Genomic DNA, 70,038 nt, shown 5'->3' with positions numbered 1-70,038 from the left:
GAATTAACTTAAAGCCCACTGATAAATGAGTGAATAAACAAATGTGTGGGACCTAGTGCTGTGGCCAAGCAGCTAGTCCTCGCCTTGAATGCGCTGGGATCCCACATGGGTGCTGAATCTAATCCCGCAGCTCCACTTCCCATTCAGCTCCCTGCTGGTGGCCTGGGAAAGCAGCTGAGGACGGCTCAATGCCTTGGGACCCTGCACCTGCATGGGAGACCTGGAAGAAGTTCCTGGCTCCTGGCTTTGGATTGGCACTGCACTGGTTGTTGCGGTGACTTGGGGAGTGAATCCTCGGATGGAAGATCTTCCTCTCTGTCTCTCCTCCTCTCTGTATATATCTGACTTTGCAATAAAAATAAGTAGATCTGTTTAAATATATATATTTATTTCGAATTTTTGAATTACGTGATACAATTTTGTTGGACTAGGATTTCCCTCAAATTCCCACCCCCAATAGATTTTCCCCATTTTACTACAGTGGTATAATCCTTCATAAGGAATCATAATTCCATCAGTCTGTTATTTAAGTGTACCCCAGCATTGCTGGTACAGACAATGTCAGGCAGTCCAACATCCCCTTGTCTATACATGTCCAACAGTTTCATTGGGAATCCATCTTTCTTCTGGAAGCAGGGATGCATATGGTAGACCCCAGTACTCATCATTATATATTTCCATAATTGAGAAGCCATGAAACAAGGTCAACAACTGGTATGAGTTAGAAGAATAGTCTCAACAACAGCAGCAGCAGCAACAACAACAACAACAAATTGCAGCACCATGAATAACATGCCACTGAATAACCAACGCATGGGTGACAAAAAGGAAATACAAAAGTCTTTTCAGAAAAATGATGCCACCGTGTAATCCATGAGCCAGCAATGAATTCTACAAGAGGAAGAAAGTATTCGAAATAAATAAAACTGAAATAAAAAACATTGAAACACATGGGATGCAGCAATAAAAAAAACCCAAAAAACAAAACAACAGTATGGAACAGATCATTGACGTTACGCTTTCCATGATGGTTTCCTTATGTAAGAGAGAACATATGGTATTTATTCTTTTATGATTGACTCATTTCACTGAGCATAATGGTCTCTAGTTGGGAACACTTAATTGTAAATAGTATAATTTCACTCTTCTTAATAGCTGAATAATATTCCATGGAGTAGATGTACCACAGTTTCTTTAACCACTCTTCTTTGGATGCACATCTGGATTGTTTCCATGTTTAAACCAATCTTAAACAACAAAAGCAAAGCTGGAGACATCACATACTAGACTTTAAGACAAACTACAGTACAGTTGTAACCAAAACAGTCTAGTGTTGGCGCAGAAAATAGGCATGTAGACTAGAAATAGCACAAATTAACTCACACATCTGTAGTCAACTAATTTTGACATGCAAACTGAAATCAATCCAGTGAGAAAATGGCAATCTATTCAATAAATGATGCTGTGAAAATTGAATCTACGTATGGAGAAATATGAAACAAAACCCCTATCTGACACCTTATATAAAAATCAACTCCAAATGGACCAAGGATCTAAATCTACTGCCTGATATCATGAAGTTACTATAGGAAAGCATTAGGGGGATTCTGCAGGACATAGGTATAGGCAAAGAATTCTTAGATAAAACCCCAGGAGCACAGGCAATGAAAGCAAAATTACCAAACTGGATTACATCAGGCTAAGAAGCTTTTGTGCTGCAAAAGGAGTCATGTATAAAGTGAAGAGGGAGCCAACAGAATGGGAGAGAATAAATGCAAACTATGCCTCTGATAGAGAATTATTGTCTAGGATCCATAATGAGCTCAAGAAGCTCAGCAATGACAAACAGTTAAATTCAGAAATGGACACAGGGCAAAGATAGGCAATTTTTGAAAAATGAAATTCAAATGGCTTACAGACACATTAAAAAATACTCAGGATCATTGACGAGCCATCAGGGAAATGCAAACGGAAACCACAATGAGATTTCATCTCACACCAGTTAGAGCAGCTGTCATTCCAAAACCATAAAATAGTAAGTATTGGAGAGTGTGTAGTGAAAGGGTGCCCTAATTTACTCCTGATAAGAACTTAGGAAAGTGTAATTATTATGAATGACAGTATGAAGATTCCTCAGAAATCTGAAAATAGATATAATCTTGTATGACCCAGGTATTCTATTCCTGGGAATTTACCCAAATGAAATGAAATCAGCATATGAGAGAGTTACTTGTGCCCCCATGGTTATTGCAGCTCAATTCATAATAGCTAAGACAAAGAAACAACTCAGATGTCCATTAATGTATGACTGGATAAGGAAAATGTGGTATATCTACAATGGGATACTATTCAGCATTGAAAAGGGATGAAATCCTGTCTTTTACAACCATTGTGTTTATCAAAATAAACCTGTCTCAAGGAGACAAATATGGTATCTTTTCTCTGATATGTGGCAGCTAATAGAGAAAACGCAATAAAGGATAGAATGAAATTGCCATTTTGGGACCCGATTATTGGTTTTAGCTCATGTGTATGTTCCAGGGGAAATGTGGTCATGTAGACTTTTTACATGTTGAATATTATTATTAATGGTGAATTAAATCTGTGAATATTCAGTGGATTAAAATTATGACTGGCAATACCATAGGCAAGAGGGACGGGAGGGAGGAGATGGGGAAGCAGGAGAGTGAGGGAAGAGATTGTCTTCTTGCAGCTGTGCCCATGGGATGCATGGAATCTCTTCTCCTTATATTAATACAAAATAAAATAAAAAAGATTTAAATAGTATTTTCCCTAATTGTAGCAGATGGAAACTGGGAAATTTGCAAATATGTGAAAATTAAGAAACTAATAAGTAAATAACATTTAAGGAAACTAGAAAATACATTTAAATGAGCAAAAAATGAGAGCATGCCATTTCAAAGCTTTTAAGGTACAGAGTCAACAGTGCTCAATTTCAGAGAAAAGTTTATATCTGTAGATGTTGTTATGGAAATAAGACCACAAGAGACTCGACAGCCCCTTGTGACCTTTCTCTAGAGGGCAGCAGCGGAGATCTCTCTTGAATGGCAGAGGCTGGAATTTTCAGTTTTTAGAGGGTGTGAGAGCAAGCAAGCAAGCAGGAGATACAGAAGCGGAGACTCAGTGTTAGCCTTGAGCTGTCAAAACATTATGACGCAGTTGCCAGCACTTTCTATTTGTTTAGTTGACAGTTTATCATGGTGTTGTTGGCACTGGCCTTGCCTCTCTTGCCTCAGTTAGCTCATCTCTCCATGGCTATGCAAGCCATTCCCTGCGTGACCAATGTGTGAGCTTATTTTTCAGGCAAATCTTTGTGCAAGCCTGCTTTTCACCTTCAATGTTTACATTAAAAAATAAAAAAAACATCAAATCAGTGGCCTAACTATATACCTTAAGGAGCTAGAAAAGGAGAGCAAAATAAATCCAAAGTTAGCAGAAAAAGGAAAACATAAAAGTTAGTATGGAGGTAGAAATAATAAATAGTGGGAAAACAATGGAATTAAAGGAAGCAGAATAACTTAAAAAAAATTAGCAGGGTTGGGGTAGAGAGATTATATGTCTTCTTAAACATTTTTATTTAGTTTTTCATTTTACGTGGAAGGCTGAGAGAGGGAGATAAAAGGTCTTGAATATGCTGAGTCACTTCTCAAATGCCAACAATAGCCAGGCTGGGCCATCCTGGAACCAGATCACAAAACTTCATCTAGGTCTCCCATGTGGGCGGTAGCAACTCAAGTACTTAAGCTATCCTCTGGTGCCTCTCAAGATGTGATTAGTGCGAAGCTAGATTAGAAGTGGAATAGACAGGACTTGAACCAAATCCTTTGAAATGGGATCTGGGTATCCCAAGCAGGGACTTCAGCTGCTGGGACAAATGCTGGCCTATTAAGGAGATGTAATAGGAAAGTGGTGGTGATATCAAGTTCCCATGTCTTTTGTTCTTTCCTCCTTATCCCTTCTCCCATCTGTCTCTATGGTAACTGGTGTCATGATAACTGAAAGGCTCACCTGCTTGGCTAGCTTCCCATGAGCTTATTATGTAATGATGTGATTCTGGACTTCCTTTGTCTAAACTCATGCAAGCAACTTCCTAGATGTAGTTACCTTGGATGGGTGTGTACACGTGCAGCTGCTCGTGCATGGATGGGGGACATGCAGGCATCTGCTTGTGGATGTATGGCTACATGTAGATTTCTATGCCTGCATGCCTGTTTTTGGCACTGACACAAAAGCATATATGTCCTGTGGCCCCTGACCATGAGGGGCAAGTACTTGTTCCTTTGTGCATTCCTCATCACCACAGAAAGCAAAGGAGATAGAAACATGCAGAGTTGTCTATGGATTTTTAATGCAAAAAACCTCTTGCTTGGCTTCAGTATAGAAAAAGCTATTGACCCCATACTCGATTCTCCAGAAAACAGAGGCTGTCACAAGTCCTGTGCCTGTGAACCTACAAATGCAGCTGCTGTTTGTGCCAATGAGTTCCTTTAATTGGGGGTGCAGCCAAACCAGGGCCTTCTTAAATATCACTCTGAAGCAGTAGTGATCTTCCCTGCCATCAGTCTTTTGTCATAATGTGGGAGGAGCTCAGAACCCTTTGACAATCTTATGTCTCACACCAGTTTCTAAAAGAAATTTATTTTGTTTTTGATGATGTTTACGTAGTTGAGAAGGATGTATGCCTAAGTGGACCACTGATTAGGGTGGGAAGGGTCAAGGAATGGGAAAAGTGGATGAGACAATTACTTCTATTTTTTTTTTCTTCCATTCTTTGGAGGAAGGAGCCAGAGAAGGGGAGATGGCTGCTCCCAGTAATAGCAGCCTAACTGCATCAGTACCCAGGGATGGGAGATGGCCACTTGATGTCATCCTAGGGTCCCTGATACTGAGAATGTTCCAAAGTTACTGCTTAAGTGTCTTTCATACTTCTGAGATGTTTCTGATTTCATTACCCCAGGTTGAGAAAATCCTTCCAAGGTCCACTGGTAGACATAGTCCATGCTAGTGTGTCCACTGGCCCAAATACTTGGTGTCAAAGCTTGGCTGGGTATGTTGTCCAATTTGTTCTGCCCTCCATCTTCTGATGTGGTACTTAATATCCTCTGCAGGCCTCAATGAGCTGTAATGTCTCCCATATGCATCTGAGTTTGCCATCTACTGCACAGCCTTCAGCAACTGACAAAGCCAAGTTCTGGCATGTGAACTCTACGTTCAGACTAGATATCTTGCAATTTTCCTTGTGGTTGGAGTTTTGAGTCTAGTGGTCTTGTGGGATAGGGAGTCCTCAAAGAAACCTTGCCCGAGGGGACCTCAGACCTAATTCCTGTGTGCTCCAGGTCAGGTTTGATCTGTCACCTACATTAACCAACACACATACCAGTGATTGCAGCTGCTAGTCAGTTTCACCCCCAACCTCATCTCTCATGCAAACGTGACAGGTGCTATGGCCTATCTCAGCCCAGTCCACTACAATCCCTGTCCTCATGCACACCTGTGAGTGCTGGGATCTGGTTTGGGGTGACCCTAATAACCCCCCACCAGTCCCTCCTTTGTGTGTGTGTCGGAGTGTGCTGTGGTTGAGCCCATCTTGTCCTACATCCCATTCAACTCTCATGCCCAGCCATGGGTGCTGTAGCTTATGTACTTCAACCTCTTAAAGATCTTCAATATTCATATCACAGTTAGTCTGAATTTTCTTTCTAACACCCTCTCAGAAATTGAAATCAATTCCCCAGGGTCATTTTCACAGACAGGAGACTAAAAACTCTGCATAGTGAATAAATTACTTTTGTATATAATGATGAAAACAATGCCCTATCTCATAATCATAAAACTAGACAATGCCTTGTTAGTAGTAAAACATTCTAAGAAAATCAAGATCAGACAGCAAAACCCTTTCAAGAGCAGCTTCGCACCCTTTTGTTGACGGTCTCTTTTTTTCTACTGATTTGGGTGCTTTGTATAGGTTTGCAGTGCCATGTCCTAATCTTCCAATTAAATCACATTTTAAGAAAACTACTGAAGCCTACATGCCATTCAGTTTGAGTATTGCAAAATCTAGCCTGAAAACCTCATTGGCTTACTTGTCAAATCAATCTGACAACCAAGGCAAAAAGCCCATAGTAATTGGCTAATCTGGAGGGCAGTCTACACACTGGAGCTCCAATCTCAGCTGCATGTATCTTAAACAACAAACAACTGGTGGTCTATTAGCTACCGACAGCCAGATCAGGCAGGCCATATGGTTTGAACCTGCTTGGAGGGAAGCTTATTCATCATGCATTACCTAGAACAGTTTGGATTTTAGATTTGACCATCTTTAACTGAGGTTTTAGTTACTCTAGTCCATTTTAATGCTTTGATGCATTACAAGAACTTTATTGGATACTCACATAATCTTTGTTAGCTGTACTCCAATGTACACCCTTGGCTTCGAAGGTATTTTCAAGACAAACTCTCAAGCTTAACATTGCCTTCAAATTCCACAAACTTCCCAGCCTTGTTATAGTATCACATAGTAACAAAATCAGGATCCATATTAACCAGAGTGGGTGTTCCCTGAAAAAACATATTCCAGTTTTCAGATGTCTGCCCCTTTTCCAGCCCAAAACTTTAACATGGGAGATGACTTCTCCCTCTGCTCCAGAAATGGCTTCATTTGGGACTCTGAGACCCTTGTCCAACAATATCCATGGACTTTTGAGGTGCTGACAAATTGGCCCCAATGTCTTAGTATGTTTTGTTGTTAGAATATACGAAACTGGGAAATTCATGCAAAAGAGTGAATGATGATTCCTGAGGCTGGTAAGCTGAAGATGATGATTTTTATCCTTTGAGGACCTTTTTGTTGTGTTATCTTATAGTGCAAAGACAAAGACAGGGCAGGAGGGACCAAGAGGTTGAATGCACAGCTTCAAGTCCTGTGGCTGGTACTAATTCCCTTATAAGGGTGGAGTCACCAGGAGATAAATTTTTCCACTAGGTCCTACCTCCCAGTACTGTTCCACTGGGGATTAAGTTTCTAACACATGCTTTGACAGTGGAAATCCTTGTATCCATTTGGATTTGTTTTCTTAGCCCATGATCTTGGCATGCTATTTGCTTTCTTCCAAAATACACATTCTTATAGTCCTTACATTCTGCGCCATTCTAAATATTAATGGAGCTTATTAATTTCCTTAGGGAACCCATACAGGTTCACTCCTAGGTCTTCTGGAGAGAGAAACTTCCACTCTTATGCCTTCTTCTATTACTCCCTCCAGCTTTCTGTAACTTCCTGTACCACATCTCTGACCATAACCACAACAACCCCTTCCTCTTGGTTGTCAGAAAATACAACTAACCTATATGGATATTTAATTGAATTCTCAGTTCATATCTTCTAAGCATTGGCACTGCCACCTTGAATTACTGTTATAAAAATACAACTCATAAAATATTTTAAGATACTATTAGAGATCCTGGAAATCCCAGATCTGTTTTGTTGGCTAATGCCATCAAATGAGAAACTTGTGTATGGACCAACCAGTAGAAACTCCTTATATTCCAAATTGTTTTACTCTCATACTAAAAATGTTTTCCATACTATTTAAGGCAATGTAAACAATATTTGATAAAAGTTTCCTCTAAAATTTGGGCCACTCAAATAAACTTAAAACTAGTGTGAAAGTTAGTATGTTGATTTTAATATAGTCTTTAATTTTAGAAACAGTTACAAGTTTAACATTACTAAAGTACTATACTGCTGTAAAACTATGCAAGAAATTTTGAGAGAGGAAAATGCAGAGAGAGGAAGGGGAGGGGTGAGGAAGAATCTCTATACCTTCACAATTGAATCATAGAAAATAATAATAACAATATAAAGTATAAAAAATGATGCTTAGACTCAGTTTTGAGGTCCTTACAAGAGGCTAGTAAGTTCCCATTTTGAGCAATTGCTTTAAGTCCATACCTAGCTGCTTCTGTAACTACCTCTAATGTGTCAGGGCCAAGTGTTAGAAAACTAGGAACAGCTCCAAATATAAGTATGCTCCAGATTATGTGCTGTGACTCAAAATTAGACAGTTTACAAGGAATTCTGGTAATTGTCAGTCCTCACAACTCCAGTTATTATTATTCTGTTTAGTTACATCTGTAATGACCTCATTTCCAAATAAAGTCATATTCTGAGACACTGGGGAACAAAATTTCACCATGTGAATTTGGACAGTAGGCTACAAGACAGAAAATATTTGTTAAAGTCATATTTCTGGGCCTGATGCAATGTGTCAATGCCTAGATCCTCAAACTTGCAAGCATCAGGATCCCGTTTGTGCATCGGTTCCTGCCCTGGCTGCTTAACTTTTCATCCAACCCCCTGCTTCCGGCTTGGGAAAGCCCAAAGCTTTGGGACCCTGCATCCGTGTGGAATACCTAGAAGAAGCTCCTGGCTCCTGATCAGCTCAGCTATGGCCATTGTGGCCATCTGAGAAGTGAACTTAAGGATGGAACAGCTTTCTCTCTGTGTCTCCTCTCTGCAGATCTGAGCTGCCTTTCCAATAAAAATAAATAATAAAAATAGTCTTATTTCCTATGACCCATCACTTTCATTCTGGGTATAGACCCCCAGAAAATGAATGCATATGCAGACAAAAAATATTCACAGAAGTGTTATTTAAGGTAACTTCAAACTGGAACAATACAAGAGCTGCAGAGAAATAGATAAATTATGGTAAATTAGTGAAAGCTAATATAATCTTTAAAATGAAGTATGCACAAAGTTTCACTTTTGTCCCAAATATGGTCAAATCAGTAAATTTTGTTAGAAGTCAAAGTAATGTTTTTCTCTATGGGAGTGATATTTGTAAAGAAAGAACTGGAAGTAAACTTTGAGAAATGAAAATTATGTATACCATGGCTTAGGAAGTGATTATGTGAATGTATGTATGTATGTATATAAACATACATACATGTGTGCATGTATATATACACATGTACACATATTTGTATACCCACATATATACATGTATATATATACATAAATACCCACATATATTTAGAAATCATTAATCTGTTCACTTAAATTTTGTGCATTTTATCATATGTGATTTATGCTTCCACACTAGATCTTAGCCAAAAGCCTGAGAAACAATGATTTATGCTTCCAAAATACCACTTTTTGTAACATTTGCTGTGTAGTTTATCTAGTCCTCTGCTGTGGGAAAGCCAATAAGTAGTAAGTGTTGGTGTTTGTTTCTCTTCTTTATCACTCAGTAAAACTCACTGACATTTCCTGTCAATGACTAGCCAACCAAAACATGTAGAATGGAGATGCAGAGAAAGATACAAGATTACAAAGAAAAGTGATGTTCAATCTCTTTGAACTGATGGTGAGCAAAACTGACCAAGAGAGAGTTGCTGAGTCCGTTGACTAAATTGCGACGATTTCTGAAATACCACGCCAGATGAGGCCTTTCCAAAAGATTTCAGCTTCGAGGTTACTGATCTCCATTATTACTATAGGGATTGGTAAGTCTGAGGTTGTGGCTTTTTAAAAAAAATCAACAAATAAACCTGTCTTTCCATAGTGACATGGATATGCTTGGTTCCCTAATAGCATGTTTTTTAATTTGTCTTAGTAGCAATAATATATTTGTGCTTTATCAGCAAAATACCACTTTGCCTTATCCCAATGCTGCACTGACTAGCTGATGGCCAAGTTGGGAGTCGTAGGGACCAGGGATGGAGTAAAACTGAACTTCTGGGATTTGACCATAAGTTAAAGATTTTTTTTTTCATTGTGTGACTTGTATTTTTATTGCCTCATTTGAGTTCCTATTTTGGGAGACTTTAGTATTTGTTAAGGTGTAGTTAATTGCAGTCTCCATTACAATTTGGTATTGCTCTAAATGCTAGTGTTTTAAGTAATGGGGATTAAGAGGGAAATTCTATGCTTTTATCTTGGCATTTAAAATTGTAAATAGATGCAAGACATTTATGGTACAAGTTGATTGCAAGCATGAGAATCAAGAATTATAAAAATATAGAAATGGCAAATAAATTTAAGGCAATAATTTCTAGTTTCCAAAAGGGTAAAGAGACAAAATATGAGTGAATTTGCTATATCAAAGTAGGTTTGGGTAGCCAAAAGCAAATGTTGAACCTGTCATTTCCTTGCTTGCAATGATTTTAAAGAAGCTGCACAACATTCTGAGAAACATTGATGTCCACATTTCTAAATTGTGTCTAGTTAAGAAAGAAGAAATTTTACTTTTACATAAAAGAGGAGCAAGAAAAAGCTGAAAGGAATTAAGGAGCGAGGTGGGAACATCTAGGATGAACTTAACAGAAACTGAACAGGTGCTTTCTGACTCATGAAAAAAAAAAGCTGGAGAAATATTTAGCTATAATAAAGCTTGGGCAGGAAACAAATAACAACACAAAGCTGCAATTAAAAAGTATAATCAAAATCCCTTACTGTAACTAACCTTATTGCCTGTTTAAAAGAGAAAATTCATCTGATTGACTATGGTAAGAAAAATCTTGAACAACTTTCACTTTGAGTTATTAGTGTTTTCATTCTTATTACATTTCCTTTTCCATACAAATCTCAATTGTATAAAAACAGCCAATCAGAAAATAGAGTCACCGTCCAGTTCCTTAATTCATGTTGAGTTGAATTTTTGAAAAGTGTGGAAGTTCTATAAATATTCTACAAAGAACAATCATTCTACCTGTTGTGTCCATGAACTTCGAGGTCAGTGACACCCAAAGAAGGAGTCTATTGCTAAGTTTTTATCTTCTTTAAAATTGTATCTTATTAACCTAATGAAAAAAATTATTTGAGAAGAAGAAATATAGGACCCTTGAGTACAACTGACCAAATGGGACTTTTTTTTTTAGCTTTTAAATTTATGTATTTGATTTAAAATATTTATTTATTTATTATTTTTAATTCATTAATTACATTGTATTATGTGACACAGTTTCATAGGTACTTGGATTCTCCCCACCCCTCCCCAAACCCTCCCACCATGGTGGATTCCTCCACCTTGTTGCATAACCACAGTTCAAGTTCAGTTGAGATTCCCCCATTGCAAACATATACCAAACATAGAGTCCAGCATCTTATTGTCCAGTCAAGTTCAACAGCTTCTTAGGTATACCCTCTCTGGTTTGAAGACAGAGCCAGCAGAGTATCATCCCGATCAATTAAAAGCTCCAACATACCATCAGCAAAGATTTACATCATTATGGAATTAATTGACATAGTAATGAGTAACCAATATGTTAAAAGTAAATGCGAGTTCTTAACCACCTTCTGTGACCACCTCATTGACATTTCAATTTTAGTTTATACACAACATATAACATACATAACATAACATGTTATACATAACATCATATCATCTTAAATTAAGGCAAACATGTGGTATTTAACCTTTTGGGATTGGATCATTTAATAGAAAGAGGGACACTGTCTTTCATTTTAACAGGGAAAGTGCAAAGATGACCAAGGTAAGTTTAAGGATTTGTGGTGAGAAGCAAAGATAGTTCTTTCTCAAAGCAGTTCAAGTAAAGTCATTGGAAAAGTAGTGAAGGAAGGATGGAGTGCAAGATTAGAAATGTGTAGTGAAATAACCAAATTATGAGAGAAAGCATATTACACAAATGAGATAAAACTTCACTCTTTATTTGTATTTTGTGTTGAAAATCATCATTGCAAATACAGTGGTACATATTTAAGAAGACACACTTGTATTTAAAAGTAAAATTACCAGTACGCACTTTGCTTTACTGCACAATGTGTAGAATCAGGACCAATATTATTCATATCATTAACAGCTTCCAATAAGAATGAATTTTATTAACCAACAAAAACAAAAAACCTGTGACAATTCTTGATAATCGGATAGCTTTTATCCAGATTTAAAATTTTTTTTTTGAGACTTTCTTGATGGTCCACCATATAGTCAATCACGCTAAAAATGCAAGGAGTAGTAGCAAAGAAAATGGTATTTATGCAAATACCACTGTTTGGAAACTCTTTGGACTTAAATGTAGATCCTAGGAAGTCATTTAAAACTAAGATTTTTGAGTTGCTTTTGAGTTGCTCTGTAACTAAATTGTATTCTAAATTCATTTTTGCTGGGATGGAGAGATAATTCCCTGGAAATAAAATGATGTCAGTGTTTGATATTGTTGAATCTTTCTCCTTTTCACTTATTCTCAAAATTTCACTTGCTGTTGTAGTTTTCTGAATAAGTGGAGAATCAGTGAGTGAACTGACCCTCTGTTCTCTTACCCAATCTTGCCTAGTTTGTGTGTGTGTGTGTGTGTGTGCGTGAGTTTATTATTCTTGTCTTACTTTTAAAAAGATCCTCTTTTATGCCTTTAAACTTCTCCCACAGTGTTGAATCACACCACACAACTTTGTGGAGGTAGCCCCTACATTCTTGAAGACGCTGTGGTTGGTCTTTTGTGTAGGTGAGAAGTCACAGCAGGAACTGTAGCCACTCACATTCTGTGTGGTCTTATTCTTCTCTTCTAGGAGTAAGACAGGGTCACTAATAGAAGGTGCATGAACTGATACTACTTTAAAATCACATACATATTTATTTGAAAGATAGAAGCATGTAGGGAGAAAGAAACAGAGAGAGAAAGAGACAGAGGGACATAAAGAGAGAGAGACAGAGAGAGAGAGAGAGAGAGACAGAGAGCGAGAGAAAGAGAGAGAGAGGGACCAAATAGCTAAATCCAGGAGTCAGGGTCTTCATCCAGATCTCCCATCTTAGTGGAAGGTGCCTAATCACTTGTGCCATATTTTACTGATGTCACAGGCATGGATCTAAAGTTTAATAGTGGAATTTGAACTAGAATCTACATGGGATACTGGTGGTACAGGCAGTGGCTCTGTCCACTATGACACAATGCCAGCACCCAGACATCATCTTATCTGTTGTTCCTAATGCCTGCTACTGTAATGGTATAGCTGCTTGTTTATTCTGTTGGTTTTAGCTTCACTGTGGGAGCCTCTGATTATGTGCTTTTGAGTATGAGTGAGACAGGGTGTCAGAAACTCAGTCTAGTATCCAAAGTGACAGAGACTTGGATACTTAAGCCATTGCTTTCTGCATGCCAGGGTGTGCATTAGCATGGAACTGGTCAGAGGCCAAGATTCTAACTTAGACCCTTCAGCCTAGATGTAGGATCTTAACTGCCATGGCATCTTTTTTTATGTTTAGAGTACTTTTCATGTGGACTATTTGTACAACTGGGATTAGTGCCACTTGGTGGTGGAATATAATTGTTTTTATAATTTCTTGAATTTGATCTGTTAATATTTTGGTCTGGCTTTTCCCAGGTATTTTCATATAAGATATTGGCACTTATTTTTTTGTTTGTTTTTTGGGGGCAATATATTTTTCTGGTTTTGATATTTCTCACAAATTAGTTAGGAAGGATTCCTTTTGCTTATGTGTTTTGAAAGACATTGCAGAGAACTGGTAAAATTTTTCTTCCTATGTTTTCTTCTAGCAATATCATAATTTCCATCTTACAATTAGGTATTTGATCCATCTTGAGTAGGTTTTGTATGTGGTGAGAGCCAGAGATATAATTTCTTTCTGTTTTATTTGAATATCAAGCTTTGTCAGAATTATTTATTTAGGAATTGTTTTCTTTCTCATATATTCTTGGCACCTGTGTAAAAATTCATCGGGTTTGTGCATGCAGATTAATTTCTTGACTAGCTATTTTGTTCCACTGATGTGTATTTTTTTTCTGCTAGTGCCATGGTGTTTTTTAAAATTAAATTATTAGTATTACTATGTTTTTGGTATTGTTCACATATTTGAGAAGAATGTATACCCTTCTGGACCTCTGAGTAGGACCAGGAAGGTTGAAGTGTGGGGTAAAGTGGATGAGACAACTGCTTTCATTTTTCCCCACATATGTGGAGTGGAGATTGAAGGAAGGCGCAGGGAACGATCCTAGGAGCCAAGGGATGGCCACTTGATGTCATCCTAGAAACCCTAATGTGGATAATGTTCCGAGGGTATTGTTTAAATGGTTTTGTTGCTCCAAGGTTTAGCAAATCTTTTGAATATTCACTGGTGACATAGTCCACCTTAGAGTCTCCACTCACTCAGATACTTGCTGTCAAAGCTTAGCCAGGAGAGTCGTTCAGTTTGTTCTGCCTGCCTTCCTCTGATGTGGTACTCAACATTCTCTGCAGGCCTCAGCAAGCCAGCTGTCATTTCCCTAATATGCATCTAGTCATGCTGTCCACTGCACAGGCATCAGCAACTGAGGAGGCTCAAACCAGATAAATACATTCCAAGGTCAGATCACAGATCCTGTGATGTTCTCTGTAGTCAGAGTTTTGATTCCAGTGGTCTAGTTGGGGGAGTGGGGTCCCCCAAGAAACCTCACCTGAGGTGACCCCAGACTTGACTCCTGTGTGCCAGCCAGTGCAGGGTCTGGCCCAGTCTGTCACCTGTATTGGCGTACAGTGTGGCTGCAGTTGCCTGGTCAGTTCTGTCCCCAGCCCCATCTCATATGCAAACCAACGGATGCTGTGGCCCGGTCTCACCCTGCCCACCACACACTTGACCCTCAAGCACACCAGTGGAAATTATAGCATGGTTGGGGCAGCCCCCTTAACAACCACCACACCTGCCTCGAGCTCCGGTTTTTGTGCATGCTGGTATGTGCATCAGACTGGTCTGGTCTGTCCCACATCCCGTTTGCCTCTTATTCACACACATGAGTGCTACAGCTTAGCTCAGCTTTACCGACATTGCTATCCAGACGACATGTATGCCAGTGGTGCTGCTACCTGTCCAGTCAGGCCTCATCAAGCCTTGGTTCTTATGCTCACTAGTGGGAGTTGCAGCCCATCAGAGGAGTGCCCACAGTTTCCCTATTAGGCCAATTCCCAGTCCTGGATCTTGCATTTTCTGGGTGGCACTAGGTCCAGTTTGACAGGACTTGCATGCAGTCCCAGCACTTGCAGCTGAGGCTATGGCAAAGCCCAACCAATCTGGCTCATGAATGTACCAGCAGATGCAATGGCTTAGCAAAGTCTGGCTCCCCACCATGCCCAGTTCACATGGAGGTTGATGGGCTTTGTAGCCTTGCCCAGTTTGGTTTGCCCTCAGTCCCAACTCTCATGCTCACCAGTGAGTACAGTTGCCCATCAAAGGAGCCTCTGCAACCTCCCTATCAGGCTCATCCCCAGCCTGAGGTCTTGACTGTGTTAGTGAGTGCTGTGGCTCAGTCTGGCATGGCCTGCTTCACCTCAGCATTTGCTGGCAGGTGCTGCAGTCTGTCTTGGCCTGGCCTTCCCCCAGTTCCAGCTCATGCTGGCAGGTGCTGCAGCCTAGCCCAGCCTGGACAGTCCCCAGTCCTAGACATAATGTGAACTGACTGGTGTTGTGGTGCAGCCTGACCTGTCCTATACCCTGTTGTGGCTCTCACATCTGCCAGTGGGTGCTGTGGGATGGTCCAGCCTGGCCAACCCCCAGACATGAGCCACATGTATGCTGACAGGTACTGTAACTTGCACTGTTCTGGGCTGCTCATAGCCTCGACTCTCGTACTTACCCGCAGGGACTGTGTCTGGACAGAGGAATTCCCCAAGCTCCTCTACCAGATTACCATCCAATCACAGATCACACATGCACCATGGGTTCTTGGCCTAGCATGATTTGACCCAGCTCCTGTTCCAGCATTCACTTGCAGGTACAGTGGTTTTGCCATTTGATGCTGCAGCCTGGCCTGGCTTGCCCTGAGTCCCAACTTTTGCTGCCCAGTCCACCCACATGCTCATCTCTCATGCAAACAGGTGAGTATGGCAGCCTAATCAGGTGTGTTCTACACCCTGTCCTAATTTCTATCCATATCAGTGTGTGCTATGACTTGGCCTCAGAGCAGCCCACACACCTGTGGACAAGTGGAGCAGTCTTGTGTAGTCTGGCCCACACCCACCCTCCAACTGTTGTGCTCACAAGAAGGAGCTACAGCCTTGTAGGTGACTTCCCCAATTTCCCTTAGTTCCTCCAAGTCCCTCTGAGACCCAGATATCATGCACGTCAGTGCGGATTAGGGCCCTACCTAGCATAGTACATCCCCTAATCTTGCCTTTCTGCATTCTGGTGGATGCTGCATCCAGGCTCAATCTCACACCCAATTCTTGGGTGCACCTGTGGGTGCTGCAACCTGGACCAGACTGGCCTGATTCCACCAGTTCCCATAAGAGTTGGTGAGCTTCATGGTCCTACCTACTTGGCCCGTCACCATCTCCAGCTCTTGTGTAAACCAGTGCATATTGCAGTCCCACAGGGATGAGCCCATAAATTCCCCCACAGAATCTGCTTGCAGGCCTGGTTCTCTCATGTGCTGATCAGTGTCATGGTTCAGTCTAACATGGCCCACCCCTTGCCTAGACACTCACTGGTAGGTCCCGTGGCCTATCCGTATTTTTGTGTGCTGTGAGTGATGCCAGACAGCTCAGTGCAGGTCTCCCAGGTGGGTGCATGTCCTTGTCTGACCCAGACATGCTCTTTGGCTTCCTCCCTCCAGACCACTCAGTCTTAACCCCCTCATTTACCTGTGGTTGCAGTATCCCAGTCCTCCCATAGAAGTGCCCGAGAAGTGGTTCCTCACCTGTAATGCACTTCTTCAGCTCTCCCCTTTCCCACACATCCCCAAACTCCCTTCCTAGAGTAATTCACAGCCATCATGTTTGCAGCCACTTACTTAGAGGAAAATGGATCAAAGTGGAGCAGCTGGGACTTGAATAACATTCCGATATCCAATGCTGGTATCTGACGTGGCAATTTAAGTCACTGTGCCAAAATGCTGGGTCCCCAAGATAGTTTTATTTCTTCTAATCCCGGGAAGAATATCACTGGCATTTTTACAGGGGTTGAGTTGAGTTGGTAAATCGCTTTAGGTAGGGTGGACATTATAATGATATTTATGAATAAGAACTATCTTTGCTGTTTTTGATGATTTCTCATTATTATATAGTTTTTATTATAGAGATTTTCAGTCTTTGATTAATGTATTCCTAAGTATTTAATTTTTAATAGGTATCATAATTGATGTTTCTTTTAGCAAAATTATTATTGGTGTATAACAATGCTGCTATTTTTGTATTTTTATTTAGTGAATTAGCCTCCTATTAAACTATTGTATCATTCTTTGTCCTTTTGTACAGCTGCTTTAACTGAGCATAGCCACTCTATCCTATTTTTGTTTTCAATTTTCATGGTATATCTTTTTGCAGCCCTTCCATGTCAGTCTTTGTATATTTTTATGTGTGAGGTAATGTAAGCAGAATATAATTGTGCTTTGCTTTTTAAAAATCCATTTGGTCAACATTGAAAAAATTTAATCTATTTGCAGTCTGGGTTAACGCGGAGAAGAGTTAACTCAGATAATTTTGCTGATTGTTTACTGATTGTTTCTTTCTACCTCACCTTGTTTGTCTCTGTGCTTTGGTAGCTTTCTGTCATGACGAAGTGAGATTGTCTTATTTTTCTATGTATCTGCTCTGTTAGTGAATTTGTACTGCTATGTATTTTCATGTTGGTTTTTCTGGTCTTCTGCTTCTAAGACAGGACTCCCTTTAGGGTTTCTTATAGGACTGATCTGATAGCATTAGATTATTTCTGCTTTTGTTTAGGAAATAATTTGTTTCTTTTCTACTTCTAAAGAAGAGTTTTACTGGATATGTATTTCCTGGTTGAAAGTTTTTTATTTCAAGATCATGAATTTATTATCCCATTGCTATTCTGGCTTGTAGATTTTCCATTGTGAAGTCTGCTGTAAGTCTAATGGGTTCTCCTTTATATGTGATTGATGTTTTTTCTTTCCTCAATGTCTTTAGTATTTTATCCTTATACTTGAATTTTGACAAGTTGGCTATGCTATGCCTTGGAGAAGATATTTTTGATTGAATCTGATTGAGTTAGTTTGAGCTTCCTGAGTTTGGATGTCTATATCTGTTTCAAGACACAGGGGCTCTTCAGCTATTATTTTATTAAATATATTGTGAATACATTATTTTTTATTGCACCTTTAGGTTTACCTATAATGTGAATATTTGTTTTGTAAATAATAGCCTGTATGTCTCATTGTCTTTATCATCCTTTTAAATTCCTTTTTCTTTATTTTTGACTGCCAGAATTATTTCAAAATTATTTTTCTCAAGATCATAAATTCTTCCACTTGATTATTCTGTTGCTGAAGTTCTCAATTCTTTTTCTTTCATTGACTGAAGTTTTCTGTTCTAAAATTTCTGAGAAGTTCTTTTAAATAGTTTTTCTCTGTTGAACTTCCTATTAATATCATGCATTGTTTTAATAATTTCTTTGGGATATCCCTCTGTATTCTTTTTCATCTTATAAAATTTCCTTACTATCATGATTTGAATTCAATAGACTTCCGGCAAACCAGGATCTGTTTCTGGAGAATAACTGTTGCTTTGGAGTATCATCCTCTTTTGCTTCTTCATGATTACTATGAATTAGCAGATGCAGGTATGAAGCAGAGCAACGCAGATTGGGTCTTCCTCAGGCCCCACTAGAGAGCAGAGGTATCCCTATGAATTATAGAACCACCAATCACAGGCCCAGAGCTGCAGTATGCTGTGGGACCCTTACCTGTGGCTCATAGGTTCAACCTAATGCTGAGCATGTGAACTGGTGGCCAATCCTGCAGCAGAAGAGTAGATGGGGCCTTCCAGGTTCCACTGCTGAACATAAGTTACTTCAGGATTGGAGCATCAACAATCCCAATTACAGAGCTGCAGACACAGATGCAATTGCTTCCAGTTCCTACAGGGCAGGCAAAGATGCTGCTGATGCCTATGTACTGGCCGCCTAGTACCCTGCGTTAAGAGATGCAGAAGGGCACATCCTCAGTTCTGCTGCTGGGCTTGTGTATTACCTGCTGCTGTTATGGACCCCCAAGAAACAGAGGGAGCAGAACAAGCAAGCATGGCTGCAGGGCTTGTGCCCAGCAATTCCACTGCACATTACAGTAGGAGGCCTGTTGTCTGTCCTGGCGCTGGTTCTGGGGTCTTCTGGGAGAGCCAAAGCTGTTTGTGCTCTCCTGGGAGGGAAAAGAATTTAATAGTAGTTTTACTGTAGCAGCTTGAGTTTGGGTCTTTGAGGGTAGAAAGAAGAAATGCAGGTTATCTTGTTTGAGCAAAGTAGGTGCTCAGACCCCAGTTGGTTTTCTAGACTGGATTTAAAGTTGTAACATATTGTGGCCATCTGTAGTTGCAGCAATGGCAGGACCACAGACCTTCTCCTAAATTGTCTCTAATAAGATGACATCCTCTTAGCAAGGGAACTATGGTAGGGCCTGTGATGTGCTCTGTCTTCTTTCTGCTAAGGACAAGTTTCTGTATGGAGATTTCACATAACTTCTTTGGCGAAACATTTTCCTCAGTTAGTCTCCTGAAAATGCAGTCCTCCCTTTATTCTGATTAATCCCTGTGGCCTTGGATTTCCATCTCTTCTTCATTTTATTTAGTCTCATTATCTTTTTGAAGTTTTCAAGTTTTTGGTTTTGCTGATTTTCTCTAGTGATTTCCTGTTTCAATGATATTAATATCAGCTTTTTTTCCTACATCCTTGGATTTCATATCATCTTCTCTTTCTCATTTCTTAAAATTGAAGTTTGGGTGATTGATTTTAGGTTTTTTTTTTTTAGTAATGTATGGATTATTCCTATAAATTTCCCTTAATCACGGTCTGCTTTATCTCATAAATTCTGATAAGTAGTGTTTTCATTTGGTGTTATATCTTTTTAATTTTCTGTTGAGGAGAATCAAGATGGCGGAATAGGATAAGGACGCGTTTAAACGGATGGAAAAACATTTAATCAGGATGAGGCAGAGAGGACATATTCAAGGAAATAGGAGAGGACAGAACCACAGCAGAGGGGTACCTGGAGACTGACAGACACAGGAAAGCAGTGAAAACAATGGAATGGTGTTGCAGTGACTGATACTCCAGTGGCATTCAGCTAATAGCGATCTGAACTCCACCAGCTGCCAGAACTCCACCAGCAACAAGGTGGGAAGGGACTTTCACTGGGAGCTTGGGAGGTGAACCCAGACAAAGAACTGTCCATCCTGCTGGTCCATTTGATTTGATCAGGAGCAGAGACAGAGCAGCAGATCCCAGAGGGGCAGTGTGAGAACAGCGTGGATTTCATAGCCCAGTCAGCCCCCTAGAACTGAATTGGGTGCCATTTTGCATAAGGAGGCAAAGGCAAGGGAAAGGACTGAGCATACACCGAGCTGGGAGTGAACTCATTTCTGACTCAGTGAACTGCAATGACATGGCATTCTACAGGTTCCACCCAAGACAGGTCTGGGTAGCTCTAAGACCTGATGGTCAGCAGATCAAGAACTCTAGTAGTGGTATGTGAGGCAGCATTTTGTACACTGTGGCAAAAGCTTTAGAACTGTAGGAGATAATAGTGAACTGTGCATGTGCTGAGCTCGCAAGAACTCACTGAGTTCCATGAATTGCACTGGTCCCACAGGAAAATAATGCTGATTGTGGTCAAAATAGGTCCGTGTGGCACCCAGACCTAACGTCCAACAGGTTCTGGCAAGATTAGTGCCACCAACAACCTAGCTAAATAGGACACCTGGTGTCTCTCTAGTCCTGGGACCTGCTCCAACCAGAAGTGGGAGAAAGTTTACAAAGACAATGGTGCAGCCTCAGTACGGTGTCACAGGAGGTGGCGAGTGGTGAGCCAAGAGCTGGGGCTGTGGAGAACACAGTGGAAATCTAACATAAGAACCCAGACCTGGAACTCGCTGGAGGTTGTGGCACAAGTGGCTGCAAGCAAAAAGTTGTGTACCAACGGCAAGAAGTAAAATCGCATTGCAGACCTGTGGGTGACACAGCTTAGAAACCTGCCCCAAAGAGAAGACTTTGCTAACCAGAAGTACAATAACCAAAAGCAAAAGAAGAGACAAAGCCACAATGAATATTACTGAAAACTCCCCTGCAAAGGAGTAAAACCCTATGCCAACCTCAGAGTTAACTAAGGAAAACATCGAGAGAATGGGGGTCACAGAATGCATAAGACTCATTTTAAAGCTTCTGATCAACAATGAGATGCATATACAAGAGTTCAAAGAATTTAAAGAATATTTTACACAAGCAACAGCAGCAATAAAGCAAATCAAGGCTGATATATCAGAAATTAAGAACACAGTAGAGCAAATTAAAAGTACAATGGAGAGTCTCCAAAGTAGAATGAAGCAAGCAGAAGAAAGAATCTCAGAATTGGAAGATATTTCCTGTCATCAGGGGGAAGCAAACAAAAAGCTGGAAGCAGAGCTGGATCAGGCCAAAAAAAATATTCAAGAATTGAAAGACACTATTAAGAGGCTAATATAAGAGTTATGGGAGTCCCAGAAGGTGCAGAAAGAGAAACTGGTTTTACAAATATATTTAATGAAATAATAAAGGAAAATTTCCCTAATCTAGAGGAAGAATTGGGGAAACAAGATCCAGGAGGGGCACAGAACTCCCAACAGGCCTGATCAAAAGCGATCTTCACCAAGACACTGCCTGCAGCTGTTACCCAAAGAAATCCCATTTTGGTTTGCCTATAAAACTTTGCCAAGTTGGAGTGTTGGAAAGAGAATGGATTTGATGGCATCTCAAGTCTACATTGAAGTTCTACCACATTATTTTTTTTTTCATCTAGTGTATGTGGTTTTATTTGGCTTTGAAATGCAAGCAACGCTTTGAGCAGCATAGGCGATACCAAAACAAGAGTGAAGAGATATGAATTTCAGAGTATAGAAAGAGCTAGTTTTATACACATTAAAAAAAAAGCTTCCCTTAGCTGGTTTTGCTCGTGTTAGAACGGCAACATCATGGACGTAATTGTCCTTGTGGCCTGCTTTCAGCTATATACTTCTGTTGACTAACCATCTCTCCAAGTGAACGTTTCAGTCATGTGGGTGTCAGAGTCCTAAGTGCTTCAGCCATCATCTGCTGCTTCTCAGGGTGTTCATTACCAGGAAGCTGAATTGGCAGCATAGCCAGAACTCAAATTGGGCATCCTGTTATGGGACATAGGCATTCCAAGCCTATGTATCTTTATTGGTATGCCAAATGTCTCTCCTTGTTTCTAAAATTCTCAAGAAGGAGTTCTATTTGTTCGTCTTGATCAGGTGTCTGCTACTTGGCTAAATATCCTTATTTAGGAAGTGCCATCTGGAGAGGGGTATATAATCAGAACTTCCTATGTGGGATACCTATATTGGCCCCATTCTCCTGCTTAGGGCGGAGAGATGAGATGGGGGTGGGGTGGAGGCAGTGATGGCTTTTTGTTTTTTTTAAGATGTATTTTATTTTTATTGGAAAGTCAGATATACAGAGAGGAGGAGAGACAGAGAGGAAAATCCTCTGCCTATTAATTCAGCCCCAAAGCAGCCACATAACTGAGGGGGCTGAACTGATTTGAAGCCAGGAGCCAGAGCCTCTTGTGGATCTACCATGCTGGTGCAGGGACCCAAGGCCCTGGGATGTCCCTAAGTGCTTTTCCAGGCCACAAGCAGGGAGCTGGATGGGAAGTGGGACTGCTGGGATTAGAACTGATGGCCACATGGCATGCAGGGAGTTCAATACGAGGACTTTGGCTGCCAGGCCACCACACTGGGCCCAGATGGATTTTTAATTTTTTAAAGGAAGGTTTATTTGTTTATTGGAAAGGCAGAATGAGAGAAAGAGAGAGAGAAAGAGAAGCTGTTTCACGCACTTGTTCATTCCCCAAATGGCCATAATGACTAGGGATGGGCTTGCCCAAAGCTACCTGACTGAACTCCATCAGGGTCTCCCACGTTGATGGTAGGGGACCATGTTCTTGGACCATCTTTTGCTGGTTTCCCAGATTCATTAGCAGAGTGGTGGATCAGAAGAGCAGCATTGGGACTTGAATCCATGATCATATGGGATGCCTACCTTCATAGGTGTTGCAGAAGTGAGTTAGCCTGCTCTGTCACAACACCAGCCCTGGTTTGTCTTTCTGAAAAGAATTACTAAGGAGAGGTATCTTATGATGAGAAACTGACTAATAGACTTTGAATATAATCTTTAAGATAACATGTCTTTTTTCTTTCTAGTGACATAACTTTTAATTATACTTTTGCTATGATTTTTTGGTATTTTTGTTTGTGTTGAACTGAATGTCACATTGAATAAATCAGAGTAGCAACAGTGGCTTCGATGCTACTAGAGTTCATAACATTGATTTCTTTTGTTCTCTAAACATTTTGTAGTTTCAAGTGATTCATGTATGCACGGAAAGCACATGACACAGGACGCTTCAACTCCTCCCCCGGAAGGTAAAGTACTTCCTTGTGCAGTGGCTGATGTTTTGGGGAGGGAGCGTTGAATTTTGTTAAAGCTTTAGCTGAAGGCCACTCTGGCAAGCTGAAGCATTAGGCGATCTGAGTATGGTGATAGAAGGCATCTAAGTGATTCAGTCTCAGGTTCTTCTCCAAAGAAGCTACATTATTCCTGGCCTCTTAAGTTTTGCCAAATTGGGCCCTTGGAGAGTGAGAGCTAGAGAGAGACCTACCCAACTGCGGGCTTGTCCGCTGTCACTCGCAACCCCTCCCCCATTTGCCTTCCTCAGTGTCTCAGTTGAGTTTCCACGTTCCCACCAGGTGACCTGGGCTTTTAAAGGGTGAGGAGAAAGGAGAGAGAGCACGTCCGGGTCAGCTCCCCTCACCAGACAGCAACTTAAGAAATGGCGTGGTCAACGAGAAAAGACTTGGTACCCAGGTGATCTCCACATTTTCCTCTGAGAGATCAACAATGACAAAACTTTGACATTTGAGGCAGTATCGAAGATGGCTGTCCAAGGAGGGCAGGCATAGAGGAGGATGTGGGGATAGAGGGACAGGGAATAGCTGAGGGGAGTGCGGCCGACCAGAAAACTGCAGAGAAGGGTGCTTGAAGCTTCCTGGACATCGAGCAACCAAGAAGAATCACGTAACTTGGAAAGCATCCAGAGAAAGCAAGCAGAGGACACAGCGACCAGCTCGAAACGTGGTGAGTTGCCCCAGACAGGGGAAGCGCAAGCAGGAAAACCAGCCAAACCAGAGGAGGCGGAAAGAGCTGGACAGTTGGCCTTGTTTGAATATCCCCACCAGCCGCAGCGACTGTCTGTAGGAGGGACAGAGGCTCTACTGGAGGGTGAACTAGGGGCTCGCTTCCAAGCCGGTGCCACAAGGAGCCGGATCCCGCTTGTGTCCCTTCCCCGGTGGAATTTCCAGCGCCAGAGCAGTGAGACTGCCTCAGGCTCCAGGCGGAGCAAGCCTCGGGCAGGTCCTGGCTTGGAAGCGCCTTTACACTAGTGCTGGTGACTGGGAGATGCCCAGAATCCCAGTGAGGCAGGGGCAGCTAGGGTAAAGGGTCCCGCAGATCTTGCTTCCTGAGAGAGTCACACGGAGCCTGATCCGGCTTGTGCCCCTCCCCCCGGCGGAATTCTCCCAAACTTAAACTGTGTGAGAACCTAACACTCCAATTAGCATAGGGGCTGGGCAGAACCCCGGCAGCCTGGCTCCTGGGGCATGGCTTGGCTCAGGCTCTCTGCAGGATAGCACCTGGAGGCCCCTCAGTGCCCAAACACCTGGGTTTTGCATCAGGTCAGGGCAGCACGGCTCTGCACCTGCACTTCCTGAGGCGGCACGGGCCGGTGGCGCCACAGTAGGAACGTTCTTGGAGGCTCCTCAGCGCACTGGTGCCTAGATTTCTCGCCAGGGCAAGGAAAGCTCCTAAGTAGTACCGGCACCTGAAGTCCCCCTTAGCATAGGGGACAAGCAGACCGTGTCAGGAACCCCTTGGAGGCAGTGGCATGTGCAACGGGCCTGAGTGACACTAGGGGTCTTCCAAGCCCGCCTAGACCAGAGACACGGAGCCTTGAAACTACAAAGTGCTGCTACAACACCCTAGCCCTGAAGACGCACATGGGACGACACCGTAGCCAACAGGCATTAGAGAAACCCAGCTATAGAGGGTTATATACATCCAGAGGTTAACAAAGCTACCCTACGCCCCACCCTCGCCAAACATACCCAGTAGTAATCAGAGAAATTCTCTTTCATGTGCAAACCAAATAGCAGTAGCAGATTCACACCTACTCCAGACTACTGCACCGAGACCAGAAACTGTGAATAAACAAATCAGAGAATAAATCCCCCAAATCAACAGGAAACAATAACAATGGGAAGAAGTATCAGAAAAAGTAATGATTCAGATGAGAGAGCCAACTCTCCACCAAAAAAAGACCAAAAGCCAATATCTATCTCAGAGATGCAAGATGAAGACATGGAAATTCTACCAGACAAGGAATTAAAAAAATATGGTAAAATTTGTCAGAGACGATGAGAAGAACTGGGAAGACTTCAAGGGATTAAACAACCACATAGTCACAGAAACACAACAAGTCAAAAGCAAAATCCTTGAGTCAGAACACAAAGTTGAGAGTTTAACCAACAGAATAAATACAATAGAAGAGAGGATATCTGAAACTGAAGATACGCAGAATGAAAGCACACAGCTCATGAAACAGCTGGAGACAAATCTGAACAAAGCCAACAAGACCATACAGGAAATGAAGGACAACCTAAGAAAATCGAATATCAGGATTATAGGCCTTCCTGAAGGAGTGGAAAAAGAGTCAGGAATGCAAAGGGTGCTCGATGAAATTATACAGGAAAACTTCCAAAACACTTGGAGCATGAACCCAGCCCAAATCCAGGATGGACAGAGAATTCCCAACGGACATGATCCAAAGAGATTCTCACCCAGACACATGGTGCTCAAGTTCCACTCCAACCAAGACGAAGAAAGAATCCTGAGACAAGTACGAAGCAGAGAAAAGATCACATGTAGGGGAATACCAATCAGAATCACTGCTGACTTCTCTGAAGAGACCCTACAAGCAAGGAGAGAATGGACAAAGATCTCCCAAACCCTGAAACAAAACAACTGTCAACCACGAATAATGTACCCAGCAAAGGTCTCATTTGTATTTGAGAATGAAATCAGATACTTCCACAGCAAAAAGAAATTAGAAGAATATGCTAGCACAAAACCAGCTCCACAAAATCTCCTTAGAAATGTGCTGAATCCAGAAAAACAGGAGGCAAACAATAAAGAAAGATGGCAAACAGGAAGGTCTCCCCACTAAAGCCCACACAAGGAGGAGCAAGATACCAACACCCACAAAAGCACATTCGCATGGCAGGGCAAAATTGCAACCTCTCAATATTAACTCTTCACAAAAATGGCCTTAATTCATCAATCAAAAGACATAGATTAACTGAATGGATCATCAAACAGGACCCAATTATCTGTTGCCTACAAGAGACACATCTAACCAGAAAGATGCTAAGAAACTGAAAGTGAAGGGATGGAAAAAGATAGTTCATGCCAATGGACGAGAAAAAAGGCTGGGGTAGCTGTCCTAATTTCAGATGATATAGACTTCAATGTTATAAACATCAAAAGGGACAAGGAGACACTTTATATTGGTGAAAGGAATGATCCATCAGGAAGCAACTACCATCACAAACATCTATGCACCAAATTCCAATGCACCTAGCTATGTGAAGCAATTACTTACAGACTTAAGGGGATACATAGATACACATACAATAATTGTAGGTGACCTCAACACCCCATTAACACCAAAAGAAAGATCAATGAAACAAAAACTCAACAAATAAACAACAGAGCTCACACAAACAATAGAACAACTGGATTTAGTAGACATTTATAGAACTTTTTATCCTAAGGTCACGGATTATACATTTTTTTCAGCAGTGCATGGCACCTTCTCCAGGATCAACCACATGATAGGACACAAAGCGAATCTAAATAACTTCAAAAAGATTGGAATCATACCATGTACCCTCTCAGACTACCATGGAATGAAACTGGAAATCAGCAAATCAAAATGCCCAAGGAAATATAGACACTCTTGGAGGTTGAACATTATGCTATTAAACGAACAATGGGTCAGAGAAGAAATCAAAGACGAGATAAAAAATTTATGGAAACCAATGAAAACTCTGATACAACACTCCAAAACTTGTGGGGCACCGCCAAGGCAGTGCTATGGGGTAAGCTCATCACAACTGGAGCTCATGTCAAGGCCCAAGAAAGGCGCCAAATACAGGAATTAAGCACACACCTCCAGGAATTGGAAAAGCAGCAGCAGAAGGGCCCCACACAATAGGAAACAAGAAATCATCAGAACAAGGGAGGGGATAAACCAAATAGAAATCAAACATCTATACACAAAATCAACGAATCAAAAAGCTGTTTTTTTGAGAAGATAAACAAAATAGACACCCCACTGGCCCAACTGACAAAGAAAAAACAAGAGAAAGCGAGAATTAACAGCATCAAAGGTGAAAAAGGCAACATAACAACAGACACTGCAACCATTAAGAAAATAATTAGAAATTACTACAAAAAACTCTACTCCAACAAATCAGAAGACCACCAAGAAATGGAAAAAGTTCTTAGACTTCCACCACCTATCAAAACTTAACCCAGAGGCAACAAAAGATCTGAACAAACCCATAACCGAAGCAGAGATTGAATCAGTGATTAAAGACCTCCCAACAAAGAAAAGCCCAGGCCCAGACGGCTTCACTACAGAATTCTACAAAACATTCCGAACAGAACTAACCCCAATCCTCTACAAACTCTTCAAAACAATAGAAAAGGAAGCAACCCTTCCAAATTCATTCTATGAACATTACCTTAATCCCAAAACCAGATAGAGAACCAACGGAGAAGGAAAACTACAGGCCTATCACTCTGATAAACATTGATGCTAAGTTTCTCAACAAAATCCTAGCCAGTAGAATTCAAAAAAACATCAGACAGATAATTCATCCAGATCAAGTAGGATTCACCCCTGGAATGCAGGGATGGTTCAACATTCGGAAATCCATAAATGTGATATACCACATCCAAAAACTGAAAAACAAGAATCACATGATAGTATCAATAGATGCAGAAAAAGCTTTCGACAAAATCCAACACCACTTCATGCTAAAAACCCTAACCAAGATGGAACAATACACAACATAATCAAAGCAATATATGAAAAACCCAAAGCCAGCATCACACTGAATGGAGAAAAACTGGATCCCTTCCCCCTGAGATCTGGAACAAGACAAGGATATCCACTTTCTCCACTGCTATTCAACATAGTCCTAGGGTACTCGCTGAGGCTATAAGACAAGAAAAAGAAATCAAAGGAATCCAAATGGGAAACGAAGAAGTCAAGCTTTCACTACACACAGATGACATGATTCTTTATATAGAAGAGCCAAGAGACTCAATACAGAGACTGCTAGAACTTATACAAGAGTTTGTTAGAGTGGCAGGGTACCAAATTAATGAACAAAAATCAACAGCCATAGTGTATGCGAACAGCCCCAAGATGGAAAAAGATCTAACCAGCAAGATACCATTCAAAATAACAGAGAAAAGTATGAAGTATCTAGGAATAAATCTAACCAAAAATGTAGGAGAGCTAGTCGAAGAAAACTACAAACTACTTAAAAAAGAAATTGAACAAGACCTCAAAAGATGGAGTAACATCCCATGCTCCTGGATAGGTAAAATCAATATCATTAAAATGTCTATACTACCAAAAGCAATATATACATTCAATGCAATTCCAATCAAGTTGCCCAAAACATTCTTCATGGAACTGGAAACAATGATCCAAAGGTTCATCTGGAAACACAAAAAACCATGAAAAGCTAGAACCATCCTGAAGAACAGGAAGTTAGCAGGGGGAATCACAGTTCCAGACCTCTGGACATGATATAGGGTGGTAGTTATCAAAACAGCCTGGTACTGGCACAAAGATAGAGAGGAGGATCAATGGAGCAGAACAGAAACACCAGAAGGGAACCCACACAGTTAAAGCCAAATAATCTTTGACAAAAAGACAAACAACAATCCAGGCAAATGGGAAGGTCTCTTCAATAAATGCTGTTGGGACAATTGGTTGATAGCCTGCAGAAACAAAAAAATAGACCCACATCTCTCTCCATACACTAAGATCAAATCTAAATGGATAAAAGACCTAAGCCTACATCCAGAAACCTTCAAACTTTTGGAAGAAAATGTTGGAAATACTCTGCAAGATCTAGTGGTAGGTCCCGACTTCCTAAAAAGGACACTAAAAGCAATAGCAATCAAGACAAGAATAAACAATTGGGACCTTATCAAACTAAGAAGCTTCTGTACAGCAAGGGAAACAATCAACAAAGTAAAAAAGCAACCCACAGAATGGGAGAAGATCTTTGCGCACTACGTAGGTGCTAGAGGGCTAATCTCCAGAATACACAAAGAACTACAAAACAACCAAAATACCAAAACAAACAAGCCACTCAAGAAATGGGCAGACATTTCACAAAGGAACAAACCCAAATGGCAAACAAACATATGAAAAAATGCTCAAGTTCCCTAGCAATAAGGGAAATCCAAATTAAGACATCAGTGAGGTACCACCTGACACCAGTAAGATTGGCCCACATAAAAAAAAAACACCAACAACACTTGTTGGCGAGGATGCGGGGAAAGGGGAACCCTACTCCATTGCTGGTGGAACTGCAGGTTGGTACAGCCTCTATGGAAATAAGTATGGAGAACACTCAAACAACTCAAAATCTGCATACCATATGATCCAGCAATAGCACTCCTAGGAATATATCCAAAACACCTGTTAACATGAGAAACCAACATGCATTCCTATGTTCATAGCAGCACAGTTAGTAATTGCAAAAACATGGAAGCAACCGAAATGCCCATCAGTAGAAGACTGGATAAGAAAGTTTTGGTTCATCTACTCCAAGGAATACTACTCAGCCATTAAAAAAAAACAAAATGCAGTTCTTTGTGGCCAAATGTGCCCAATTAGAATCCGTAATGCTAAGGGAAATGAGCCAATCCCAAAAGGTTAGATACCACATGTTTGCCTTAATTTAAGATGATATGATGTCAATATGAAAAATAGTACCTGTAAAATGTAATATTATCTCAACCTCAAACAGCCTACACCACATGCAATAAGATACTGTGAAATAACCAAAAAACCAACAATCAATGCAAGTCAGACTGTTTATGATCTATATCAAAGAACTCTGAAACCTAATATATTTTTAATACCCTATGTTATTTCATAATGGAGCCGAGAGCAGAGAAATCTTCCATCTCCCTAGGATGTGTGAGGTAGACGTGAAATACAACCTACCAGGATCATAATTGGTATCTTATAGACAACAGACTCGAATCAGCATTAGAGAATAGTTAAACTGCAAAGACGTATAGGGGGAAGCAAGAGCGATCCTGACAACCTCTTAACAGGAGGTCATATGCAAGGAATGGGGGGGACCCCAGAGAGGAGCAGGGGGACAGGAGGAGGCTTGTATCCCAACCCTGAAGACTCCCGGATCCTCACCAAGATCTATCAATACGAGCACCAAGGACTACATCCCAGTACCAGGGAGACCACAGGGAATTGGAGTGCCCTCAGAGGCCAAGAACTCTGAGGTCATCCACTCCCGCTTGAATCTACCACATAGGATGGCAGTCCAAATCCTCCCTCACAGGATCCAAGGGCATAAAAACAACAGCCAAGAGCCATGAGTAGTCCCCAGAAACAGAAGAACAGTAAATTTCCTTCAGGACTAGGGAGAGGAGCTCTCTCTGGTCCTCACTTGGTTCCAACTCTGGGTCCACACCCTCTCTGGCAAAGACCATAAGGATTGCTCCGGAAACCCCTTAAAACAAACAAATTACCAACCAACCAAACAAACAAAAAATCTAGAATAGATAGACAGAGAACAACAAGGAAGGCTTAGAATCAGACAGGAAGCGGTCTGCCTGGACTCACTTATATCTTACTAGGTGGGACACAAAGATTAGTTACTCCTCACTAGGGCGTTGAAGATTTCTCTGCACACCTCTCCATAAAATTGTTCTGTACCTAAACTGTTGACATATGTCTTGTTAGAGTTACAAGGCAGTCTAGACTTCCCGAAAAAAAAAAAAGAAAAAGAAAAGCCAGGTTCACTAAAATTACGCTTCAACGCTATAAAAAGCTAAATACTACACTGAAAATAGACACGAGACAACTGAATAGTAATCTATAGCCATTTTAAGGTGTATAGTACCCGGTTGTATATAAACTAAAATCGAAATGTCAATGAAGAAGTCACAGGATGTGGTTAAGAGCTTGCATTTTTTTTTTTTTTACCATATTGGTTACTCAATACTATGTCCACTAATTTCATAACATTATAAATTGTTGCTGATGTTATGTTGGGGCTTTTCATTGATTGGGATGATTCTCTGCCGGCTCTACCTTCAGACCAGAGATGGTCTCCCCAAGAAGCCATTGAACTTCTCTGGACAATAAGATACTGGACTCTATGCTTGGTATATACTTACAATGAAAGAATATCAACTGAATTTGAACTGTGGCAATGCAGCAAGGTGGAGGAATCCACCATGGGGGGAGGGTTTGGGGAGGGGTGGAGGGAATCCCAGTGCCTATAAAACTGTGTCACATAATGCAATGTAATAAAAAAAATTTTTGCCAAATTGAAGTGGTGCAAATAGCATAAATTTAATTGCATCTCAGACCTGCATTGAAGTCCTACCTTTTTCTTCTTCTAATTACAATATCTTAATTTGGCCATGAAATGCAAATGCTTGGATATTGCAGGAGAGACAGGTGACATTAAACAGGCATGTAGAGATATTAAACACAGAGTTTAGCACAGACAAGCATCATCCACATGAAATGTTCTCTCATGATTCTGCTAAAGTGATGACATCACTGACACCTTTGTTGCAAATGAGCTGTATCAGAGGTGAGTGCTCCAGCCATATCTGCAAAACTAACCTCAGTGGACACATTATATCAGCTTGTGGGAAGTGTGAGCTTCTGTGAGGAGTCTTCAAAAAGCTCAGGTAAAATACTGTAAAAAAGCTATGCATGAATAAGTAGCTGGACTCTATGCTTGGTATATGTTTGCAAGGAAAGCATCTTGATTGAATTTGAGCTGTGATACTGCATCAAGGTGGAGGAATCCACCAGGGGGGAGGGGAGGGGGAGGGGTGGGGGGACTCCAGAGCCTATGAAACTGTCACATAATGCTAAATAATTAAAAATAAAAAAAAAGCTATGCATGGATTTCAACATTTTTAATCTCAAAATAAATTTATCTTTTGCTCTTTTCTATAAACTTTCTGAAGTATCCTCATATATTAGATGGTGCTTATTGTTTCAGGGGTTAATTTTTACATTAAAGGTGGTTTCACCATGTTTATTTATTTAATCATTGTAACTAGATTCCAAGAGCAGAAACAAAATCTGTGATTGAAGTTCACAGCTGTACTGTCTGGAAACGTGTGTGACTACACAGGAGGGAGGTAGATGCTCCAGAGGCCGCACTGGATAACGTCATACATTCGCAGTACAATCTTTCTATAGAAAAACTCCAAATGAAAACAGATGTTGTGTTTTTTATCATGTTTTTAAATTTATGCACTACATTTTTTACACAAATAAAATAGTATAAAGCATTTCTTATCACTGCCATTATTTTTAATTTTTTATGGAGTTGCTAACCTGCTAAAATTAGAGATTATTTTAAGAACTCCTGATTTTACTGATTTTATGACATCTAAATTAGAAAAAAAGTAAGAAAAAATTCAACTATCCCAACATGAATTTGATCTTGGTTACTTTTAATGACAGTACATACAATTTCCACACTTATGTTAATCTCAAACGCTACTTTAGGGACAGGTATTTGTAATCATGATTTTGCTGAATTTTTTGCACTCACCAAAATTCAGAAAGGAGACCATTACATTACTATTCATTCTACCAAAGAGCATGAAATATAGACTAACCAGATAAATCTGATAGTGTCTGTCAATAGAGATTGGATTTATGGAATGCCTTTGTTTTTTTAAAACACAAAGTGGAATTCTCTTTTCTGTTTATTACTATATAACTCCTGAATTGATTTCAATATATGCTATAATATTTATTGCTTTTGTAATGATCTAGGGAAGATTGCTTAACATTTGGATTAATTTTGAAATGTTAAATATATTTTGCTAATGTGAATTTCTTACGTAAGTACAACTTCATTTACCATGTTGTGGATAACATTAACATGTGAAGTTTCTTATCTAGCTTGTCTTTGTCATTCTCCTTTCCTGTGTGTGTCTAGTCAACACCTCACTGCCCGTGCTGATGGGTACAAAGGCTGTGCTCTGCTGCCATCCTGTCCCATTGACGAGTGTGTTGGTAACCACATGGAAAATAACTCTCAGACACAGGCCCACCTGCACAATGTCCTACAAGAAAGATACAAATGAGACCACAGCATTCAGCTGTGCTGATGAGAGAATAACCTGGGCCTCCAGACCTGACCAGGATCCTAAACTTCAGATTGACCCAGTGGCTCTCAGTCATGATGGGAATTACAGCTGTGAAATGATCACTCATGATGGAAATTTTTGTCATAGATATCACCTCCAAGTGTTAGGTAAGGAACACTATGGTTTTCAGATCGCTAGATTTGAGAGCAAGACAAATAAATTCCATGTCCTCGAGTGTAAGATTTTTCCCTCCTTAAATCTCTGCAGTTCCACCCGAAGTGATCCTATATGTCCACAAGAACAGAACCGCCGAGTGCAAGGCTGTTGCAGGGAAGCCGGCTGCAAACGTGTCTTGGTTCCCACCAGGGGACTGTCTCACTGGGCAAGACTCCTGGGCCAATGGCACAGTGACTGTCTGGAGCACATGCAACTGGCCGGACAGCAACGTGACTAAAGTGACCTGCTCTGTCTCGCATTCTACTGGTGAAAAAAGTCTGTCCAAAGAACTGCCTCCTGGTTAGTGAAGTTTCTAGTTTTTCATTTGATATTTTTATTCCATCAGAGCATCCCTGTTGAGAAGGGATGAAAAGTGCATAGATATGTCATTCAATGATGTTTTCCTTTAGCTTACCTGTGTTTTTTCCAATGAAGATATGTATCTAGACAAATACAGAAATGTTTTATTAAAAGCTTTGTTTTATAATGTGATTGATTTTGTTTTTCACTTTTATACTAGTAAAAATTGGCTTGAGCATATACCCTCTTTTTGTAAAAGATTATTTTAATGAGACAGAGAGATAGCATTTCCATCTATTGTTTCACTCCTCAGACCCCTGTAACAGTGAAAGCCAGGCTGAAACCAGAACTCCAGAACTTCATCTGGGTGTCCTGCTTCGGTAGCAGATATTCCAGTGCTTGGAATGTCATCCACTGGCTTATGCGGTGTACTAGCAGCGGGCTATATTGAAAGTGGGGTAGCTGGGACTTGAGTCTACACTCTGATATGAGAGACATGAGTTTCTGAATTGATGGCTTAATCCTCCTGAGCCACATGCTGACCTAAAAAATTATACTTTCAAAAGAATATTTATGGTTTTACTTAAAGACAGAGTATAATTCTAAACAAATACTTGCTTTTTTACTTGAAGAGGAAAATCATTTATAAATTGCTTTCCATGAGGTTCTAGTCTGATAAACCTTTCTTCTCTAGGTTCTTCCTGGTAGAATTTCTTAAATGCTCTATAATAATATCCAAGATTCAAGTCATCACTCTCTGCTCCCTCCACACTCTGTTCATGTTCTACTCTCGTTTGTTGCTATTTTAAAAGAATTAATAACATTTTAATCAACATGACACATAGTTTAAAGTCAAATTATTCTATAAAGCTCTGGCCCCACCATTGTTTTTCTAGCCCTATCACTCTGGTCTTTTTCAATTCTTCAAATTAACTGTATTTTCTGAATAAATGTGCTCACATTGCTATTTCTTTATTAAATTTAGGCTTTATTACATATTTCCTCTTATGGTACATGACTAAAATTATTACTTTTTTCTTTCTCTCCTTTTTCATATGTTACAATAGAGCAATTATGCATCAATGGCCAGTATTTACATTGATTTGACTATGAAACATTGAATCCAAAATTTACATTATGCTTTCTCTTTAAATAACTGTTGGAGTTTTTTTGGACTTCACAATTGCCTTTTAATTTTTATTTGGTTTCCTTAATAATGTGTTTATCAATTATAAACAATCACTGAACCTTGACAAAACTAGAGAAGTCCTTAATAATAGGGTCAGATTTTTTTTAGTTCATTGGTCAGTTCCACTATTTTTCTTGAGTGTATCTCTTCTTGAGCTTTTCCAAGCTCTTGGACTACTTAATCCTACAATTCGAGTAACTTCTGATACTAATTACTCAGACGTCGCACAGATCCCACAGGTTAATGGCTCAGTACATAAAACTACTTACACTTCAGACACCAACCAATCTTTAGCCCCTAGTTGCCAGCTGTGCTTTAAGTCAACTGACTATCATTTGTGGGGTTTCATGATCCTCTTTTCAGATTCAATAATTCAGTTCATTACAGTGGCTGACAGAAACTTCACTTACTTTTAATGGTTTCTTAGAAAGGATACAATTCAGACACAGTCAAATGGAAGTGTTGCATAGGCCAGATTTTGGGGGGAAGAAGCACTGAACTTACATGTTTTCTGTCAGGATATAAAGGTACCCACCAAATCAGAAGGTCCTGTAACTTAGAAGCTCCACACCCAGTTGTCCAAGTTTTTCTTTTTTGAGTCATAATGCATAGACAAGTTTGACTAAGTTGCTAGCTATTCATGGCAAATTCGATCTATAGCTCCTGCCATCCCTGGAGGCTGATGGTGGTAGGAGGATGTGGAGTTGAAAGTTCTAGGCTAATAATGTTTCCATCTTTCTGATGACAAATCGCCCTTCTCATGCTCTCCAGAGCTCCTAGACAACAGTCAACTCAGTGGCATCAGTAAATACCCTTGTCATTGTGGGTCATTCAAGGGTTTTCACAGAAACTGGAGGACAAAGACCACATCATTACCACCCACGTCTCTGACTCCCAATACAGTGTCAAAATCTTGAGAGTTAGGAAGCACTTCTTCAATTTTTATAGCCCTAGGCTCTGACACACAAAAATATCGTGACCATAAGCTCAGATCATAGGTTTTCTCTTTATATAGCCCAGTCTCTGCCTCAGATATGAATTAATTTAACTCATCTTCAAATTTGTGTTCATTTTTAAAACGTTTTCTCTGGGAAAATCTCTCATTATAGTAACTTATTTGATCAAGCAGACACAAAGACTCGATTCAGATCTCTCTTCCTGAACTTCCAGTATAGCTAATTAGTGTCTTTAAATGGTTATAATGGAATACTCACTTGCAATTGCTTGCTTTTTTGGAATTCTTCATTTATACAAGTCTGCTGTCTCCAGTTAAACTGTGAATTTTTTTTTTTTATGACTGTGACCATATCTTCTTGCAGCCTCATAGTACTTCAGAGATCATAGGGCATTTTTCTGGTTTTGTTTTTTGAGCAGTTTATTTAGAGGAAGAAATGATCTTTTGGTGTCAAGGGTCAGATTTGTATTTAGAATTCATATGCTCCTTAGGCTGCCACTTTTATAGGAGAAAAGACCTCAGACTGACAATGGCAATAGTCTTATTTTTTATCTTTTCCATAATTATTAGAAGGGCCAGCATGGTGGTACAGCATGTAATCCTTTGCCCTGTAGCACTGGCATCCCATATGAGTGCCAGTTCCTATCCCTGCTTCCAATCCATCTTTCAGCTTAGGGGTCCTTGGACCCCTGCACCACATGGAAGGCCCTGTCACCCAGTTTTGCAACAGTTCAGCTCTGACTGTTGCAGCCATTTGGAGTGTGAACCAATGGATAAAAGACTCTCTCTGTAAGATGTGCCTTTCAAATACATAAATAAATAAATCTTCAAAAAATACTTATTTCATAGGTGATTAAATGGAAAACAGGGTCATAAAATACCTTGCTAAAAAGATTGTGACAAAATTTCATCCTGTGTAGAAAATGTCATTAGGAATTTTTGAAAATAACACCCTTCAAAAACCTCTCAACAATATTTTTTCTCCTTTTAGAAATTATTATTGTAATTATATATATTTGTGGTCACAGAGCGATATTTTGATAGATGCATACAGTGTGTAATGATCTAGTTTGTTAGCACACATCTAATCATTCAGAAAATATTTGTAAAACAACACCATGTATAAAACACATACACATTTCCTAAAGTCTGCCAGGAAAGAATATTATTTAAAATTAGGATTGTGGTTTATGTTTTTTGAATTTGATGGTCTGAACTTAAATGCTCTTTAAACTATTAACTTTAATTTGTTAATTAGAAGAATCTTCGAAATAATTTGTTTCCCCTACCTGTCTTTGAAGGTTTCAGAACATTGGGCTGTTCAGTGTCATCTTTACTGATCATTCTCTATGTAAAATTCTCCCTCTTCCTGGTTGTTCTGTTCCTCGTGGGATTCATTTTCTTCAAAACTACAGGAGATTACAGGTAGGAAATGGCGATTTAAAAGAAAAGACTCATTAGAAAAAAATCATCATTGTAAGACTTTAAGTTCACAGTGTGCTGGGGAAACCTTGGTCCATTTGAAAAGTTATCTGTTTTCCTTTGAAATGACAGGTACAGACACAGAGAGATCTTCCATCCCCTGGTTCACTTCCTAAATTCTGGCGCAGCCGTGGTTGGGCATGCTAAAGCCAGCATCTGGGAACTGAGTGTGGTTCTGTGTGGGTGGTGGGTACACAAGTAGGGCAGTCATCTGCTGCTTCACGTGGTATGTGTTAAAGAACCAGGAGCTGAACCAGGATTCAAACTCACAAACTCACAGGAATGCCAATGTGGGTGGGGTACAGATGTGGCATCTTAAAGACTGGCCAAATGCCTGCCCTTTTGCTGTGTCCTTACTAACAAAAGTGAAAATACCCTGTTGTTCAGCCTAAAGGAAAGATGGCTCAGCTAATAATGCGGTTTAGTTTTGCTCTACCCCTCGTGTTCTTGGGCTAGTTCTTCTGTTTCGCCTCCTGCTACACCACCACATGCAAGTCAGTCATTACCTGACCTTCCCTCCTCCTCTTGCTTACTAGCAATTAGCAGAGACATTGCATTTCATATTTGAACCATTCCTTGAAGAGTTAGCTGAATCATTTTTACCAGGATTTCCACTTTAGTGAAAACTGCAAGTTGATTTTGACTAAGGAACTATACCTTTCATTGGAGACAATGCTGGTTATTCCCTAATCCTTTATCTTCAGTGTGTCAACTCCTTTTCTTTTCTACACTCTAAGTTATGGATATTAGAATAGATCAATGAGGGCAATGTCATATTTTGGTGATATAGCCACCATAAACCAATACCTCATCATCACTTGATACAGGTGGTAACTCTAACTAAAAACTATCCTGCTATTTAAAGAAAACATTTTTTTAAATGAAAAGTTGCTGGTGATTTGGGCTATTTTATGTTTAGCAAACTATGGGGGAAAATGAATGTAAAAATTTGAAAGAAACTATATAAGTATGGTAGTCTAATTGTTAGAATAAACATCTCCAAATCTCAGTTTATTCCCACCACAGAAGTTTACGTTTTGCTCCTACCATGCTCTCACCTTGTTGGGACGTGGGCGTGGGGCTGCACAGGTGTTTCTGTAAGCCCTTACCTTATCCCTCTTATCCTGTGGCTGTGCTCTTCTCTGACAGGACTCTATTCAGGGAGTGAACAAGAAACATAGAGGCTTTCACGGGGGAGGTTTTATGGGCCACTTAAAAGATTCACATTTTATTAGCCAGAACTCAGTTAGATGCTTGTATTAAGTTCTACAGAAGATGGAATAGATAAACTAGCTGATTTGGAAGAAAAAAGAGCAAGGTTTGGCACATACTTGCTCAATCCATATCCACAGAAAATAGAACAAATATTAAGATTAATATATTCTCTGTTAGTAACTGAATTAGAAATAATTTTGTTAGTACAAAATGCCATAAGTGTGCATTCATGGAATATAAGCTACTTTATCTCTTTCTTTTTAGAATTATCCCACCACTGTTTAGACAAGACAAGGAAAGAGAAGAAGCTTAGTAATTCAGTCCTGTAACAGATTGGAAAGCATTATAACAGAGATGGCCTTCTCACCTCATCTCTATGTGTGTAATCATTCAGATGAATTTAGGGTTCCTCCATTAAATAGAAAAAGTGTCCGTTCCGTTTAACCTTTTTTTTTTTGGTCAATGAAACAAGGCAGGAATGATAGCACAGTAGTTTTCTGGGTCAAGTGTCAGGTCCTGTGGGTTTTCACTTAAAACCCTAATAGAACATGCGTGGCCTAGTTGTGCCGGGGATGAACCACACAGAGCAGAGCTTGGTCACCTCAGACCCACTTCCTGCCCCTCCGCCGAGGCCAACCTACATGATTGGAGCATCAGCCGCCCCTAAACTCATGCAGAAGCTCCGTTAAGATCAGCAGACCTGACCTCATGCTGATCCCGAGACATAAGAGCAATTGTTGCCACAGAGGTTTTGTGGTTGTTTGTAAGACAGCACTGGGGGCCATTGCTATTTTTTTAATAATGTATAACTCCAGCTTGATTGTGAGGCTGCACTTAGCTGAAAGGTATTTATTGTTTTACCTTGCAGCTGAGTATGACCCCCACATCAGTTCTGGCAAACTGCTATGTAAGTGTAAATTTTATATAATTTTTTTTCAGGAATGTGCTTGAAAGAGACAGGAGGGATATTCTTGATCTTTTGCAGAGCAACACCAACCTGTGCCACTGGCGACATTGAGGATACGAGGCACTCACTTGGAAAGAAGCAAAGATGGAAGAAACTCAGATGAACCCGGCTTACCTGCCTAATGACCCCTTGTGTGTGAGAGAGTATACTGTTTTGTTCAACCTCTGCTGTTCTGAGGCTTATTCTACCTACAACTGAACTTATTCCTAATCAATACAAATGCCTAGTGTGTAAAAAAGTTTTAGGAACAGAAAATAAAAAAACCAAAAAATTTTTAAAAAATTATGAACAGAAACTGTTAACAGAAAATTTCCTGTTAGTATTGCAACAATATATTATGCTCTACACATATACCTGCTAATGGCCTGCTTGTTTCTACCCTAGAGGTAATGGAACAGAGATAACTTCAGAAAATGGAAATCAGAGGCTTGACAGCTATCTCTATGATAGTTCCTATAGACCTCCTGGTTGTGAAAACTCGAGGGATGTTGGGGACTTGTAGTGGTAAGGGCTTCAGAATTTGGGGTGTCCAGAGTTCATCCAATGCCAGACACTCCCTTTTCTTGGGCAGACATGGCTATAGTTTAAGATTGGGAATATGAAGACATCATGGTGAGCTCCTACAGAGGATGTGAGCAGGAGAAACTGCGGAACTGAAATTTATAAAACTTTTTGTGTTAGTCCTTTTGCCACTGAATGTTCTCTGTGCTCCGCAGAGAGATTTCCGTGACTCTGCTACTTCTCCACCCTATTCCTACTGACATGCCTTTCAGAGTGGAAGATCAACCAGTTATGGCTACTCTCCCTGAAACCTTACTCTCCTAGCTCTACATAAATATGGGAACGTTCTCATGTTTTTTCTCTTCTGCACATATAGATATAAAAATATAAATGATTGGAAGTATAGGAAATTCATTGTGGTCCGAAATTGAGAGAAATTGGGAAAATTTTTCTTAGCAAAACACTGTTGAGGGCCACTAGGTGGTGCCTCAAGTTAATTTTGTTTTTTAACATTTTGAAGTGATTTAAAATTCACTTAACCTGAGTTTTAGTTTTCTTTTTCTGTGTTATTTTCATGCAACTGCCCCTTTGTTCAGTAATTCTTCAGGTCTTCTTGGATAGCTTTGGAACAACTACTGAAGGGAAAGGAAAAGGGTTGATTTAAAATTAAGGAGAAAGAAATCTTTTCAGTCCCCAAACTTATATTATATTCCTTTTTTCGCTTAAATTTACTTACCAAATGGAGTAACAGTAGACATTAGTAGTATCACTTCAGGGAAAAGAGAATGGGAAGATGTCTTAGTGGTTAAACGAAGACTGTTTTTTAAAGAGCTGAGATCACCAATCACTGAAAAGTAGAAAGCTGCTTATTAGCATTATCACTTTCAAATGATTGGGAACAACAACTAAGATGATCTGGCCTGCTTCGCTTCCTAAGCCCTCTTTCCTATTTCCTCCCCAAACATTCTGAAGCTGAAAGGAAGTTACTGGTCAGTTGTATCAGCTTCCTCAGTTGATCAGAAGAAACCAGAGGAGAGTCTCAGAGTTGCGTGGCCATTAATGTCATTAAGAATCCAATTGGTCTACTTAGTTCACTGTTGAGATTAAGGTGGCCACCCTCAGACCATGGCTAGACGTGACAAAGCAGAGGAAGAGCTAGTTACATGAAATCCAAGGAAGAGATGATCAGCTCTTCCCCTGTATTGTCACGTCTAGCTGTGGTCTGAGGGTGGCCCTCCTCCCTTTATTCCTGTAACAAACCCACACACATATATTGTTTTGTTTTTCAAGACCACGTGACTGGTCTCTATGCAATTTTTGCAAAGGGATTTGGAGTGATTAGACTTCTGCTGGAGCTAAGGTCAGTACCTTTCAATACATACCTGCTTTGGTGAGACAGGAGTGAGTGGAAATCACTTCTTTTATGAAGACAGAATCAGAGAAAATATGTGAAGCTTTGTTGAAGGAGATGAGAAAATTCAAGCTGGGTTGTATAACCTGCAGAAAACCATGCGGCTGGGAAGGAGAAAGAGTCAGGGAAGAAAGGCAGGCCAGGAAGACAGGACAGCGTGGGCAAATGCAGGGAGCTGTGCCAGGGTGTGTCTCTTTCGTGGCCATGGCACACAAATCTTACATGTCAGGAAGTCATCTGGGGACAAAAGATAGCTATGCTACTGAGAATGCCAGGAGAGATTTGCAGAACCAGCAAATCTTGAATTTATAACGTTCTCTGAACAGAACGTCCAAATCATGAGACTGATTCACCCAGAATTGATTTTAAAATCCAACAAGGAGCCAAGAACATTGGTTTATATGTGGTTGAGAACCAAAGAGAGGCTATGGAAGGCAGTGGGTCCGACTGATGAGGCTCTCAGAAGGGTGAGAATTGGCTTCTGAGCTGGCCGAAGCTAGCCGAGTTAAAACCCTTCTCCTGATCCTCTGTAACAAACAAACAAACAAAAAAAGACAACCCAAAAACTCTTCAGCAGCTGAAGAGAGGGTTTGGAGGATACTTCTTACATGTTTATATATGTCCTGTGAAAGGTGCTATAAAAACACTAAGCCCTGTCTTCTACCTTCCTGCTTTCAAATGCCCCTCGCATACCTTGTTTCTGTGCACAGTTTCTATGGAGGGGCCACAGAACCTGGAGACCTGGTGAAGGAGACAGGTCATGTCATTGGGAAGGCTCATCTGACAGGGTATTGCGGAGACTTGTAATGGACTTAAATGCTTCCATAGGCCTGACTGAGGCCGTATGGGAGGTAGGGTCCTTATTGGGCCTTGTATTTTGTCTTGCTATAAGAACTTACTTACAATTTCTGCATTCCTGATCTTACGATTTTTGGCTTGAGAACATTATCAATGCTGTAACACCCTTAAAAAATCTATTCAGCCGACTTTGTCAAATACTACATCGTGGATATTTGTCATACCATTTACAGGACGTTGAAAACCAAGGATAGTTCTGATATCTCCAAGAAACTGCAATAAATGTATTGGATTAGAATGAATTATTAAGCAACTAACATTCCAGAAATTATCTGCATTTTGATATCCTCGGCCAAGCAGCATAAATGTTCGAAAGAAGGCCACTGTTTGAGTAGGAATGAGGGAGGTCAGTTGTTTGTAACATGTTCCACTATTTTCTTACAACTAAAATCCAAATCCCATTTCTCTCCAGCTGCCTATCAGATGAGGATGTTTGATGATGGAACCCAAGAAGCCTGTTTGCTGTCCAGGGGAACCCATGCAGCCCTTGCTGCCTGGAGGAGAATTAGATGGCAGGACCTGGGGAGGATCTGGATGTGAAACCTTATCCTTATGCCAAATTGGAGTTGGGATTTGAATTTTTAAATTTTATTTTTGCTTCTACCCTCTCCCTTCCCAGTTTGCTATCCCAAACATGTGTTCTTTGGTAGCCTCCCAGAGGACTATGAAGTCACACTGCATAAATCATCCAAGTCTTATTCCATGGGATGGTAAAACAGACTGAAGTCTTGGAAATTGCATATGTCCTTGGCATATGCTCAGGCCAGGTGGAAACAGGAGCTTCCCCAGCAATGCCCATATGCACCCTGGACATGGCTCCACACCGACCCATCTTCAGCTGTTACCGGGTCTCTGAAAGGCTGTCTGGTTTTTTACTCTAACTTGGAATATTTACTTAACTTCTCAAAATCAGTGGGGCTCTTCTCTTAATTTCCATATTTCAAGGAGACAAAGAAGTGTTGAATTTTTAGTCTTTTTTATAAATAAGGATTTATCTATTTATTTGAAAGGCAGACTTAAAGGGTATGGTGGGAGGAAAGATAAGAGAGAGAAACAGAGAGAATTTTCCATCCACTAGTACATTCCCCAAATGACCACAACAGCCAAGACCAGGTCAGGCCAAAGGCAGCAACCAGAAAATCCATCTGAGTCTCTCACAAGGATGGAATGGGCCTGAGGACTTGGGCCATCTTTTTCTGCCTTTCCTAGGCACATTAACAAGAAGCTGCATCAAAAACAGAGCAGTGGGGGCTTGAATTGGTGCTCTGATAGGAGACATTGCCGATGCAAGCACCTTAGTCCTCTGAGTCACAATGCTATTTCCTATTACCATATTTCTTACTCATGGGTAAAAGATAAAATGCATCCTACGTTTCAGTTGAATTTCCCTTTCTTGTTTTTCTTTTTCCTGCCCACAAATCCACTGCTTAATTTTCCTAAGGATTTCTTTCTTGTTGCATTTTCTTCCTTTTCTTATACTGCTCTTCCTAAAACGAAGATCTTTACTCCCACTCGGTGGGGATTTTCAAAAGGTAGGCCAGCTTTCAGGATGTTTCCAGAATGTTTTCAGATCACTGGAGATCTGAATCTGAAACATTAGCAGCCACTGTTTTCTGGATGAATCAATGCCCCATCATAGCAGTTTTAAAATAGTATTTTGTGGGTTATTAAGGCCTTTGGATTTATTGATATTTGTATATGTGTGTCTCCTCAGTTGTGAGATCCAGAAAGGTGAAAGCCATGACTAATTTTTTTATGTCTTCTAGAAAAGACAAATTAAAAGCGCCAAAAAATATCACCTTTTATATCAGGTTGGTAAAATTGATAGCTTTTATAGCATCAGCTGCTAAGCAGCATAGGGGCCGATTTTTGATGGAAGTTCAAGCTAACACAGGCATTTCAAGGAACAGTGGACCTACTTGTGCCTGAAATTCAGCTTTTCAGTAGCTGCTCAGGGTACTACTGTTCATGTGTGCAAATCAGTAAATGTTACAGCACTATTTACTATAGCAAAAGATGGGACAGGAGCGGCACAGTCTTATTTTAGGGGAATGAGATTATCTTGGAAGAGAGGTCTCCTATTTGTTTCTCTTTATGGTCTTCTTCTCATAGTACCTGTTATTTCGCATTAGTACAATAGTCCTGCAAACACTTATGTGTTATTTTTTTCCACCTCTAAGATGTAAAGTGATGAGACAGAGACCTAGTCTACTTTTCTAGTGCCATACACGTCACCTCTGACATACTTTGCCGGCATAAAGCAGGGAGGGACTTAAATCATTACTGAATGAGTAATGTGAAGTTGTACGTAGCAATCCAGAAAGACTTTCAAGGCTTATTCATAAAGAAAAAAATCAAAATAAACACACACACACACATACAAATACAATTTGAACAAAAGCAAAATGATTTGGTATTGCAATGTAATTTGGTGATTACACTGTCTCATCTTCTAATTTGACCATTCTAGGCACTCTGCAGCAGCAGGGAGAACTCGGAGGGCAGAAGCAATGCCACCTTCATGTCCATTCCAAAATATGGTTCTTGAAAGCACAGTTGTTCTTTGGGGCACAGAGAGAATTGTGAATCACTCTCTTCTCTCCTTGACTACCACTCTACTCAGACAAAGCTACGATGCCCTGAACTAAGAGGAGTAGGGCAAATGGAACAAGTGATGAGAATATGCATTCCTTGACGGGAAGCTTTCTCTTCCACAGAGCAAGATTATTCTCAAACTGAAAAATCTGAGTGAGTTGTGGTCCTGCAGAATTTGCATATCATTACAGGAATCCACTTGTTTTAACAGATACTAGCAGTAGAAGTCTGATGTGACAGACAGTCTCCAGTTCTTAAGAGCCAGGCAAATGGGAACAACACTTTTCTCCCAGCTGGCAGAGACAATTTGGGCAACCAGATGTTTTCTTAACTAAAGCCAAATTTAGATACACATGCAGGAACGGAGAGGGTAGGGGTGGATTGACTCAGTGTAATATTTTTCATGTTGCTGGAATAAGTTCTGCATGTATTGATGATTTTTCTTGCAAGTCAGAGTAGAAGCTAGGTTTTACACTTATATCTGTTATTCAATAAGCACTTCTCCTTCCCTCTCTTCTGCAATTCTTCATTTTTTTCATTTCTTTCTTCTTTAATTTTTTTCAAAAGCATAGTTTCAGTTTACTTCTTAATCACAGGCTTAATATCTCACTAACCATAATGTTCTCCAAGCAAAAAGTGGAAAGACCACTATGCCACAAGAATATAGACAAAAGCTAAAAATAATAATTAGACCACAAGGTATTAGTTTCATATGATTTTGTCTTTTAGGGGCTGACTTACTTTACTAAGCATAATCGTCTCCAGTTGCATCCATTTTGTTGAAAAAAAAAAAAATAGAATGTTAGGGCCCAGTGTGGTAGCCTAGCGGTTAAAGTCCTCGCCTTGCATGTGCTGGGATCCTATATGGTGCTAGTTCTAATCCCGGCAGCTCTATTTCCCATTCAGCTCCCTGCTTGTGGCCTGGGAAAACAGTTGAGGATGGCCCAAAACATTGGGACCCTGCACCCATGTGGGAGACCCAGTAGAGGCTACTGGCTCTTGGCTTCAGATTGGCTTAGCTCCAGCCATTGTGACTGCTTTGGGAGTGAATCATTGGATGGAAGATCTTCCTCTTTGTCTCTCCTCCTCTCTGTATATCTGACTTTCCAATAAGAATAAATAAATCTTTTCTTTAAAAATAGGATGTTATTGTTATTTTGGCTAAGTAATACCTCATTGTCTATCTATGCCATATTTTCTTTCAGGCATTAGCTGATGGACATCTGAGTAGATTCCATATCTTTGCTATATTTTATGTTTTTTCTCTATATTTTATTTTGTTGATAATCTGTACATAGTTGATTAGGGAGCAAAGGGTCAAGGGCTAGAGGAAAGTGGATAAGACCATTGTTGTAACAGTTTCTTTTTTCCTTCTTGTATCTGGAGGAAGGGGAGAATAAGGGGAAAAGCCACATCCAGTCTCCCAAACATCACAGGGTCCCCAAAGTGGGGTCTGCTCCATGGGCACTGCTCGAGTGGTTTTGATAATTCAACAGTTCCGAATTGCTGCCCATCTCACCAATCCAAGCAGGATGAAATCTCTCCAGAATCCACTGGCTGACATAGTCCACCTTAGAGTCTCCATTTGGCTAGGTTTTTACTGCCAACTGGGATAATTGATCGATTTGTTGTGTCTTCCATCTTCTGTTCTGGTACCAGGTGTCCTCTGCAGGCTCCAGTGTACTGCCATATCCTCAATGTGCAACTGGCCATGCTGTCCACTGTTTTGTCTAATCCATTGAGGAGGCCCAGCTCTGACACAGCATTCCATGATTAGATCACGGACCCTGCAATTTTCTCCATGGTTGCAGTTCTGAGTGTAGCAATTCAGTTGGGGGAGCCCCAAAGAAACCTCTTGAGGCAATCCCAGACCTGATTCTTGTGTTTGCTTGCCAATACAAGGTCTGGCACAGTCTGTCACCCCAGTAAGCTTACACACACTGGTGATTGCGATTGCTGGGTCAGTTCTGTCTCCAACCCGGTCCTCTATGCAAACTAATGGGTATTGCAACCCAGTCCGGTACTACCCACCACATATGTGATCACATAAACCAGTGGGTGCTGCAGCCTAGTTGGGGTGAGTCCCAACAATCCCTACCAGCCCATTGCCCTCATTCCCATGGTTGCAATATAAACAGCAGACTGATCTGATCTGTTCCACATTCCATTCAGTTTTTGTACATGTCAATAGGCATTGAAGCCTAGTTCAACCCAACCAGCCCCATTATCCAGCCCCCACACCTGCCAGCAGGTGCCACTCTCTGTATAGCCATGCCTGCTCCAGTCCTGGTTCTCATGCCTACCAGTTGGAGTGGCAATCCTAAAGAGAGGTGCCCGCTATTTCCCTACTGGGCCCACTCACACTCCTGGATCTTGCACTCTCCACGTGATTCTGCAGGTTAGCTTGATAGAGTTTGCCCTCTGTGCCAGCATCTACCACCTGATGCTGCGGCAAAACCCAACGAATTGACACCATTCTTTTTTTTTTAAACATATTTTTATTGCATTTCATTTTTTAAAATTAATTACATTGCATTATGTGATACATTTTTTATGCACTGGGATTCCCCCCGCCCCTCCCCACACCCTCCCTCCATGGTGGATTGCTCCATCTTGTTGCATTTCCATAGTTCAAATTCAGTTGTCATTCTTTCATTGGAGGTATTTACCAAGCATAAAGTCCAGCATCTTATTGTCCTGGTAAGTTCAATGGTTTCTTGGTGAGACCATCTCTGGTCTGAAGGTAGAGCCGGCAGAGTATCATCCCAATTAAAAGCCCCAACATAATATTTCCAACCATTTACAACATTGTGGCATTAATTGACATGCTATTGATTAACCAATATGTTAATAGGAAAATGCAGGTTCTCAACCACAACCTGTGACTTCCTCATAGGCATTTCAATTTTGATTTATATTCAACCGTGTTCTATACACCTTAAAATGGCTTAGATTGCTATTCAGCTGTTTCATGCCTATTTTAATTTTAGTATTTAGCAGTTTATAGCATTGAAGCATGTTTTCGCTGAACCTAACAGGATATATGTCAACAGTTTAGGTGAGCATGTTTAGGAGGGGTGTGCAGAGAAATCTTCCATACCCCAGTGAGGAGTAACTAATCTTTGTGACACCCATTCTGTTTATGCATCCACTGGTAGGAACAGTCAATCCAGTCTGTTTTTGCCCTGATCCAGATCAAATGAGGCCAACAGCTATTGTAGCCCTGCCCGACCTGGTCTGCCCCCAATCCCACCTCTCATACTCACCCAGCCCCCTACTTGTGTTCATTCCCTACTCCTGGCCCCAATCTGATGTGTGCTGGTCAAGCGCTGTAGCCCATTCTGGCATGGCCACCTTACCTCAGCATTTGCCAGTAGTCTCGCTGGGTCAGGTGTCATCCACAGTTCCAGCTCACACTGGTGGAAGCTACAGTCTAGCCCAGACAAGCCCGGGCAGCTCAGACCTGGCCCTAATGTAAGCTGGCTGGTATTGTGGCCTGACCGACCTGACACACACACCATTCTTGTTCTCGGATTTGCCAATGAGTGAGATAAGCTGGCCTAGTATGGCTTGCCCCAGATCTGAGCCAAATGTATGCCGATGGGTACCATTCCCTGGCTTGGTCTGCGCTGCTCCCCATCTTGTTCTTTTGTGCTCACCTGCAGAGACTGTGTCCCAACAGAGCAGTTGCCAATCTCCTCCATCAGAACCTCTCCCAGTGCCACATCTCGTGCACACTGGTGAGTCCATGGGCCAGCCCTACTTAGTCCACCTCCTGTCCCGGCAGGAACAGTGACCTTTCCTGACTTGCCCCTACCTTTTCCAGGTTTAACTGTTGGGTGCTACAGCCCAGCCAAGCCTGATCCATACCCAGACAGCTCCATATGGCTCAGTAGGGATAGAGACCTAGCCCAGCCCAGTCTACACCCATCCTGGTTCTTACGAGCACCAGTGGATGCTGGAGTCCAGCCCAGTCGGGCACAACCGAAACTCAGTATACACCCATTCTGAGGAAGATTGCAGCCATGTCCAGTCTAGACCACAGTCCCTACTCTGGCCCTTGCACTCACCAGTGGGAACCATAACCCAGCCAAGGCATCCCTTTAGCTCCCCAACCAGGCCTGTTCCCAGCCAGCTGCCATGCCGGGCCTGTGCAACACGCAGGCCTGGACCATGTGCTCATCAGTGGGAGCTATGACCCAATGGGGGAGTTGCCCAGGTTCCTCCACTTGGCTCACTCCCAGACCTAGATCTCACACATGCCAGCAGGTGTCAGGTCCCACTCATCATGGCCTGCCCATTCTGTCCCAACCTTTGTATGAGCTGGTGGATGATGCAACCCAGTCTGCCCCACACCCTGATAGGTGTACACATGCTGAGCTGCAGCCTGCACCTGCCCAGCCTTTTCCTAGCCCCATTACCTATGAGTGTTGGCAGATTCCATAGTCATGCCTAGCTAGCACCTACCTTCCCAACTCTTAAGCTAACTTGTATATCCACAGGGTTAGGCCCACATATTCCCTACAGAATCTACTCCTGAACCTAATTGGTTAGCGTGATTGTCCAGCATAATGTGACCTGTCCACTGTTCTGACACTCACTGTCATGTACTGGGATATAACCCTACCAAAACAGGCACCCAGCATTGGTGTTCATGTGGGTTGGTGTGTGGTGATCAGCAATGTTCCATGCTAACAAACCCAGCTCAGAAGTCTCATTTGGGCTGGAGCATCAGTCTGACCCATAAAGGTCCTCCAGTCTCTCCCCTTCAAACCACCAGGTCTCATTCCTCTTGCTTATCTGTAAGTGCAGTGGACTTGCATTTTGGAGTCCTTCTGCAGTCATCCCTACTGACATTTATGGTGTTTTTTTCAGGGATGTCCCTCAGCAGTAATTCCTCACTTGGGCATGAATTCATAGGTCTTTGCTCTCCCTCACCTGTGTGATCGCCCAATTTCCCTGCAAATCCTGTTGCACAAGCTCCTGGAGCGTGCCACTGGGTGGCTGGAGGTTGACACCCAGGCCACTCCTGAGGAGCACGGGGGCTCAAGGTGACTTCAGGCAGGCCCAGCCTGGAGCACCCCTGCTCCTGAGGAGCACTTCTGTAGCATGTTAATTGAGCTGCAAGGAATATGGGGAGGATTTACAAATAATACTTTCATACAATGTTTTCATTTCCTTTGGGTAAATTTCTGGAGGTGCAGTGGCTGGGTATTATGATATATTTATTTTCAGATTTCTGAGGAATCTCCGTAAAGTCTTTCAGAAAGGTTGTGCTAGCTTACATTGCCACCAACAGTGGGTTAGAGCATCTTTTTCTCCACCAACGTTTATTTTTTTCCTTTTTGTATTTTTTTGTTTATTTTGTTTTTGATTTCAACTTTGGATGATGGCTGTTCTAACAAGGATGAACTGAAATGTCATTTGGTTTTTACTTGCATTTTTGACTTGGCTAGGTTTCAATCCCCTACTGAGCCATGTGTGAGCTATACATGGGTATGGACGAGCCATGGATGGGCTGAGTCATCCAGCAACAGGAACCAGAGTGGGGTGAAAGCCAGCCATGAAAAGCCACTGTTCCTGCTAGGACAGAAGGTGAACTGAGAAGGGCTGGCTCATGGACCCCCTGGTATGCGCAAAATAAGCGCAAGAAGTATGATAGGAAACAGCCCCGAATGGGCCATGGAAAGTTTCCCATTGGCATACATTTGGCATGGGTCAGGGGCGGACCAGGCTGAATCAGTTCATGTCATCCACTGGCAAACCCGGGCACCGGAGGAGAGTGTGGGTCGGGCCAAGTTCGGTCGCGACTAAAACTAGTGCATGATACGGAATTCCTGGGAGAGATTACCTGTACTGGATTGGAATGCAGCACCCAACCAACACGCGTGAGAACCAGGAAGGGAGAGGCTAGAGCAGCGGGGGGATGGAGGGGCTGGTCCCCTCACTGGACAGCTACTCTCATTGGATAGTGTGGGATGGGATGGGGACAGACCAGACTGGGCAGGGCTGCAACACCTGAGCGCCGCACGTGGACTAGAACAGGGAAAAGCCAGGTTGGGCTGATTATTCCTGCCGGTTCTAGAGCTTCAATGCCCATTGACCAGGGTGAGAGGTGGGCCTGGTGGGGGTTATTGTGGGTCAACCCGACTGGGCTGCAGACCCCACTGGTTGATGAAAGAGTAGAGTGCATGCTGGGCAGAACCAGGCTGGACTGTAACACCCTTGGTTCCAGTGCAAGCCGGGACTGAGAACGGAGCCAGCCCAGCGATTGCAACCACCAACTGATTGTGGCGATGGACTGTGCTGGAACCGGTGCTAGCTGGAACATGCGGGAATCTGATCTGGGAATACCTCTAAGTCTCTTTGGTGATCTCCCCAATCGAACTGCTGGACTCAGAGCCCTGGCTAGGAGAGGACGGAGGATGGAACAGGTCAATCAACCACCTCAGCTAAACGTTGGGCAGCGAAATACTGGGCAAACGAAGACTCCATGATGGACTGTGACAATCAGTGGCTTCTTCAATGACCTAATCGAGCTGGGAGGGATATGACTGGCAGCGATCCATAACTGGAAGACTATAAAGACCACTTGAGCAAGTATCTCAGCATGCCCCACATCTGGGACCTTGGGCGGGTGGGAGACTGGGTGGGGATTCTCCCTCAATATTCCCCTTCACCTCAGATATATAAATAATGTAATAAAATATATATTTAAAAAAATAAAAAAAAAAATGCCTGATAAAGTTCTTTTCCCATTCCTTGACTGGATTATTTGTTGTGTTGTTGCTGGGTTGTTTGAGTTCTTTATAGAGTCTGGATTTAATCCTTTGTAGGTTGCATAATTTGCAGGTATTTCTGTCAGTCTCCTCTTGGTAAACCTTGGTAAAGATTTCCTCTGCAGGGCAGAAGCTTCTTAGTTTAATGTAATCTCATTTATCTGCTTTTTCCTTTAGTGTTTTATCCAAGAAATTTTTGCCTAGGATAATATTTTGCAAAGTTTCTCTAATGTCTTTCTCTGTTAATTTAATGGTATCAGGTCTTAGATTTAGATCTTTGATCCATTGTGAATTTATTGTTGTAAAAAGTTTAAAGTAGGGTCATGTTTCATGTTTTGCATGTGTAGATCCAAATTTCCAATACCATTTGTTGAAGAGACTGTCCTTTCTCCAGAGAGAGATTTTACCTTGTTTGTAAAAGATCAGTTGGTGGTAGGTATGTATACTAATTTCTGGGGCTTCTGTTTCATTGGTCCACAGGTCTATTTTTGTGCCAGTACCAGACTGTTTTGATTATAACTGCCTTGTAATGTGTCTTGGAATCTGGCATTGTGATGCCTCTGGCTTTGTTTTTTGTTGTATGAGATTGCTGTAGTTATTTGGGCTCTTGTTTTTCCATATGAATTTTATTGTTGTTTTTTCTGGGTCTGAGAAGAATGTCCTTGGCGTTTTAGTTGAGATCATAGTGGATCTATAAATTGCTTTCGGCACTATTAATATTTTGAGGGTATGAGTTCTTCCGTGCCTGAACATGAAAGTTTTGGTTTTTTTTTTTTTCATTTTTTTGAGTCTTCTTGTATTTCTTCAATGTTTTGTAATTTTGCTGCAGAGATCTTTTACATCATTGGCCAAATTTCTTCCAAGGTAATTAGATTTTTTTCTGTAGCTACTTTGAACAGTACTGATATTATAAAAATTATCTTATTTTTAATATTATTTAAATAATTGAAAGGCATACATGCCTGTGTGGGTCTCTGATTAGGGTAGGGAGGGTTGAGATTTGGAGGAAGGTGGGTAGGACAAATGTTTCTAATTTTTTTACACACGTTTTCTCAGTGGGGGAAGAGAACAGGGATACTTCTTGCTGTTGAACTAATCAGATCCTAGAGATGGGGGTCAGTCATTTGATGACACCTTAGTGGGGAAGAGTGTTCTGAAGGTGTTATTTGGGTGATTTTGATAGTTACGAGATACTGTTGGCTTTGTTGCACCAAGGTTGAGAAAAATCCAAGGTCTGTTGGCTGATTAAGTCCAGCTTAGTGCATCCACAGACCCAGGAAAATGTAGTAAAGCTTTGCCAGAAAGAGTGGTCTGACGTATTCTTTTCATTTTCTGATAAGGCACTCATATCCCCTGCTGGCCTGGATGAGCTGGCTGTCATGCCTCCTATGTGCATCTGAACATGATATTCACTACACAGGCACCAGCAACTGTGGAGGCCCAGTCCTGACACATGCACTCCAAGGTGGGATCACATATATTGTCATTTTCCCTTTGGTTGGGGTTTGAGTCAAGCATTGGTTAGGAGTCCAAGAAACCTTGGCTGGGGTGACTGAAGACTTGACTCTTGTGTGCATTAGCGAGTGTAGGTTCAGGTTTGGTCCATCACCTGTACCAGCCAGTGCACATAGCATCGATGCAGCCACCTGGTCAGTTCTGCCTCCAACCCCATCTCTCTTGTGAACTATTGGATGCTACAGCCTAACCCAATCCAGCCTGCCACAAACCCTCATGCAGAACAAAAGGTGCTGGGGCCTAGTTGGAGTGACCCCTAATAATTCCCAACAGGTCTGTCTCATTCCTGGTGTTTGCGCATGCTGGCCTGTGTTGTGGTTTAGCCTGGCCCATCCTGCATCACACCTGACTCTTGTGCATACTCATGGGTGCTGCAGTTTAGCCCACATGACTGTCAACAGGTGCTGCCAACTTATCCAGCCTGACCTACAACCAGTCCTGGCTCTCACGCTTAACAGTTAGTGCTGTAGCCTATCAGGAGGAGAGTACACATAGTTCCTTTACTGGACCCTCTCCCAGCCCCAGATCTTGCACTTGCCAGAGGATACTCTGGTCTAGCCTGATATTACTTACACTCAGCCCTTGCATTTGCCTGCAGCTGCTATGGCACAGCCAGGCTGGTACACACCTTTTCTGGTTCTTGCATGAGTCAGTGAGCGCAGAGGCTTAGCCCAGAATGCCCCTGCCCACCCCCCAGTCCTAGATATCATGCTCACCAGTGGAAGCAGCTGCCTCGCAGGGGAGTCTCCAAATTTCTCCTGCTGGCAGGCTCCCAGCCCCAGTGATTTGCCTCCAGTCTTGACATTTACTGGCAGGTCCTTCAGCCTAGCTCAGTCCCATCTGCCCCTAGTCTCAGCTCTTGCTGGTGGGTGATACAGCCTAGCACAGTCCATTCCCAGCCTCAGAACTCATGTGAACTATTGGGTGTTGTGGCTTAACCTTCCCTGGCCTGTGCTCCATTCTGGCTCTTGCATATGCAAGTGTTACAGCTTGACTGGCCTAGCCTACCCCCCAGGCCCATTGTTTGTGCTCACTATCAGGAGCTACATCCTAACAGAGGAGTTGCCCAAGTTCCCTAACAGGCCCACTCCCATTCCTACATCTTGTGTGTTGGCAGGTGTTGCAGTCTAGTCTTAGATGACCCACCCTCAGTCCCAGCACCCACTGGTGGGTATGCTAGCCTAGCTCAGCTTGGTCTACCTTCAGACCCAGCTGTTATGTGAATCATCAGGTACTGCAGTCTAGCCCAGCCTGACCTGTACCTGTACTAACTCTAGTAAGTTCCAGTAGGTGCTGCGGGCTAGACCATGCCCAGATCTGGCCCATACATATTCTGATGGATGCTGCAGCTTGGCCTGCCTCAACCCTGTCAGCACAGCAGAGAAGTCTCTAAAGTTTCTCTTCCAGGCCCATTCTTGGCCCCAGATCTTGTGTGTGCTATTGGGTGTTTTGACCTAGTCCAGCATGGCATGGCTTGACACTGGTCTTGGCACTTGTCAATGGATACTATCACCTGGCCCAGCTTCCAATCCCAGCTCCCGTGTTAGTGAGTTTCACAGTGATGTCTGGCTGAATTAGTCACAACCCCCAGCTCTCATGCAAACTGGTAGGTGCTGCAGTTCTAGGGGTGAGACCACAAATCCACTACAGAATCTGATATAGGTCCAGTTTTTTTTGTGTTCTTGTGGGAAGTGGCACAGCCTGATGTTGCCCACTCCCTGCTCTGACTCCCTGCCCTGACATTTACTAATGGGTATTGTGGCCTAGCCCTGCTAGGCATGTCCTCCCTGCCCCAGTTTTTGCTTATGCCAGAGGGCAATGAGCAATACTACTTAGCCCAGCCCAGCTCTCCCACATGGGTGGGTGTCTTGTCCCGGTTCAGACGTGTCCTAGATTTTGCCCCCTCAAAACCATCCATCTCAGCTTCTTAACCTACCTGCAAGAGCAGTGGCCTGGTCCATGGAAGCCGAGAGGTCACTCCTCACCTATCAAACATTATCTCATTGGTCCCATTCCATTATGTCCTCAGACTGCCTTCCAGGCAATCTGTAGCACCCCCATCACATGGTGCCCATAGCTTGGTGCCACACAGCATGCTCAGTGGCAGAAGTTGTATGTCGTGGTCTGGTTCACCCCCCTCCCCACGTTATAATGCTCAGGGCCAAAATAGCATGATCTCATAAGTTCTTTCTCAGCAGTTGCATTTTTCATGTGTACAAATGCTATTAATTTTTGACTGTTGATTTTATAACCTATGAATTTGCCAAACTCTCTTATTAGTTCCAATTAGTCTCTTAGTAGAGTCTTTGGTTCCCCCAGCTTAGGACCATATTATGTGCAAAGAGGGAATATTTGACTTCCTCCTTTCCAATTTCCTCTTTTTCAATTGTTTGAATACTTCAAGGAGAATTGGGGTTAGTTCTTCTTTAAAAGTTTGTTAGAATTCAACAGTGAAGCCACCCTGTCCTGGGGTTTTCTTTGTTGGGGTGTTTATTACTGATGAGATGTCTCCATCTTGGTTATTAAAAAATTTAGATTTTAAATTTTGGCAAATTGTGTGAGTGCAGATATCTATCCATTTCTTCTAGATTTTCCAATTTGTTAGCACAAAGATATTTGTAATATTTCCAAATTATTCTTTTTTATTTCAGTGGTTTCATTTTCACCTCTGACTTTATCAATTTGGATCTTTTCCTTTTTTTGTTAGTTGACTCAATGGCTTATCAATTTTGTTTACTTTTTCAAAAAAAAAAGCTTATTTCCCTGATCGTTTTTGTTTGTTTGTTTGTTTCCATTTTGATTATTTCTTCTCTAAGTTTTATTGTGATTTTCCTCTTGCTAATTTTAGGATTTGACTTATATTTCTAGGCCCTTGAGATGCATTGATTATTTATTTGTTATCTTTTCATTCTTTTCTTTTTAAAAGATTTATTTATTTATTTACGGAAAGGCAAATTTGCAGAAAGATCTTCCTGAGAGGTGAGGATGTAGCCATTAAGCTATTGTGTTGGGCCCTATCTTTCCAATTTAATAATGTAGGCAGTAATTTCTATAAAGTTTGTTCTTAACACCACTTTTGCTGCATCCTGTAAATTTGAAGTGTTTTGTTGCCATCTTCATTTGTATCAAGGATTTTAAACAAAATTTCTCTTTTGGTGTTTTCTGTGACCCATTGTTCATTCAGGGGTGTGTTTCACAGTTTCCAATTATTTGCGTTTTATAACATTTATAATGCTAATTTTCAGCTTGATTTACTTGTGATTAGAAAATATCCATGGTATGATTTCAAGTTTTTAGAACTTGCTGAGATTTGTTTTTATGGTTGATCATAATATATTTCCTAGAGAATGTTGCATGCACTGATTAAAAAAATGTGAATTCTATAGTTTTGAGTGATTGTTCTCCAGCTATCAATTTAGTCAAAAAAGCAGATTAACTTTGATGTTTTCATGTTGATTTTTTGGCCTAGTTGATCTGCCCATTGATAAAAGCAAGCTACTAAAGTGTCATGATCATATCAGAGTGCATATCTTCCTTTGAATCCATTATTTGTTTTAAATAACTAGTTGCAATAGCATCAGGCTTAAATATATTTACTATCATTACATTTTCCTGTTTAGTTATCCTTTAACCATTACATAACGGCATAGTTTGTCTCTTAAATTTTTGTGTTGAAGTCTTATTTTGTCTGATATCAAGATAGTCTCTCCTTTTCATTTTTTAATTTCCATTTGCATGGAATATCTCTTCCCATCCTTTCTCTTTCAGTTTGTGTGCATCTTAGTTTGTGAGGTGTGTTTCTTGTAGAATGTATATGGGTCTTGCTTTTCAATCTATTCAGCAGTCTGTATCTTTGAATTGGAGAGTTTAGTCCATTTACATTCCAGGTGATTATTGACAAATAATGACTTTGTCTTGCCATTTTCCCATAAATGTTACTATTGTTTGCTGTGGATCTCCTTTCTACTATTGTTTCTACTTTCATATTCTTTCATGACGCTGGTTATTTTTCTCTATTTGTGTACGTCCTCAAGTATCATTTGTAGGCCTGGCAGGGTGGTGAAAAATTCCTTAAAATTTTGTTTATTTTGGTTGGCCTTTATTTTACCTTAATTTATGATATGGGTATAGTATTCGGAGCTGACAGTTTTTTTTTATTAGAGAGAGAACTTTTTCATTTGCTGGTTCACTGCCCAAATGACCTCAAGGTCCAGGGGTGACCCAACCCCAAATCTTTGCCAGTATCTCACTGAGTAAGTGGTCTGAGTCAAGAGTGCCTAAGACTTATGTACAAGTCTCTATCCAGGGAGAGCCTCCCCATCTCAGAGACCCTTTAGATAGATGGCTTTGATTCCAGATATCATTTATCAATGCTGTCACCAAAAGACTTGATTTGATTCACCTCAAACAGCTGATGCTTTTCTTGGCAGGCTTCATCTGTTCCTTGTCACATAGACCTCTCCAGACGGCTGTCTGAGCATTCTCACGACATACAAATGGTTAGTCATCCAAGGCAGAACAGAGAGAAGATGCAAAAGTCTTTTGGGACATTTCTGCAGGATATTTTCTTGGCTGTACAGACAGTGTAGAAAAAGATTATACTGGGTCATGAGCAGCAGAGGGGAGGGAATTTTGTAAGTTAACCACCCCACCAAGGAAAACAGAACTTTTGTCACTTTTCCAGCTAATTTTATAACTGAAGTGGGAAGTCAAATAGATCCATTGTCCGTTTGAGTCTGTCTTATATAAATGCAAAATTTCCACGAGGGTATCATAATTACTTGATTTAAACACCAAAAGATTTTCTGAATCTATTGAAGTCAAGCAATAAAGTAAAATACAGAAATTCAGATCATATTGTAAGATGCACTCAAGAATTTTTTTTTTCCTGTGGAGACAGTGGGGAATCTCTTCATTGAAAGATGCTTCCTGTTATTCTCTCGATGTTGTCAGCATAAAAAAGAAAAATTAGAATGTTAAGGGGATTTTTTCTTCTTGGAGAATTATTTAACTGATTGGAAAGCTTTACAGTCATTTTAAAACATTGGATTTCTTTCATCTAAAATTATGAGCAGTCATGCAATTTTGGACAGAGATGATAAAAAATAGAAATCATTTTTAAAATTTTGCATCAGAAGTCCAAACCTTTTCCTCATTTAGCACTCAGTAGTTATGACTGTCTTTTCTAATCCTACTGTTCTCACAAGATCAGTTGAAAAACTAGGAGGGTTTACACAAACCCCTCTTTAGCCCTTAAATGATATTATTTATACGTATGTCTGCTTTAGTCCATTTCAGATGCAGTAACTTGATACCATAGAGTAGGCAGTTGATAAACAGAAATTTATTTCTTAAGCTTCTGGATGATACAAAGTCCAAAGTCAAGGAATCCACGTATTTGGAGTTTTGTAATACCCTGCTTTCTGGTACAGAGAAAACCATCTTCTCACAATGCTCTTTCATGGCAGAGGGGTGAGGGAACTTTGCAGTCTCTTGTTGCACTTTGAACAGAATTTGGTTTCTCAAATTGATGCAAAAGTTTTAATCTCAAAGTTCCATGTTATCAGTTAATGGATTAATGGTTGATGAATCGCCCATGGAAGCTTGATCCAACTAAGCATCTGAAGCAGGGGCCTTATGGAAATGATTAGAGTGAATGTAGTTGCCAGGATGGAGTTCCATGACGGAAACAAGATGCATTGTAAGGAAAAACTACTTGTAGGGCAAGTGAAGTGTGTGTGTTTCTGTTGTCTCTCTGCTCCTGCTTCATATGATCCTCCATATGTTTTCTGCCATCCACCACCCTCATCAGATGACAGACCAATGGGGACACCAATTGTGAACTGTGACTCCCCAGACATGTAAGCCAAGTGAAACCTTCTTTCTTTCTTAGAGTCTCCTGTCAGCTAATTTCTCTGTGGTAATGAAAAGTTGACTAGTACAAACCAGCATGAATGAGTTGGCTCCCTCCTGCTCTCTGCTTCCTGGTTTACTACCTTATCTCCCTCCATATCTGTTCCACCATCTACCACCCTTACCAAATGTTAGACCAATGGCACCACCCAATCTTAATCTATGTTCCTAAAGCCAGAATAAATCTTCTGAGAGTTTGAGAGTTCCCTCTTAACCTACCTCCATAAAGCAACATATCACTGACTCTACAGAAGGTTCACAGTAGGGATTGCCCTTGGAAGGGTCCCATGCCTTAGTCATTTCCTGTGTGTCGAAGCAGGTAGTATTCATGTTTTCATCTATTTTATAATCAAGGAGATTAAATTTTCAATTGGTAAATGGTGGAGCCAGGATCACAACTCCTGATTTTCCTACAATTCTAATGCCTGCTAGATCTTTTAGAAAATTGTGAAGGGAGAAAGCAATAGCAGCAGGAATATTTATGATGAACAAGAAAATGTGTCTGCAAAATCAGTGAAGAAAAAACAACATTCAAAGGAAGAATACGTAGGCACAAGAAAGTTTTTTTTACCAGAAAGGAAGATAGATTGATCTGAGAAAAGTTTCTTCTGTAGAAAGGCATCTCATGGGGAAATGGGATGATCTTTAAAGGTTAGGGCATCTAAACTAACAGGCCCATACAGCTATTCTGTCATGCTATGGAAAGGCCCAAAGAAAATGGCTGAGGATTCCTCTTCAGCCTGAAGTTGACTGAAGGGGAAAAAATGTGCTCCCCTTCCCCTTTGGCCTGCATTGCCTTTTTGAGTCTCTAGCTCTTCATGCTGCTATTGCCTGTGAACGAAGGGTAAGCAATGAAGAATGTGGCTATAGGCTCCTGGAAGTAGTAATTTGGGCTTACTCTTTGATATGTTTCTGCATGCTCTATCAGATGAACAAAAACTACTTTTCATATAAATGTGTTGAACAGATATCTGGAGTCCCTGCTAAAAATACAATTGGCTTCAGGTTTTGCAATTCTACCTCTGTGGTCTCATGGCACACACACACATATGTTTTAGATCTTGGACTATTCAAGACATGTGTTCTGACCTATTATTTACGACAAACTGAAATGGAAAATGCAACTAAAAACCTTCAAGAATACGCCTGAGGACTATAAATGGAACACATGCAGCCTGTGAGATGGCCAAGTTAGGGACTGGAGCATAATTAGGAACTATTCAGTCAGATATGTGACTCAGTGCACTGTAGAAGTCTCTTTTCCTCTTGCTATGTAGCATATCTGCTAAAGTTCTGATATCATGAGGCCAAACTTTGTTAAGAACTTCAAACATCAGAATTTTTTCATTCTGGTTCAAAATCCAGAAGATGCCGAAATAAGGGATAGCCCACTATCTCTGGAATATTTCCTGGAGTAGTTACACTGTTTTTGAAGTCTATGACAGAAGTTAAATTAACTACTCAACTGCTCTTGTTCTTCACCTGCAAATAAAAGTACTCTTAGGTACAGAAAGAGGGTCATTGAATCCAATGTGCCTGTGTTTCCTCTCTCAGAAGGCTGAAAAGCTGGGTGTGGGAGATCCCCGTTAAGAAGAAAGCTTGAGTCACCTGTCCCTGAGGCAGCTCCTTCGTGGTTACAACTACTCATTCCAAACATGTTTGCCCCTCCTTAATTATTCACACAACACTCAGGCATGAAATTCTTGAGATACCCAGTGGAGAGTAGATGACAGAAAACATCACTGTAACCCAGGGTTGTTTTCATCTTCTTTCTGTTTCTCACAGGATAAACATGTGGCACAGTTTTTTGACTCTGATTCCCCAGTCAGGGAAATGAAGACAATGCCACATTGCAAGATATAATGTGAACAAAGGACCTGTGGCCTCCAGCCACCTAAAGCAAATACTTCCTGGCTTTATTGCCATGCGAAATCTAAAACCACGAAACTCCTAGAAGTAGAGAGTAGAATGTTCTCCCTGACACTGATCAAATTTTCCCCTTGATAATGATCAGTTGAGACAAAGTCAGAAGGAATATTTTGTCTTCTATTGCACAGTTGGGGAATACAGTTAATAAAAAGTATTGTACATTTTAAGATTGCTAAAAATATCAAATTTATTTTTTATCACAAAGTGAATATTCTACACGATGAATAATCATTTTGATTGAATTATTCTATATATTGTTCATAGAGTGATGCCAACTTGTTTTTAATAAATACCAATCTGTTTCAATAAATATCTTTTCAAAAACATATATTTAAAAATGTTCCAAGGAAGACTCATGCTTGAACCTTCGTAAGTCCAGCTTTACTTTTTTTTTAAGATTTATTTTTATTGGACAGTCAGATATACAGAGAGGAGGAGAGACAGAGAGACAGAGAGGAAGATCTTCCATCCCCCGATTCAAGTAGCAACAACAACTGGAGCCACGCCAATCCAAAGCCAGGAGCTCGGAGCCTCTTTTGGACCTCCCTCATGGGTGCAGGGTCCCAAAGCTTTGGGCTGTGCTTGACTCCTTTTTCAGGTCTCAATCAGGAGCTGGATGGGAAGTGGAACTGCCAGGACTAGAACCAGCACCTATATGGGATCCTGGCACTAAAATACTTCTTTAAGAAGCCTAGTGGCTTATGGTGGCAACTGAATATAATTGCAGAACTTTAAAAGAAAAGTCTGCAGCCAAAGATAAGGGACTTAAAACGGATCTTGCTTATTTTGTGGTTTTATTTCTGCATCTCTGAGACTGGAGAGCAGTATTTGTTGTTTGATTATAAGTGTGATGTGAATTAGATATTTCTTTTCGCAATATTTTGCAATGTAGTTGACCAATATTTGCAGTCTTATAATCTGCAACTAAAGGCATCTGTCCAAATGGAAGAAAAGCCTCGTCAGATACTAAAATGCACCGAAGAGCTAGATTAATTAAGCAAATAGATTCAGCGAGTGGAACAAAGTCCAGAAAGTATCTATGTATGTCAGAATGTCTATTGATGGAAAACGGAGAAAAGTACTACACTAATGAAAAGATACTAAATATTACTACTAATCAGAGAGATACAAATAAAAGCAGATTATATTTGAAGAAAAATAAAATATTTCATAGCAAGTATTGGTAAAAATATAGGAAAATAAGTACATGATACACTGCTGATGAGGCTATAAACAGAAAGAAAATTTGGCAGTTGTAAGTTTTAATGTGTGTATTCTGTAAATTAGTAATTATTTTTTTATATCCATTTATATGCCTAAAAGCTAAGCACATTCACTGTGACAGTATTTATAAAAGCAAAATATTTGAATGATTCATCTGTAAGTCAATAGGAAAATGGTTGAACAAAAGATAAAACGCTTATGCTATGAAGTACTAGGCAATAATTAAAAAGAATTACATGGATATTGGGAAACCTGCATAAAGCTATCTCTAATGCATTTTTTTTTTGCTTAAAAATTAGTCGTAGAAGAATTTGCATTATTTGCTGAATAACACACACTAACGAAACCGTTTATTTCTGTACACACACACACACACACAATACAGGGAAAAAGTTCTGGAAGTTGAGATTTTGAGAAAGGAAGTGGTGATAAAGGAAACATGAATGTCTGCTGCAGTTTTAAGCTTTTTTCTAATAAGAATGCATCCATGTATAATTCGACATTAGAGTCCTTTTCCTGTACACAGGAGAAATCAAAGTAAACTGACTTGAGCATTTCATATGTAACTAAATGAAAATCTAGCTTGAGTTGTTTTCGTCCAGGCATTGTTATGTAAATATGCATGCATCATCTTGTGTGGGAAAAACATCCAACTAATTGAGTCTGGGCCTCATAGAAACTCAGGCGTCATGAGTCTCATCTCTTAATATACCCAAGCATGTAGCCAATTGACTATAAAATTTGGTTTCTGGAGAGTTCAGAAAATGTTACTCAAACACTGCTTGAGTAAAGGTAGCTTGGCCATCTTGACTATTAAAGAATCCTTCCATCTTACTGAAGTTGAAACATGAGAGTATAAAGGTGATGGCATTTCTCCAGAGAGGGATAATTTATCTCAATCACTGTGTCACTAGCATCCTGGTTCTGTTTACTTTTGCAGAGAAAATGCACCCCTGAGAAATCTACAGAATTCCAGAATTTAGCTATAACTCTTCCACTGGATTTTCTAAATCTATCCTTCACAAGAGTAGTTAGTAAATCTAGGAAAAAATATGCACTTAACAATGGTTGTTAACTATCAGAGAGCAAAAAAAAAAAAAAAAAAAAAAAAAACAAAACCAGAATGTGAAGACTGGAGACACATAGTGACAGACTGTGTTCCCCTTAACAATCTTAGGAAGAAGAGACAGAAGATACTATTTTGCCCAGAAAATAAGACTGATAAAGGTTGAGAAAATTGTCCAATACCATCCATCATGTAGCAAGTATAATTTAGAATATTCACTTGGGGCTGGTGTGGTTGTTCAACTGGCTAATCCTCCACCTCCAACTGTCAGGATCTGTCCCGTCCAGCAGGACAGTCAACGGGGTCGCAGTCACCTAGGAGAGAATGAAGGGACAAGAGACACAAAGAATGGACAGCAAGACAGTAGGTCTGATCAAGCTGTCAGTTTATTGATTTCAACTGAGGGTTTTTATATTCTTCAGTAACTAAGGCTCAGGGAAAGAGAAGCTGGGATGCAAGCCATGGTCTCAAGACCGATTGTTCTTGAGCAGCCACCATATCAACAATAGTAACCAACATATCGACAATAGTGTAGGTAATCAGTAACAAGATGTCGGTAAGTACAGCATCAATCACATTCTGAAACAGTTGCTAGGAACAATTGAAGCTAAGCGTGTGATTAGTTTCATAACTTCTTTCCCAAGCATCTAGCCAACCGGGGGTTTCCACTGTCCCATAGGTCTATATTCAAAATGGCTTCAGTGTGGCTATAGTGCACGGCTCCTGACAAGGATCCCATATGGATGGTAGTTCATGTCCTGGATGCTCCACTTCTGATCCAGTTCCCTGCTTGTTGCTTGGGAAAGCAGTGGAGGATGGCCCCAAGCCTTGGCACCTGCACCGTTGTGGTAGACCCAGAAGAAGCTCCTGGCTCCTCGTTTTGGATCAGCTCAGCTCCACCTGTTGCATCTACTTGGGGAGTGAATCAGAGGATAGAAGATCTTTCTCTCTGTTCTTCTTTCTCTGCAAATCTGCCTTTTCAATTAAATCTTTAGAAAAAGAGAATTTTTTCTTGATTATAAATTCAGCTCTATTCTAATCCATTATAACCCCTACCATCTTTGAACTGGAATCTGAAATTTGATTTAAAAATTTAAAGGATTTGTTAATTTTTATTGGAAAAGTGAATTTACAGAGAAAAGGGGAGACAGAGAGAAAGATGTCATCTACTGGTTCACTCTCCAAGTGGCCACAATGGCCAGAACTGAACTGATCTGAAGCCAGGAGCCAGGAGCTTCTTCCTGGTTTCTCACATGGATACAGGGACCCAAGGCCTAGGGCCATCCTCCATTGCTTTCACAAGCCACAGACAGGGAGCTGGCTGGGAAGTGGAGCAGCTGGGACACAAACTAGTGTACATATGGGATCCAGATACTTGGAGGTGGAGGATTAGCCAGTTGAGTGATCACAGTGAATCCTGTGTCCATTGAGTGAGCTAAAGTTTTGTCTAACATTGATTGAATGTTTGCCAGGCAAGTGACTCCTTCCAGCATCTTTCATGTAATGGACTGAAATCTTATCAAAACTCTGAATTATTATGATCCCTGCTGGGAAACAGAAAAGTGAAACAGTTGACTAATTTGGCTTCACCAGAAAGTGGCAAAATAGAAGTCCAAATACAACTTGTGGTTCACTCATGTGCTTTTCCTCTATCACTGGGATGCTAGAAAACCTAAGGAAAAGCTCTCATCAGCAGAGAGTGCAGTTCTTGAACAAAGTTCATCCCCCAAATAGGGCCCTTCAGTGTAGTTAGCTGCCTTTTTGTCATGTACTTGTCAAGAGCATCAGAGTGGTCTGCAGTGTTTTTACACATGGTTGAGCACCATCTGGTCATTTTAGCAAAACCACTCATTTCTACATGTGAGCTAACAACAGGTCCATTCTTCCACCTCTGCTCAGGGGGCCTCCTGTGTGGGAATGAATTTGGGGCTCCCCTTTTGCTGACCCAGAGTAATTTGTTTTCCTAATGTCTGAGGGCTCTGAGCTAATGGTCTCGTGACTTCAACTGGTGCAAAAAGAAATGTCTAAGTAGGACATTCTTTGTTTCTTTATTTCTAAATTCCGAAGTAACCAGAAAATTGACTAAATAGTGAATTAGGAAACATGCTACCATACTCTTCAGGAAAATAATCTGAGCGAAAATATTTAGATGTAGGGTAAATTTTAAAATAGCAGACAGTTGGGATAAAGAAAGAACAAGAAAGAGGATCAGAATTGGCTTTTCTAGACGGGTGATGTATATAAACGATGAGAACATCATTAGTGCTTACTGCATGCCAGACACTTTGTATGAAGTAACTAATTCCATCCTCATAAAAATCTAATAAGATGGATACTTCTTATTAGTTTCATTTTACAGATGAATAAACTGAGGCTAGTAAGTGGCTAGGTTAGAATTTAAACACAAATCTGTCTCTGTCTGAAGTTAATGCTCCAGGGGCAGACATTTGGCACAATGGTTGGGATGCCAGCATACCATAACAGAGTGCCTGGACTTAAGTCTTGGTCCTGCTTCTGATTTTATCTTCTTACCAATGGGCCCTTTGGGAGATGACAGGTGATGTCTACAATTCTCAGGTCCCTGCTACCCATTTGGGAAACTGAAATTGACTTTGGGGATTTTGACTTCAGTCTGGCCCAGCCCTGACTATCATGGACAATTTTGGGAGTAAAACATCAAGTGGAAGATCTCAATTTCTCTCTCTGCCTTCTGAACTTTTTAATATTGCTTACATAGTTGAGAGAGATGCATGCCCATCTGGGTATCTAATTAGCATGAGAAGGGCTGAGATATAGAGGAAGGTGGGTAGGACAAACATTTCCATTTTTTTTTTACACATGTGTCCTCAGTGGGGGGAAAGAGGGCCACTTCTTGCTGTCAAACTACATCAGAACCCAGAGATGGGAGACAGTCATTTGATGACACTTTAGAGATCCTGATGTGGGGCATAGTGGTCCAAGGGTGTTATCTGGATGATTTTGATAGCTATCAGATATTGTTGGCTTTGTTGCACCAAGGTTGAGAAAATCTTTCCAAGGTATATTGGCTGACCAAGTCCGTAGTTGATCCCTGGATGAGTGGTCCATCCTGACCTTTTCATCCTCTGATGAAGCATTCATGTCCTCTGTTGGCCTGGATAAGCTGGTTGTCATGTCCCCTGTATGCATCTAGGCATGCTGTTCACTGCAACATGTCAAAAGGCACAGTCCTGACAAAAGCCCTCCAAGGTGGGATCACACATCTTGTGATCCTCCCTGAGGCTGAGGTTTGAGTCAAGCAGTCTAGTCTGGGAATCCCGTAAGAAAGCTCACTTGGGGGTGACCTACACTTGGCTCTTGTGTGAGTCAACCAGTGCAGGGTCAGGTTTGATCCATCACCTGCACCACCCAATGCACATGGCAGTGGATGCAGCTGCCTGATCAGTTCTGCCTCCAACCCCATTTCTCACATGAACGTGCAACCCAACTCAGCCCAGCCTGCCACAGGCCTGGTCTTTTGGCACACCAGCAGGTACTGCAATGTAGTTGGAAATGGAAGAATAGACCTGTTGTTGGCTCACATGTAGAAATGAGTTGTTTGCTAAAATGACCAATAATCCCAACCAGGCCTCCCCCCAGCCCTGGTTTTTGCATGTACTGGCATGTGTTGTGGCCTGTCCAGCCCATTCCATGTCCCATCTAGCTCTTATGCATACCCATGGGTGTTATAGCTCAGCCTACCCAAATCCACCCCCAGACTGGAACCACATCCATGTTAATGGGTGCTGCTGCCATGCCCAGCATGGTCTGTTACTAATCCTGGCTCATGAGCTCACCATTGGGAGTTGCAACCTTACAAAGTGATGCCTATAGTTCCCCTTCCAGGTCCATTCCCAGCCCCGGGTCTTATGCTTGACATGGGTTACTGCAGTGCAGCCTGACACAACTTGCATCTAGTCTCTGTATTTGCCAACAAGTACTGAGGCTTATCCCAGCCAACATATACCCATTTTGCTCTCATTCATGCCAGTGGATGCAGCGGCCTAGCCCAGTCTGGCTCACCCTCAGTTCCAGCTCCAACACTCACCAGTGGAAGTAGCGGCCCAACAAGAGTTCTGAAAGTTCCCCTACCAGGCCCATTCCCAGTCCTGGGCAGGCCTTTTCAGACTGGACTGGCTTCTGAAATGTGTGAGAAGTTCAAGTCAGTGGACCCTTGTATACTTGTCTCTGTGCTAAGGACAAAACACAGAATCTCCACTAGTGGATTTCTGAGACCATATATTTGGAATAGTTTCTCATTATTTTAAGAATGGCTCCTGAACGATCTTCATTATTTCATGTGATACACAAATTCTCAGGAGTTCAGTCACAAACAAGGACTGAAGAAGTCGACCCTGTTCTAAGGGAGCAAGCAGGGCTTTGCTTCGCTCATTTGGAAGGGGGGCATTGATTTCTGGTGTGCCCCAAAATTGATGAAAGGTTTAAAAATCAGAATATGTAAATCATAGGAGGGAAATACCTCACCACTTTTAGCTCAAGAAGCTGAACTCTGGGCTGTGCTACATCAAGGTGGGTTAAACCACTGCCTACATCACTAGCATTCAATGAATACCAGTTTCTAGTTCCAGCTGCTCTGCTTCTAATTCTGCTCCCTGCTGATACGTCTGGGACAGTAGTGAAAGATGGTCAGGAAAAGATGGCTTAAGAACTGGGTCCCTGTCCATCCTTGTGGAAGTCTTGGATGAAGCTCCTGGCTCCTGGATTTGGCCAGCCTAGCCCCAGCCATTACAGTCACCTTGGGAATCTTCCTTGTCTCTTCCTCTTTTTCTCTCTTCTTCCCCTTTCCCCTCTCCCTCTGTAACTATGACTGTAAAAAAAATTAATTAATAAATTAATAAAAGTACTTTTTAAAAAGGAAGCAAAACTTGACGAACTCAGAAGTGTCTCTGCCCTTGCCTAATTTCATCTTTGTCCTTTCTGAAGGTAACCACTGTCCTAAATTTGGTGCGTGATTATTTTAAAGTTTTCTGTAGCTTCCAAATGTCTGCATCCTTTTAAAATATATTGATTAATTATTTTAAAATTTATGTAGATTTTATGTCTTCTTATGTGGCTGTATCAACTTTAGTTTTATTTAAAAAATAGTTTATTTTTGCATATCTTCTCCAACAGTTAGGATTGTTAGACTTTTTTACCTTTTGTTGGCTGGAAGGATTGAAAGAACATCTCACGATTTAAAAATTCATGGTTTGATTACTAGAGAGGTTAAGTGGGTTTTCATATTTTCATAAGGAATCGTATTGTTATTTATGCCATTTTTCTATTTGCATTTAGTGTGTGGATTACTGCTTTTTTCCTATTGACTTACAGTTAGGCATTCTTTATGTACTCTGGATATAGTTTATGGCCTCTGTGTGTATTGCAAATAATTTCTCCTCTAGTTTATCACTTTTGTTTCTTTGTAAAATCTTATTTATTTTCATTTTATTTGAAAAGGAGAAGAAGAATGATATCCTTTCAGATGATTCAGTCCCAATCCTCCAGATGTCTGCAACAGCCAGGGTTGGGCCAGATTGAAATCAGGAGCCAGGAATTTGGCCTGGGTCTACAGCATAGGTGGCAGGGACCCAGGCTCTTGAGCCATCACTCCTGTTTTGCAGGGAGAGCATTAGTAGGAAGTTTGAGTGGAGATACAGGAAGCAGAACTTGAACCAGGCGCTCTAATGTGAGGTATTGGTGTGGATATTGATCACTGCTTTAAATGCCCACCTGTTTGTGACGTCTTGACCTTCATCTTGCTAAGGTTAAATAAATAAAATGAAATCCACAAACTTCAATGCTAGTATTTTTATTTGTCAAGAACATAAAAGCAAGCTTTCTGGGAAGACTGAAAACCATGAATGTCTACAGCACTTGTAGTAAAGTTTTCACAGTGAACTCCACTTTAGATACATTTTAATTTCTTGTAATTTTCCTACAGGACAAAATACTCCTTCTGTGGTCAGCTGAGGAGAGGTTTCTCAAGTGAATGCTTTGAATGTAACTTCTGTGATTTGATTTTTCTTTTTATTACTGGTAAATGAAACAAGCAGTGTATTAAGCAAGGCAGTTAACTATTATTGGCACCTGTGTCGTGTTATAACAGGTAAAGCCAACGCCTGAAACAGCAGCATTCTATATGCATTGTTGGTTCAAGACCTAGCTGTCCCACTTTTGATCTATCTCCCTGCTAATGGCCTATGGAGAATAGTAGGTCTTCTCAAATGCAGTGTGCTTCAATCTAGGCTTGTTTGTTTGAGTTAAAATGTTGGTGCTTTTTACTGTGGATGCTACTTCTCAAATATCTGTTGGAGTAGCTTATGTTTCTGTCTTTGGTTTTCATGAGTCTTCCTTTTTCTGATGCTTTTTTCTTTGTCTTCATGGTAGGCAGTTTTGCCCTTTGAAGCTCCA

At 41.0% G+C, this 70,038-nt stretch overlaps 1 protein-coding gene across 1 annotated transcript; it reads left to right on the top strand.

The window, feature by feature from the left end:
- The first annotated feature begins 9,321 nt into the window (after positions 1-9,321).
- On the top strand, positions 9,322-40,082 carry LOC101530751 (cell surface glycoprotein CD200 receptor 2-like). Its single transcript, XM_058661887.1, has 6 exons — positions 9,322-9,528; positions 23,330-23,395; positions 33,344-33,661; positions 33,762-34,010; positions 37,456-37,579; positions 39,791-40,082. Exons 1-6 carry the CDS (start codon positions 9,465-9,467, stop codon positions 39,867-39,869), a joined length of 900 nt encoding a protein of 299 aa, XP_058517870.1. The 5' UTR covers positions 9,322-9,464; the 3' UTR covers positions 39,870-40,082.
- The last annotated feature ends 29,956 nt before the right edge of the window (positions 40,083-70,038 follow it).

The sequence above is a fragment of the Ochotona princeps genome, chromosome 3 (genome assembly GCF_030435755.1).
Source record: "Ochotona princeps isolate mOchPri1 chromosome 3, mOchPri1.hap1, whole genome shotgun sequence".
In the NCBI taxonomy this organism is placed as follows: domain Eukaryota; kingdom Metazoa; phylum Chordata; class Mammalia; order Lagomorpha; family Ochotonidae; genus Ochotona; species Ochotona princeps.
Note: the sequence above shows the minus strand (reverse complement) of the source record. Positions and strands in the feature narration are given on the sequence as shown.

Coding starts and splice junctions, on each gene's coding strand:
- LOC101530751 (XM_058661887.1), top strand. CDS start 9,465: ATGAGGCCTTTCCAAAAGATTTCAGCTTCGAGGTTACTGATCTCCATT. Junction 33,662..33,761: donor ATATCACCTCCAAGTGTTAG/GTAAGGAACACT, acceptor AAATCTCTGCAG/TTCCACCCGAAGTGATCCTA. Junction 34,011..37,455: donor GTCCAAAGAACTGCCTCCTG/GTTAGTGAAGTT, acceptor CTGTCTTTGAAG/GTTTCAGAACATTGGGCTGT.